The sequence below is a fragment of the Salvia miltiorrhiza genome, unplaced genomic scaffold (genome assembly GCF_028751815.1).
Source record: "Salvia miltiorrhiza cultivar Shanhuang (shh) unplaced genomic scaffold, IMPLAD_Smil_shh original_scaffold_266, whole genome shotgun sequence".
Lineage (NCBI taxonomy): Eukaryota > Viridiplantae > Streptophyta > Magnoliopsida > Lamiales > Lamiaceae > Salvia > Salvia miltiorrhiza.
Genome location: NW_026651513.1, coordinates 396,938 through 469,026, shown reverse-complemented (window position 1 = coordinate 469,026; position 72,089 = coordinate 396,938). Strand labels below are relative to the sequence as shown.

Sequence of the window (72,089 nt, the reverse complement as noted above, 5' to 3'; positions counted from 1 at the left end):
GAGCCCCACGCCATTTTACACCACGAGCAAATGCCCGTAGATGGAACATGATGCTTAAACAGATTAGCATCCACGGCAAGCAAATCATTGAAGGCTCGCCACGCAAAGTGCTTCACTTTCGAGGGAATATTAAGGCCCCAAATAGTCTTCCACCACGACTCAAGAGAATACCAGGAAGATGACTCATTTTGTTCATAGAAATCCACAGCACACAAGTATCCCGATTTAACGGAGAATTTTCCTTTCTCATCAAATTTCCAATACCTACTGTCAGGGGTCCCTCTGAAATTGACATCAATGGAAAGAATGCCATCCACCAAATGAGGAAGAAAACTCTGCTGAACAAGACCAGAATCCCATTGACCGGCGTTGGAAATGAAATGAGACACCAAGGTAGAACTATCAGTTTCCCTACTAGAATCAGCTGCCAAAGAGTCAGACCCGGGGATCCACAAATCATTGAAAGCTCGAACAGAAAGGCCGTCCCCGATCTTCCATCGTATCCCTCTCTTTAAAAGATCACGCCCCCAACAGATAGAACGCCACATGAACGAGCTATTAGACGTGAAAGTCGCTTCAAGGATATCCACATCACGAAAATACCTTTGCTTAATGATGCGGGCAACCAACGAATTAGGAAATTTGATTAGCCTCCAGGCCCGTTTTGCTAATAAAGCTTGATTAAAAGCTGAAATTTTTCGAAAGCCAAGACCACCTTTGGATTTTGAGACACAAAGCTTATTCCACCTTGTCCAGTGCATATTCTTACCCGCGCTGTTCTTAGGGAATTGTTAATGCAGTTAACAAAATTCGTATAAGTCCAACGAAGCAAAAATCATGTGGACCAACGAATTTACTAGATGAAACGGCCCATACCCCTAATTTATGAAGTGAGGCCGAGGATCAAACCCACACACTAAAGACATGTAGGCCCGCCGGTAAAATCTTAAAATGCGACAGTTACTTGGCAACTAAGTCAGACAAGAGTCGCGGGAGATCGTTTCCTAAGAAGTCGGAACTGTTGCAACAGATATTCTAGCAAAATTCTAACCGAGGGGCACAGATTTTAAGAAAAACTGTACTCCTACTTTCTCCATCCCATAAAGTAAGACCTAGTTCTTTTCGGCACGGAAATTAAGAAATTTGTATTTTGTGTGTTAAGTGTGGTAGGTGAAAAGTGAAAAGGTGAATAAATGATTTTTTTTTTGTCATTTTTAGAAACTGGTCTTGCTTCGTGGGACAGACCAAAAAGAAAACTTAATCTTGTTTCATGGGACAAATGGAGTATTTATTTGTTGAGTGAAGAAATGAGCATGATTTTTAAGAAAAAATGATTTATTTGTTAAGGAAATCGTTGCTAAAAATGGATAGAACACGAATTGGTGGACGGACCAAAATGAAAATTAGGACACGAATTGATAGACGGAGGGAGTAATATTTTTGATTGATTGAAATATCTATTAATTTATTAAATAATAGTATTATATTGGTAAGATATACAAAAAATATGTTACGCTATCAGACCTATCAAAGAGTAATACAAAATCAAAAAGATATTAAAATTAAGATTTTATTGAAAAAGGAAAAAAAAACCCTTGAGAGCACAAAGAGCAAACTAAGGGCCGAGCCTCATTAAAACCCCTCTAAGGCAAACCCATGAGGGAAAATCCTTAAAGGGGAAAAAGAGTACTCGTTGACGCACAAACGTGAAAGGAAGCGGAGGTGAGACAACTTCAAAGGTTCCGGTCGAACCATCACCCCTAAGTTGTTCGGCTTCCTCTCACAAAAAGGACGAACAAAGGACACAAAACAAGCACAAAAGAACCAAGCAGCGCAAACTAAAGAAAAACAACACAGGCCCTGCCTACCCTGCAAGCGAAACAAAAGAGGAGATAAAACTCCGAGACTCAGCTCCTCAATGACGGCACCGGCTGAATCCCACCAAAGACCGACTCTGAGAAAGGGAGTCAAAATCCAAAGGAGTCCGACCAGCTTCGCCCCCGAGCCGAGCTCACCCGGACACGGAAAGGCTCCACTGCCACTCCAACCCCAAATACTCCAACTCACAGCCGACCAGTCACGAGCACCAATCTGCGCCCGCAACCAACCCACGACAACAATCCAGTCCACCTCCACAGGATCAAACATCCCGAGCCCATAACCAACAGCGACCACAGCATCATCCATGCACCCCCAATCGATCGGCCAACCAAGAGTTAAAGCCCGAACCAAAAGAGCCCCAAGCCACCTGATCGCCAAACCAGCCAAGAACCTATCGATCATAGCAGGGCAGAACGCCCTAAAACCAAACCCAGCAAGAGCAGTCCACTCACCCATGCTGTTCCAGAAGAACAGCAGACCAACAGAACTGAAAAAAGACCAAACCAACCATGCACACCAAATGCTCGCCGAAACAGCAGCAGCCCAAACCGAAGAAACCTCCATCCGCGAGGGAAAATTCTCACCAAAATCCCTCGCCGGATCCCCAACAACGAACGTCTCCGCAGCACCGCCAAGCCCATATCGAACACAGCTAGATCTAAGTAAACCCCAGCCATCCCCATGGAAAGGAGATATCACTCCCAAATTCAGCTCATCGACGACGTAAGCAGCTGAATTCCAAAGCCAGAGAAAAGCAATAAAGCTTGACGCATGAAACACTAGCGTCGACCTGCGAGGCACTAAATTCCCACAAACTCTGAAAGCAGGAACAATGAACACCCTCAACCAAACCACAGACCACCGAATCACCGAAAAAGCCAAGGTTATAACTCCACACGAACACCAACTGTTCGAAGAAAAGACAGAAACTACCAAAATGAAAAAACCAAGTAAAGTATTGAAAGCCACAACACTCCACAAACAGCCCGACCAAAACCCACGCTCCATGACTATTTGATCATACGAACATGGCTATGGTAAGCCATATCTTTCCGCACCGCAATAGTAATCTCCTCGATTTCATGTGGCCACCACCCCTCCTCACGTTGTTGATTAGCCATAATGTCCGCAGCCGCATTGCCTTCACGAAAAATGTGCGTCACATGAATCCTGAAGAAAGACAAGCACTTGAGAATAGACTTCCAAACCGCCGCAAACCGCCACTGGACATCCGACGAACGTTTATTAAGCAGATTGACCACATAAGTGGAATCAGCCTCAATCCAGAGGTCATGCCAACCACGAGCATGAGCAATTTGAATAGCACAGATGACAGCGAAAAGCTCAGCTTCAAACGCAAATCCCATTCCACCCTTGTAGTGATAGCACCCGCGAACCACGTTCCAATAATCTCTGAAAACACCCCCCGCAGCAATAAGACCCGGAGCACCCGTCGCCGAACCGTCAGTATTAACTTTTATCCAAGGAGGAGAAGGAGTCGACCAATAAACATTGACGAACTCAGGAGGAGGTGAAGCTCTCGACTTAACACCGATATGACGAAGAATAGTATAGTCTTTCCAGCTGTTATCCATATGACCAAGCTTAGTGAAGTTCGAGTCCATGTCATTAAAAGCCACTTTAATCGTATGGAGAATGCGGAAGGCCACAAAAATTTGATCCTCATAAATGCACCTATTCCGTTGCATCCAAATGGCCCATAAAATCGTGATGATCCCCGCTTTCCAGTAGCTGTTAGTAAGCGGGCTTAGCCTATGGTTCCAAGCCTCCACCAAAAAATTATGGATTCCCAATGCATCCAACCCCTGCTGATAGTTAAACCAATCCAAGAACGTGGTCCAGACAACCCTCACTCTGCTACAGTTCCAAAAGAGATGATCAAGAGTCTCAGCAGCTTCAAAATAAATCGGGCAAACATTAGGCGTAATCATACCGTGCCGAATCAGATGATCAAAAGTGGGCATACGATTATGTAACATCCTCCAACAAACCAACGACCTACGAACCGGGATGTAACTCTCCCAAAGCCAAGTCCCCCAGGAAACATTCGGGAAACAACTACTGTGATTTTTAAAAGCCAGAGCCGCCGTAGCATTCCCATGCAAAGAGGGATTCCAGAAGCAAACATCTTTGTCGTCACCCAACAGTAGCAACAAAATATCACAGACCACCTCAGGAAAAGTGTTGATGAAAGCCTGAGTGAAATGCCACATACCATCGTGAAAATAATCCGCCACCGACTGTTGACAAAACGGGGCCATGAACGGTGGAATATTACACTTGCTAGCAATTCTATAGCCGAGCCAATCATCATACCAGAAGGACGTGGATGAACCATCTCCGATATGAGTATAAGTATTGCAAATCAGGTCATCAATCTCACCTTTTAAACCCAGCCAGATCGAAGAAGGGGCGACCCACTTCTTCCTACAACTAAAACGGTCAAGGTAGCGATCTCTAATGATGTCAAACCCAAAACCGCGGCCCTGAATTAACTTCCACGCCATTTTCATCAGAAAACACTTATTAAGCATCTTGAAGGATCGAAGGCCCAGGCCACCTTCGTGTTTCGGAGAGCAGATCCGGGCCCAGCTAACTGGGCAAGAGGCAGATTTCTTAATGTTTCCAGTCCAGAAAAAGTTGCGGCAGCAGGAATCGAGCTCAGAGAGTAAGGATCGTGGCCACTTATAGATCATCATAGAATGCGTAAGAGAACTTTGAATCACCGACTGAATCAAGCAAAGTCTCCCAGCCATAGAGAGATGAAGCCCTTTCCAACATGCAAACTTATTAAGAATTTTATCGTGAATGGCACGGAGGTGAGACGCACGCGCCCAGCCCTGGAAGATGGGAACACCGAGATAAGTGAAGGGAGTTCTGCCATTCTCAAAATTAAGAATGCCTTCAATAGACCTTTTAATAGGAATAGGGACCTTGTCCGTAAAGAAGATATGAGATTTTTCTTGACTAACGATCTGACCCGAGATATTACCATAGTAATCCAGAAATTTCCACAGGGTATGAGCATTGCTAATAGTGGCTTTACAAAAAACGAGAATATCATCAGCATAGAAGAGGTGAGTGGTGAAGCTCTTCCCTCTACTCCAAGGCATCGGCACAAGATGTCCAGAATTAACACAATTAATTAACAGAGTGCTCAGCACGTCTTCCGCAATACCAAACAAGATAGGCGAAAGAGGATCTCCTTGTCGCACACCACGAGAACAGCTGAAATAACCATGAAGAGTCCTATTGTAAAGAATCGAGATTCTGGCAGAATGGAGAATGACTTCGATCCAACGAATAAAATTACTGTGAAAACCAGCCACGCGAAGCACATTCAGAAGAAAACCCCAATTCAGGGTGTCAAAAGCTTTCTTGATGTCGATTTTACACGCCATGTTTTGCCCACCTGCACGACGCATACCATTGAAGCCCTCAGAACCCAGAAGGATGCAGTCGTGGATGGAACGACCACTAATGAAGCCAAATTGTTGAGGAGAAACTAAATCCGGAGCCACCTGATTCAAACGAGCAGCCAACACCTTGGAGACAATCTTGAAAAGGAAGTTAGACAAGACAATAGGCCTGAGATCAGCAACGGAGCGCACCACATCCTTCTTCGGAATTAAGACCAGAGTATTAGAATTGCACCCTTGGGGTAAATAGCTATGCCGAAAAAACGTTTGAACCGCCGCCCAAATATCAAACTTGATGATTTGCCAGCAGCTTTGGTAAAATTTCCCAGAGAAACCATCAGGGCCCGGAGAACTGTTAGGTTCCATAGCAAAAACAACGGCCGAGATTTCCTCCTCATCCGGCAAACGAACCAACAGATTGTTTTGTTGGTCAGAGACAATCGTGTCCATCACGGCCTCAACGGCAACAATATCCGCAGGATCGTGATTATCATCAGCAAAAAGCGTGGAGAAAAAATTGACTATATGACTGCCAATCTGATCTTGATCGAACACATGCTCACCATTCACCTCGAGGTGAGAAATAATGTGAGGCTTTTTTCTGTATTTCAGCATGGCGTGGAAGAAATTAGTGTTCCTATCTCCATCGTTCAACCAGGCAATACGACTTTTTTGCTGCAGTAAAGAACTCTTACGGCTCAGAGCGGAATTAATATGAGCTTGCGCAGCTACTTCCCTGTCAAACAGATCCTCCGTGTACCCCTCAGAAGCAATCTGCGTTTGAATCTCTAACAACTCCTGCTGCGTGCTCATCAACAAAGCATCCACATTACCAAAAACACTTTTGTTCCAGTTACGAAGCACCTGCCTCAACCTTTTGAGCTTAGCCATGACTTTGTAGATAGGACAGGTAACATCCGTCTCCATCTCCCAAGATCTCTCCACAGTCTGCAAAAAATCAGGATGAAGAGTCCACATATCAAGAAACCTGAAAAACTTTTTCCCCCTCGGAGCATCCATGGTGCAATGAAGAATCAAAGGAGAGTGATCCGACGTATTTCTAGGGAGGATTTGAGAATAAATATTCTGCCAGATAGCAGCAAAATCCTCAGAAAAAAGAGCTCTATCCAAAATAGATTCCACATGAGAAGGCATAAAACGACGACCAGACCACGTAAAACGAAGACCGATCGAGGGAGCCTCAATGAAACCACTAGCATCAATGAAATCCAGAAACTCCGCACACGCAACATTGTTAGGTAGGCAGTCGCTACTTCTTTCATGGGCGCCCTTGACCGCATTAAAATCCCCCAACATTAAAGCATTACCAGTCAAATGAGTAAGCAGATCAATCCATAATTGTCTCCTGTTAGTGTAGTCGTTATCGCCATGGACAACCGCAACTTTGAAGTTATGATTATTCCAAGTGCACTCCATGATGACCACCTGACTAGAAGAAAAGATGATGTCCGTAACCATGGAAGGGTGAGAAAAAACCCAGATGTTAGAGCTCATATGTAAACGAGAATTCTGAAAACAAGGCACAAGATTCAGACTTCTCCAAAACCGAGAGCTAGTTTTGTGAAAAGTCGATTTAGGTTCAATAATACCAACAATCACCGGGGCAAAATTGCGACAATGCTCTGTTAAAACTCTTTTGGATTCGTCCGAAATGCCACGGACGTTCCAAACGAGGACATTCATCAGACCGAATGAGGGATCGTGGGCGGCTGTTCGCCCGCTTCCACTTCCGCTGCCCAAGATTTGGCCGACACACTATTCATGATCCGATCACTTGAGGAACTTCCCGAAGTAATGACGAAAGCACGAGGCTTATTTCCAGCCTCCCAAGCCTGGTACAATTTATTTTTAATGTACTCTTCCGACTGTTGATTCGGCTTTTGATCCACCGTATTACGAAGCCTATTCTTGATACTGTCCTCTCCTCGGATAGAGGCTTTTTTGATCGCAACATCCTTTGGTGGCCGTCCGCGCTTCTTGGCTTGAACATCTATACTTTGAATCTGTGCCGTCCGCTGATCTGCTATGGAGTTTGCCCGCATATTAGTCGGGATGATATCAAAAGAGACTGTTTCCTTATTTATTCTCTCTTCTTCCAATTCCTCATCAGAACATATTTCCTCCACGATGCCCTCTATAAGATCCTCCATCTCGACAGAAGTTTCCTGCGAACTATTATGTTCCAAAAATCCCGTCATCCTCTTCTCCCCTTCCTGAGAGCCCTCCTGCTCCAACGATTCTTTACCCTTCTCTTTGCCCGGAGGAGAAGAATCCACCTCTATCCCCTCGCCAGCAATTTCCTGAGCTAAAATCCCAAACGAGTTTCCAGTAGCAATCTGTGGCGTAGCATTCTGAACTTCTTTGCTTTCCATGGGCTGCTGCCTTATTTGTTGCCAATTATTGCCAATATTCACTTTCTCTTTGCTGTGCTCTTTTTTCTCTTCCGCCTTATTATGCCTCTTAACTTTGTTGCATTTGTCTAAGGAATGACCAGTAATTTTACACTTCGTGCAATAAGCAGGGAGTTGTTCGAAATCAAATTCCACATGAAACGATCTGTCGTCCCCATCCACCAAAAGAGCTTCTGGCAAAGGTCGAGAAAGATCAATCTCAAGCAGGATTCTCGCAAAGTGCCCCACTTCTCCCTGTGCAGAAACGTTGTCAACCCTTATAGGTGTGCCCAAGGCGCGACCAATGCCGGTAATAACATCCAAAGTCCAGAACTCCAAAGGTAAATAGTAAATTCTCATCCAAACTTCACAAAGAGAAGAAATCTCTTTGTACGGATCAAAGTAACGGACCCATTCTCTCAGCCGCATTGTTCCAAACGATAGCTCCCAACTAGTGCTCTTTTGAACCGCAGCCTTATCTTCCTCCGAATCAAATTTAATCATGTAAAAACTTTTCCCCATAGGGATAATTTGCCATGAGTTCTCCACTTGCCAGATCGTCTGTAGTTCTTTTTTAAGATCCGGGAGAAGTCTCGGTTTTTCCCCCTTCCTGACCAAAAGGCGGCCTATCAAAGCATGCGCAAATTGAGACATTTTGGGAGCAAGATGTTCCTTGGGAACACGCAAGGTAGGTATTGAGCCCGACATATCCGGTTGAAGGGCAGTGTATCTGTGGACTAAAACGTCAGGCTTACGTTCCAGTTTCCTTGGTTGCGTTATAGCAGCAAAGGACGGACCTTTCGGCCGGTTATACGCCGTCGCCGAAGTGTTCTCCGCCGCTTTCCCCGTATCCACAGAAACCCTAGTCTCATGGTTCTTGTGCATGTTGTTCTCCAAAGCCCTCGAGGGTTGCTGCGTCACAGAGACCATAACTCCTTCCGTCTCCTGCAGAATAGTTTCCGTCCGTCGATCAGAATCTCGAACGTCTGAAGATTCCGGCCGAATAGGAGAACTCTCTCTCAACTTCGCAATAACTGGCGAAAAGTTATTAGAAACTTGCGGAAGATTAAGTCCCGCTCTATCCAATGAGTGAGAAGCCAAACCGTGATTCCCCGGCGTCGGAGAGATGCTCATGATGACGACGGCGCAGTTAGGGTTTAATCGCCTCAAGTTTCATTGCTCTCCACCACGATCGTGTGAGTAACGAAGTCGAAATCACAAAATCAAAAAGATATAAGTAATGGAGTACCTACTATTAATTTATAAAATGTTTTAATTTTTTAAGCAAGTAGTAATATATTTGTGTGCTATAGATATGCCTAACAAACAAGTCCTTATTGATTAAATATACTACACCAACGAATTTAGAACATTTAATAATAATAATAATAATAATAATAATAATAATAATAATAATAATAATAATAATAATAATAAGCTCGGGAATCAGATTAAGGGTCATATTCCTATATCTGACCCTCGAATCTTTTAAAACAAGTGGTATATTATGCCACTCAGTTTCACTTAATTTACCATAATTATATAGTATATTTTTATAAAACAAGTTGTACACTTAAAATTATTTGAGGAGTGAAGTTTTATATGTCAAGTTTTGTCCAAGTCATTGGTGACGGAAGTGATAAAATATATTTTAGTTAATATTAATATAGAATGAATTTTCAAAGGAATACTTAGCACGTTGTCTTCCTCTTTGTCCTTGTACGCTGCAACATTCTTCCAATGATATCAATTACGCTTTTATATATATATAGAGAAATGTTAAACATAGAATGATAAATATGTAGAGAAAGAAGAATTAATCTTGAGCATCCAAAATTACAAATCCGAGGGCCGATTTTTTTCTGTTTATTTTCCTTAATTATAGGCCAAAAGGCTATATATGAAATTATTCAATTTTATGCAGTCCGTTAATTAAGATTTGAAGATCTGTAATTATCTACTTATTTTTGGTAAGATATTATACATCCAAATCTTTATATTTCTTTTATTTTAAACTTTGTCTGTTGTGTACAGAATATATGTTCACGTTAATCTTTTCATAATCTGTACAATATATTTAATTTTTGATGTTCACAATTTTTTTATGCTTATTCGAAATATTTTATATTAAATATGTTCTGACAACAAGAAATATTCGAATGTTCTATTTAAATGTTCGTAATATTATTAGGCTTGTTCGAAAAGTTATATGTTAAATATTTTATATCATCAAAAGATTCGAATATTTTTAAAATTCTCAATCATATATAAATAATATTAATCAGAAATATAATACGTAACGAACAATCACAATTTTTCAATGAACAAAACAAAATATTTCAATGAACTGAACACAAGTTTTAATCATAAAATGCGGAAAAAAAAATGTTACACTGAATAAAGTAATTATCATGAATATAATATAAAACGAACAATCATGACTTTTCAATGAACACAATACAATTTCTAGATGAACATAACAAAAAAATTTAAATGAACAAACATAATTTCTAAACGAACAGAACACAATTCTTCGATGAACAGGAGTCTAGCTGAAAAATCAATCTAACAGCCACGATGCTTTGGTGGTTCAGCCGCCGTAATATATTATAAAACGAACAATCATGACTTTTCAATGAACACAATACAATTTCTAGATGAACATAACAAAATTTTTTAAATGAACAAACAAAATTTCTAAACGAACAGGACACAATTCTTCGATGAACAGGAGTCTAGCTGAAAAATCAATCTAACAGCCACGATGCTTTGGTGGTTCAGCCGCCGTAGACTCCATTGTGCGAAGCAGCATTTGATTCTACGAACACAGATATTGTGGAAGCTTTCTTTTTTCAGCAAACTTGAACGAATTGAACGAAGCAGCAACTTTTTCCCTGAAAAATCTGGAAATATGAAAATTTTGGTTTTGAACTTTCAACAAACATATGTTGTGTTGTTCTCATTTAACAAAGTTTTAAAAGTAAAATCAATTTAAAGTGGTCGAGGTTGATTTGCCCAGAATCGAAATTGTTTGGAGAAGATGATGGAAAATTATCGGAATAATGAGAAAATTAAAATGACGCACTAGATCTGTTCAAAAGATTTCTTAAAATTGTGAAATAAATCGAAAATCCTACCTTTGTTGAACTTCATCGTCGAACAGGAAAATCGTGATAACAGAGATCCTCACCTTGATTGGCGAGATGGGCTACAAGCGCGGAGGCGCTGCGGCGTCAGGATGCGCCCTTGGACCAGCAGCGGCAACGACCGTTTGCGTCGACGAGCAGATACCGGCGACCGAAGCAATATTGCACTGTGTTGGCGAGGATGTGACGGGCGTTGCCGTTCGGCGCTGCTACTGATGGCGAAGAGGGATGAGAGAGGCTGCAAGGTGGCTGCACAAGGGAAAGGGGGAGAAATGGAGAGATTGGAGAGAGAATGAGAGACGGTTGAGGGTTGAGGAACGAAAAAGAGTGAGAGAATGAAGAGTGAAAATAGGATTTTCTGTTTTCACTCATACGAAAGTTACCCATATACCCTTTCAGTAATTTTTGAATATTACAATTCTTAAATAAAATAGGAAAATTCATTCGATATAAGCCGCATGATGCAGCGGTTTTAATGGATGAGATCTCTTCTTTATTCTCTATACATAGAGTCATTCTTTGTTTAACTTGACCCTATATATATATATATATATATATATATATATATATATATAGGGGCGCGCTCCAGTGAGACCCCCTATTTTTCGTGTAACATGAGTACAATGAATAAGACATATAATACTAATGAACAAAACGTATATCTAATGAACAAGATGTATATACTGATGAAAAATAAAATTTAAAAAATTCGTAATGAATAAGACATATATACTGATGAACATGGCCGTATATACTGATGAACAATGCAGTATATGCTGATGAATAACAAAATTTAAAATATTCTGCTCCCTCCAGGATTCGAACCCTGTGAAAAAAAATCACCCTCCAAATACAATATCAGCCATAGGATTGATAAAATAAACGCACCAGATCGTGCCCCAGATCTCACTAAAATTAGGGGGTCTCATTGGAGCGGCCCCCTATATATATATATATATATATATATATATATATATATATATATATATATGTTGGGAACCTTGTGGAATATCCTAACCCTTGTTTTGATGATACCAAAATTCATAGGACTTAAATGTAATAGACTAGAATCGTTTTTGAACTCAAGTGTTAGAGTTCGTTTCTAGTTTAGTTGCGGTGTCAAAGACTGAAGACTGAAGAACGAAGACTGAAGACTGAAGACTGAAGACTGCAGTTACCAACTGAAGTATCAGTTGAAGAATCAGTTGAAGACTGATTATTTAATGCGCGCCATGGACTGATACTAAAGTCAAGTATCAGTTGAACATTCCTCCTAGGACTGATCTTCCAACGTTCAGAGGAAGCCACGTACGCTCAAGTACAGCCGCATTAAATGCAGAGATATCTCAATATCTTATCTCTGCAGAGGTCATTCCTATCTGGTGGTTACTTTTCAGAGATGTCACATCTCCTGTCCATCAAAGAGAGTCGTTTCCACACAGACAAGGAACCTCGAAGATTGAAGCCTCAGCCCAAATTCGAATTGCTCTCCAACGGAAGAAATCTTGAGGACGATTTACGCCAACGGATCTATTCAAGAGTTCTCCTACAAATAGCGCTCGAGGATCACTTCAATCTTCACCGATTCAACGACATAAGCTGAAGCTCTGCCGAAATAGCTACTCAGCCTAAAGCTTAAACCGCCCAAAGCTTGAATCGAAGAAGAGAATTCCAAAGCCAAAATCAGTCACTGCTGATTACATACATTCTCTTAGACCCTAGGCATATATTCTGTGTACCCAGAAGCCAAAGGTCAAACTTGCTTCAAAGAACTTGTTCTTTGTAAGTATAGTTGGCACTCGTTTAAACCTCTCCACCATAAGAGTGTTTGAGTGACTCGGAGTTTCAGAAGGTGTTCTGAACTCTGATAGGGAAGTCTGAGCACGAGGTGTGCTTAGCAAGGAAATCCTGCGCGAGCTGTGTAGGTGCTGAAATCCTGCGCGAGGTGTGTAGGTAGGGAAACCCTACGCGAGGTGTGTAGGTGCTGAAGAGAGAGCTATCTTCAGTTCACGGTTTGCAGTGCACCCGGGAAGCACTTGCGGAGTGGATTGTTGGTCTGATCAACCAGCCGTGGATGTAGGAAAGAGTTTTTCCGAACCACGTAAAAGTCTCTGTGTTATTTACAGCTTTCAGTTTTATATTCATAACTGTGTTATTTCAATTGATAAAACTGAATGCTGACTAACTGAAAAGAGAAACCTTAATCCAACTATCTGCTCCACCGAGGCTATTCGAAACTAAGTTTAATTTCAGCTGCGTATGATATCAATCTGACTCACTATCCTCTGATAGTAAGGAAGAGAGATATCATCTTCATCTCTGCAAACACGACTGAAGCCCTTACGTGGATCAGTTAAGTTCCAGTGACTTAACTGATAACTCTTTACTGAAGAGCTTTCAGTATCAGTCGTCAACCCTGTTGGTCAACACTTATTTCGGTTAAACAGGTGTCTTGTTTGCGTGTAAAGTTTCGTTTCTATCTCTGACTGAGATCCCTCTGATTGAGGTTTGTAGATAGTCATAAAAATAGCCTATAGGTGTATTCCCCCCCCATACACCTATTCGAGACCCCCCGGACCCAACAATTGGTATCAGAGCAGGTTGTTCGCAAGAACTATCTGTCTCTGACTAGTTCTACTTGAACTAGATCCTTATTAAAGGTCTCGAAAAAGTTTTACTCTTTCTTTTTGCTTTGTGCTTGCTACTTGCTTTATCTGCTGTTACATGTTCTCTCTTTTTTGATGGAGACTAACCACAGCAGATTATCTTCTCTACCTATGTTTTGTATTGAAAAATACGATATATGGAAGTTTCGGCTTGAAAGCTTCCTCATTGCTCAAAATTGTAGAATGTGGGAAGTCATCACCAGCGGTCCAATCATTATCACCGAAACTGTAAAAAGGGTTCCTACTGACATCCGTCAGGAACCTTACGATGAGGACCAGCCCAAGTCAAGGGCAGACTTCACCACAGAAGAAAGGAAGCAAGATGAGCTAGACAACCTCGCCAAAAGCATCATCTCCGGCACCGTTCCTGACAAGTATGTCATGAAGATCATCAAGTGCAGGACAGCAAAGGAGATGTGGGATATTCTGGAAAGAATGTGCGTAGGTTCTGAGGAGATCAAGGAGAATAAGCTTTCCATAGCTTGTCAGAAATTCGACTCCTTCCTCATGCTCAAGAATGAATCTGTCGAGGAAATGGAACAAAGATTCAACCTCATATTGAATGAAGTTCAATCCATTTCCAAAGACAAATACACTCAACGAGAAATCAACTTGAAGATTCTTCGAGCACTGCCACGAGGAGAATGGCAGATCTACTCAGTCGCTCATCAGCATAAGCCAGGATTCAGTCAGCTCCCGACAAACAAGCTTTTCTCCGATCTCATGGCAAATGAGTTCGATCTTCTGAGAAATCTTGGTAACAAGAAGGCTGGAGGATCAGACGAAGATGGTCCATCAACCTCAAGAGGAGTTGCACTGAAGGCCTCAACCAGAGAAGGCAAGAAGCAGATCAAGGAGCCAACGGAACTCAACCCTGAGGACTTATTCAGTCAATATGCCTTGTTGACTGACAGATTCAACAAGATGGAGTCCAAGTTTCGGAAGTACAGAAGGTTCCACAAGCAGCACTACAAGGGAAAAGAAAGAGAAAGGGACTCCAGACATTCCACAGATCGAAGCGGAGAAAGGAAGTCAGCCGCTAACGACATCAAAGAATTGGAATGTTATGGATGTAGAAAGAAATGACACTTTAAGCATGAATGTCCTGATTTGACTCCAGCTGAGCGCAGGGAACTGAAAGCAAAGAAAGATCGCAGATCTTTGAAGAAGAAAGCGATGGTTGCTGATGATGCTGACTCTTCCAACGACACATCAGAATCATCCAACTTCGACAGTTCCAACTCAGATGATGAGAGCCGAGCCCTGATGGCCAACGGATCAGAAAGTGTAGCTGACAACAGCTACGACAATGGAATGAATGGCCCAGAGGTAAAATCTCTCACGAAAACTCCATATACTGATAACTTCCTGATGCTTTCAGGAGACCACTCAGAATCTGGAGATAGCTCATCCGTTGAAACTGACGAGTTTGATCAGCTCCTGACTGATCACTGTCAGCTGAGGAAAATGTTCGAAGATCTCCTCAAGCAGAATCACAAAAAGGACAAGGAGATTGATGATGAACGAGCTAAACATCAGACAATCATCTACTTTCCGGATGAAACATGTCTTGATCAGCTAATCATGGAGAACAGCCGACTGGAAGAAGAGCTCAAAATCTCCAACTCAGAATGTGAAAGAGCTTCTCATGAAATCAAAAGGCTTAATCACAAGCTGGAAGAAACAGTCAAGAACTGCATGATGCAGTCTCCCATGATGAGCAACTTTCCATCGAAAGGACTGGTCAACAGCATCGGAGGAAAGGTTGCAGCTGCCAAAGGAAAGGATATCATGATCATCTCTAAGAATGATCCTTCTGAAATCACAACCTCAGAAGAATCAAGAGATCATGATATGGATGAAGTTCACAAGCGCAGACTGATGGCCAGATCAAATGTTCCACCTCCACGAAGCTACAGACGAGCTAAGGAGGCTCCCAACCAGATCATCTTATTGAAAAGGCTGGAAAGCAGATTTCAGTCAAAGATCCGGGAAGGAACATCAGGAGCCAAGAAGAATCCTTCTCATCAACCCAGGGGGAAGAAAGGCCACATCAGTCAGAAACTGACATCCTCAGTTCAGTTTCAGAAAGAACAACATCCATGGAGATCAAGCAATGCTGAGTCCAGTCGAGCCATGCCACTTCCTCGACGACAAGCCACTGGACGTCAGACAAATCTTCATAAGTCTGCAAAGACTAAAGTATCTCACGGAAGATACTTCGGCGAGCAAAGAAGACCTCAACCACTCACCAGACTGAACTGCTACAAGAGTGAGGCTTTCAAAAGGATTTCTCAACGGAAGAATGCTCATATGCCACCTGAAGCGCCAACGACACCGATCAGACATCCAACAATGCGCAAGAAATCAGCCAGACCAATTCTGAAGCAGATTTGGGTTCCAAAGGGAACTCGAACTAACATTGAAGGACCCAAAGCTTGACTGGGTGCCTGAAGCAACTCTTTCTTGCAGGTCAATGTCAGGAAACATAAAAAGAAGGAAGAGACCAAAGCTTCAATCAGAACGTGGTATCTGGACAGTGGCTGCTCGAAGCATATGACGGGCTACAAAGAATATCTATCCCAGTATGTTGAGAAAGCTGGATCCAAAGTTGCATTCGGAGACAACTCGATTGGAGAAACAAAAGGCTATGGTGTGCTCAACATGGGTAACGCCAGTATCAGTAATGTTAGCTTTGTTTCTGGTCTTAAACATAATCTGTTGTCTGTGAGTCAATTTTGTGACAGTGGTTTCACAGTGAAAATAAAAAAGGATGAATTCACTGTTAGAAACAATCAGAAGAAGGTGGTTCTGAAGGGATTCAGACAAGGAAGTCTCTACGTCGTTTCTTGGGAAGACAGCCCACCAAAAACGTGCCTCATCAGTAAAAGCAGCTCAGAGCTCAATTGGCTATAGCACAAGAGACTCAACCATCTCAACTTCAAGACGATCAACAAACTTGCTAAACATCAACTGGTAGAAGGACTCCCTTCTATTGTATTCCAGAAGAAGCAAGAATGTGAAGCATGCCTCAGAGGAAAGCAGACGTGGACATCATTCAAGTCAAAGACAGGACACTCCTCTGAAAGGATTCTGCATCTACTTCACATGGATCTGTTTGGCCCGATCACTCCAAGAAGCTACAACGGTAGGAAGTACACCTTGGTAGTTGTGGATGATTATTCACGATATACCTGGGTTATCTTTCTTTTCAAAAAGAAAGAGACACTGGAGGAACTGCCAAAGCTGTTGAAGAGACTGAGCGTTGAAAAGGAAGTCAACATCATCAGCATCAGATCAGATCGTGGGACTGAATTCCTCAATACTGTCATTCGTGAGTATTGTGATGAACAAGGAATCAGTCATCAAACTTCTGCAGCAAGAACTCCACAGCAGAATGGAGTTGCAGAGAGAAGAAACCGGTCTCTAAAGGAAGCAGCAAGGACGATGCTAGCCGAGTCAAAACTCCCCTTAAAGTTTTGGGCCGAAGCAGTCAACAACGCATGCTACACGCAGAATCGCTCCTTCCTCACTCAGAGACATGGAAGAACTCCTTACGAGTTATAGAAGAACAGAAAGCCATCGATTGCCCATTTTCATGCTTTCGGTTCTAAGTGTTTCATACACAACAACGATAAGAAGAGGTTGAACACCTTCGATTGCAAGGCTGATCCAGGAGTCTTCCTTGGATACTCCGGAACAGAACGTTCAAGCAAAGCCTATCGAGTGTTCAATACTCAAACTCTATGTGTAGAAGAAACACCTTATGTGATCTTTGATGAGTCTACAGATGGTTTCAGGGAACAAGATGCTGAAAAGAATGTTCAGATCACTGAAGGTTCCAAAGCTGAAATCCATACTGACGAGCCCTCTACTATCTTGGTATGGGGACCTGGCAAGGATGAAGATACTGAGATGCTTCAGTATCAGAAGATCAACCAACGGTCTGAAGTTCAAACTGGAGCCAATACAGATGACAATAGTCAAGGGGGAACTCCAGTTGCTGAAGTTCAAGATGAACGCGCAGAAGCCGCCCCAGCTCAACTCTCCCCTGCTCCAGAAAGTGCTCAACATCCAAGAGCTATTCTAACTAAAGAAGCTCCACCATCTCCTGAAGAAATCAAGAAATATCGAAGATGGTTTGAACTCCACTCTAAGGAGAACATCATTGGAGAACCATCAGATGGCGTCAAGACTCGGAGATCTATGTGCAACCTCGTCTTCGACATCAACCAGAACTGCATCAACGAAGATAAGAATTTCAGCTGTTTCTTATCAACTACAGAGCCGAAGGATATTGAAGAAGCTCTGAAGTCCACAGAATGGGTCATCGCAATGCTAGAAGAACTCAATGAATTCAACCGGAATTCTGTTTGGGAGCTTGTGGATCGACCAGACGATGCAAAGGTGATTGGCTTGAAATGGATTTTCAAGAACAAGAAAGACGAAGAAGGAAACGTTGTGAGAAATAAAGCAAGGCTTGTGGCTAAAGGATACAGTCAAGAAGAAGGAATCGACTACGACGAGACATTTGCCCCAGTTGCCAGATTGGAAGCAGTCAGACTCTTCTTAGCTTTTGCAGCTCACAAAGGTTTCAAGGTACACCAAATGGATGTCAAGTGTGCATTTCTCAATGGAGTGCTTACAGATGAAGTCTATGTAGAACAACCTCCAGGATTTGAGGCTGCTGGACCAGAAAAGGTGTACAAGCTGAAGAAAGCGCTCTATGGGTTGAAGCAAGCACCAAGAGCGTGGTATGATACTCTCTCGGAGTATCTGATTGAACAAGGCTTCAAAAAGGGATCTGTGGACAGAACGTTGTTCACTCTCAAAGAAGGAGAAGATCTCTTGCTTGTTCAAATTTATGTCGATGACATAATCTTCGGATCTAAATCCGAACACATGTGCAATAAGTTTGCTGACATCATGAAGAACAAATTCCAAATGTCCATGATGGGAGAAATGAATTTCTTTCTCGGATTGCAAGTCAAGCAGACCAAAGAAGGAATACTGATCAGCCAGTCCAAGTATGCGAAGGAGCTGATAGCTAAGTTCGGTATTCAGCACATGAAGTCAGTCATGATCCCAATGAACACAAACTGGAAAGTTGATCCAGGTTCAGAAGGAAGCTTGATCACTAAATTATTAGCAACAAATTACCGCAACTAACACGGTGCAATTGCAGCACAAAATCAGTAACCGAGTATCGTATCCACAGGGACTATTATAACGAATTACTCTAAGTAATCCTAATTAAACTATAGTAATATTCAGGCAACGAAAGGGAGAGATTGGTTGACGTAAATTAAAACGCAAATAGAAACTAATAAAAAATACGTAGATAAATTCAAATATGGAAAACTCTGACCCTAGGGATGTATTTTCACCAATCAACTACATGCATTCAACCTATTGATTCAATTACCAATTTTAATCCAACCCTGATGAAAGATCACTATATTATTCACAAGCGTCTCTAACGACCACCTATGAACGTAGATTAATTAATCCCTTTTCACATTCAAGACTCCAAGGAATAAATTAACTCCCAATAGCACATAAAGAATAGCTTCCTATAGCTTCACCTATCGCATTCAAGACTCAAGGCTAACACTATATCATGCATTCCTGAATCGGCTGAACAATTATCGCATTCAAGACTCAAACTGAACAGCTAGACATGTAAATCATTGATCAGATAATTCACAAGAGATTAAGCACCAGGAATCATGAATCATAAGTTGGAGGGCAAATTGATATCAATAAATCAAAAACACATAATTAATCAGATATATACAAACCCTAGGTTCAGATTAAAATACTAGCCAGACATAGTAAAATCAAACATAAACATAATTAAATTGGAAGCAATTGTAAAAACAGAATTGTATAAAAACCGAATTAAATAAAAACTGAAGTAGCGGCTTGAATCTTCAATCTTGATCCAAACCTTAAAAACTAGAAAGCAATAAAATTATAAAGCTAAAAACTAAAGTATGAATACTAGTGTTCGAGGTTCTGCCGTCTGATGATCTGCCTTAGGTCAAAAGAGGACCTATTTATAAGCTTCAGATTTCCTTCAGATCACCATAGGAGTTGCCATGCAAAGTAGAATTCCAAAAGGAAAAAGAATTCTAAAGGTAATAGAATCGTGTAAAACAAGGCAACTTTCCAGCTGGATGCACGCACTGAAAACGGACCACGCCAGAGAAATGAGTTTCGCCAGAGGAATGGTATCGCCAGCGGAATGGGTGATCTCTCTGCTATCGCCAGAGGAATGGGTGATTTCTCTGGCTTCTCGATTCCGCTGTAATGGACTTCTCTGAATATTGATTCCTCTGACTTTCACTTCTCTGACTGATTTCTCTGCTCTGTCGGATCCCTCTGACTTGGTTCCTCTGCTCTGACTTTTGAGCGCTGGACTCGACTCCTCTGGTCAGCAGGGAAGCGACTCCTCTGGCCTAGACTCCTCTGACATTCGCGAATTTGGGCTTTGATTTCTCTGGTCTTCCAGAGCAATGATGATTTCGCTGCTCTACAGACCCAAATACCTAAAAATCGCGAAAATCATCCAAAATTGAATTCTTCCATCTCGAAAGCCTAAATCACCTGCAAAGCATAAAATACACCATAAACGCACCAATTTCCAGAAGATTAACTTAAGATATGCACAAACAAACCCCTTAAAAATCGTGTAAATTAAGCATAAATCAACTCCCCCACACTTAGCCTTTTGCTTGTCCTCAAGCAAAATCTATATGAATCCTAGGAAGAGATTGATTTCAACAACGATTATTTCCATCCCATCATTCACAAAGTCAATTCAAAACTTTACAATCAACATACATCTCTCGGTCATGCAAGTAACTCAAAGTTTAAGAAGCAACAAAAGAGTAATGCAAGTAATTCGATCAGACCCAATTCTCCGCTAGAAGTGAATTCCCTAATGTGACCGCCTTTATAATCAATATCACCATTTTTCACACTTTTTGTGCTTAGAATTTTCGACAGTTGAGCCATAATTCATGAAATAAAACCATTTGGATATAATCCAAAGTCTTTTCACGTGGTTTCCCATGCTCATAATTAGACTAGAGGAGCAGAGACTCAGAGCTATCACATTTCAGAACAGGCCAGATGTTTCAGAGCTGGCAATTTTTTTAAAGTTGGCAATTCGTCCAACATTTTTCACATTTCACAGATAAGATACGATCGCAGGCAATCACAATGACAACACTCCTTCTAGCATCTACCGGACAAATCACGTTTTACTAACTTACAAAAGTGTTGCAACAAAACTCATAATTCTTTGCACAATCAAGAAACATATATCAAAGGTAAAACAAGAATATCCTCCATTCATTCACAAACCCAAAATTCACATCGAAAACCATCTTCTCTTCCACAGATTCATAAAAATTAGCCAGATTCGAAACCAAAAACTAAGCATAGAAAAATCAATTTCGCACAATTTTTGAAAAATATAAGCATAGAAACACCCCCCCCCCACACTTAAAGTATGCCATGTCCTCAGGGCATAAAAGAAATATGAAAAGTGTAGAAAACTTCCCTGAATATCGGCATTGCAAAGCTGAATCTTCGTGAGAGGCGTTGAAGAGGTTTGTGGCCTTGGGTAGAGTAAATATGGCGGCGCTGGGTAGGGCAGCGAAGTGAGTGACTTCGCTGGTCAGGATAGAGGAGAGGGTGGCTTCTCTGGACAGAGCAGCGAAGTGAGCGGCTTTGCCGAAACACGAAAACCTCCAGAAACCTGACAGAGAAACAAAAGCCCCAAACAAAACAAAGAAACAAAAAGAAACAAAACAAAACACAACGAAACTAAAAGGAAGGAAAACAAAACAAAGAAAAATAGTTGGGTTACCTCCCAACAAGTGCTTAATTTAACGTCTAGAGCTCGACGATACCTCAAAAACTCATGGAGGTCAGAAACAACATTCTAACCATCGGAAGGCTTTTCTACTCTTGGGTGCCCTCTCCACCAAAACACTTCTCTTGGCTCGGACATCCTCCACCAGCATTGCCCCCTTCTCATTCTTATTCCGAAAAATTCGGAATTTCACTTTCTTCTTCTTGGGGGTATGGGTTTTCAAAGACCCCCCATCATGCTCCAAAAACAAACACATCTCAAAAGTCAGAACTTCTTTTGGTTTTCGAGTTTTTTTCTTGGCTTCATACTTGGGCAGCTCATTTTTCGCAACCTCTTCATCCTCCGAATTTGCTAGAAAACTGTCAGCCAAATTAATCACTTCGTTCTGGGGAACTTCCTTTGGTGGAGGTTTCTTGAAGATCACCGTTTCCCCATAGGCTCCCAATATCATCGTCCCCATTTGCATATCTAGCTTTGCTCCACATGTGGCAAGGAAAGGTCTCCCTAACAGCAAAGGCATCTTTGGATCCTCCGGAATATCCAACACTACAAAGTCGACTGGGAAGAAAAAATCACTCACCTTCACAAGCACATCTTCCGCAACTCCTAGAGGTTTAGAGCAAGACTTATCAATCAGTTGAATTGTCTTGTCGGTTGGCTTCAAATCCCCCAGCTGCAACTTCCTATATACTTTAAGAGGCATGACATTTATGCTTGCTCCGGTGTCACACAGCACTTTCTCAAACAATGACTTCCCAATCTTCACAGGAATATTGAAACTGCCCGGATCTTCTCTCTTTGGAGGCAGCTGATACTCCTTCACTGCGAGCACCTCCTCAATTTCATTGAATGCACGGTTCTTTTCCATCACAGCCTTCACAATTTGCACCTCATTTGGCTTGTTTCTCAAGATCTCCACGGAAGGAATATTCACAGCCAACTTCTTAAATGTCTCCAAAAAATTGGAGCTTTGCTCATCTAATCTTGGTTTTGCCAGGTGATTCGGGAAAGGCGCCACAGGCTTGTACTCTGGCCTGGGAAATGTGGGATTAGGGATGGGCTCCTTAACTGCAGAAGAACTCGACACCTTAGAAATTGGTGGCGAATCGCATACAATCGTCTCCAAATCATCCTCCTCAAAAATCTCGACACCTTTTTCCTTGCCATTCCGCTGCTCTGGAGGATTCCTCTGCTCTGAGTGATTTCGCTGTTCTGGAACCCGCTTCTCTGGAACCCTCTGCTCTGGATCCCGCTGCTCTTGATTCCTCTGCTCTGGATCCTCAACTGGATTATCAACCACCCGGATGGAATGACATTGCTGATTTTGCTGAGGCTGCTGATGTTGGCTCTTCGGATTGAACTGAGTGTTGCTAAGAAGTTGGCCTGGCTTGTTCTGCGCAGCTGCTTGGTTGGCCATCTGACCAACTTGAGTCTCCAACATCTGCACCTGCTTAGACAATGCTGAAAAATTTTGCTCCATGTTGGAAATTTTGGTCCCCATGTTTGCCGAGTTTGCCTCCATCCCGGTCACCTTCACCAACACTTGCTTCATCATCTCCTCTAGTGAATCCTTCTTCGGCTCATTGATGACTCCTCCACTAGACACAGAAAACCCAGGTGGAGGTTGCACAGCATTGTTGGGATTTGAATAGGAAAAATTTGGATGATTCCTATTATTGGGATGATACGGTGGATGTCCACCCTGATGTCCCTGATAGTTTGGTCTATTGAATTGGTACTGCTGCTGGACAAAATTAGCATCTTCAAACTGTGTTACATCGGATAAAATCGGCTGCTGAGGAATTTTAGCTAGCAATGCTTTTCTCTCCAACTCATACTGCTTTTGAAGAGCTTCATATTTCTCTTTAAAATTATCTCTCTCCTCATTCACAGCTGCAATTCTTCTCGTGGAACTTCTGTCATTCGGCCATTGATAACTGTTGGAGGCCATCTCTTCTATCACTCGATAAGCCTCCTTTGTATTTCTATGTAGAAGACATCCACCTGCAGTAGCATCCACCATACTTTTTGTCAGACCAGTCAAACCATTATAAAAATGAATGATTTGCTGATCCTCCGTGAAACCATGTTGTGGACAGTTCCTGAGCAGCTCACGAAATCTTTCCCAGGCATCATGAATGGTCTCATCTCCTAGCTGGGAAAAGTGAGAAATCTCTGCAATGATTTTCTGAGCTTTAGAGGCAGGAAAGTATTTTGCTAGGAAAGCTCTACACAAATCCTCCCATCCAGTAATAGCACCTCTGTCCAGACTCTTGAACCACTCCTTCGCTCTGTCCCTAAGAGAGAATCCAAACATCTTCATTCTGATGGCATCAGGTGGCACTCCATTCTGCTTAATGGTGTCGCAGATATCTAGGAACTGGGTAATGTGAGCATGCGGATTTTCAGAAGCCGCTCCACTAAACTGCTCAGCTTGCACCATGTTTATCAATCCCGGCTTCAGCTCGAATGTGTTGGCCTGCACAGTTGGTCCCCATTTGCCTCCTTGAAATTGATCAACCCGAGGCTGATACATATGATTCAGTGGTGGCTCTGGTGGAGGAGCCCGGTTGCGCTCTCTCTCTTCGTCTAGCTGCCTCTGAAGGTGTGTCACGGCTCGCACAAGAGTTTCAAGGTCCATGTTATTCTGTTGTTCTGCCATTGCTTGCTTCTTCTTTTCGCGGTTGTCTCTTTTGTATTGCTTTTCGATTTCCAAGTTCAAAGGTACTAGATGTTCCTTTCCTTTGGATCTCGTGATCATACACGCCTGAGACAACAAACAAGAAAAGAAATTTTAAAAACTAAAAATAAAATAAAATAAAAATTTATAACGCCTGAAATAATGCTTAAGTCTAATCAGAAATATTAAAGTCAATTCTAAATAGTCCCCGGCAACGGCGCCAAAAAGTTGATCACTAAATTATTAGCAACAAATTACCGCAACTAACACGGTGCAATTGCAGCACAAAATCAGTAACCGAGTATCGTATCCACAGGGACTATTATAACGAATTACTCTAAGTAATCCTAATTAAACTATAGTAATATTCAGGCAACGAAAGGGAGAGATTGGTTGACGTAAATTAAAACGCAAATAGAAACTAATAAAAAATACGTAGATAAATTCAAATATGGAAAACTCTGACCCTAGGGATGTATTTTCACCAATCAACTACATGCATTCAACCTATTGATTCAATTACCAATTTTAATCCAACCCTGATGAAAGATCACTATATTATTCACAAGCGTCTCTAACGACCACCTATGAACGTAGATTAATTAATCCCTTTTCACATTCAAGACTCCAAGGAATAAATTAACTCCCAATAGCACATAAAGAATAGCTTCCTATAGCTTCACCTATCGCATTCAAGACTCAAGGCTAACACTATATCATGCATTCCTGAATCGGCTGAACAATTATCGCATTCAAGACTCAAACTGAACAGCTAGACATGTAAATCATTGATCAGATAATTCACAAGAGATTAAGCACCAGGAATCATGAATCATAAGTTGGAGGGCAAATTGATATCAATAAATCAAAAACACATAATTAATCAGATATATACAAACCCTAGGTTCAGATTAAAATACTAGCCAGACATAGTAAAATCAAACATAAACATAATTAAATTGGAAGCAATTGTAAAAACAGAATTGTGTAAAAACCGAATTAAATAAAAACTGAAGTAGCGGCTTGAATCTTCAATCTTGATCCAAACCTTAAAAACTAGAAAGCAATAAAATTATAAAGCTAAAAACTAAAGTATGAATACTAGTGTTCGAGGTTCTGTCGTCTGATGATCTGCCTTAGGTCAAAAGAGGACCTATTTATAAGCTTCAGATTTCCTTCAGATCACCATAGGAGTTGCCATGCAAAGTAGAATTCCAAAAGGAAAAAGAATTCTAAAGGTAATAGAATCGTGTAAAACAAGGCAACTTTCCAGCTGGATGCACGCACTGAAAACGGACCACGCCAGAGAAATGAGTTTCGCCAGAGGAATGGTATCGCCAGCGGAATGGGTGATCTCTCTGCTATCGCCAGAGGAATGGGTGATTTCTCTGGCTTCTCGATTCCGCTGTAATGGACTTCTCTGAATATTGATTCCTCTGACTTTCACTTCTCTGACTGATTTCTCTGCTCTGTCGGATCCCTCTGACTTGGTTCCTCTGCTCTGACTTTTGAGCGCTGGACTCGACTCCTCTGGTCAGCAGGGAAGCGACTCCTCTGGCCTAGACTCCTCTGACATTCGCGGATTTGGGCTTTGATTTCTCTGGTCTTCCAGAGCAATGATGATTTCGCTGCTCTACAGACCCAAATACCTAAAAATCGCGAAAATCATCCAAAATTGAATTCTTCCATCTCGAAAGCCTAAATCACCTGCAAAGCATAAAATACACCATAAACGCACCAATTTCCAGAAGATTAACTTAAGATATGCACAAACAAACCCCTTAAAAATCGTGTAAATTAAGCATAAATCAAAGCTCTGTCTCTTCGAAGAAGTACAGAGAAATCATTGGATCTTTGCTGTATTTGACTGCGAGCAAACCAGATATCGCATTTGCAGTCGGGGTTTGTGCAAGATATCAATCAGATCCTAAGAAAGCTCATTTAGATGCAGCTAAGCGGATTCTGAGATATCTCAAGGGCACACCCAATTTAGGATTGTGGTACCCAGTAGAGGACGACATCAAGCTCACCGGATTTTCAGACTCTGACTTCGGTGGATGCAAGCTTGATCGCAAATCAACCTCCGGAACATGTCAATTCCTAGGAAACAAGCTCATCTCTTGGTTTTCTAAGAAACAGACTTCAGTCGCCACCTCTACAACTGAAGCTGAATATGTTGCTGCCGGAAGCTGCTGCTCACAAATCCTGTGGTTAGTCCATCAACTAAAGGACTATGGGATCGAGGAAAAGGAAGTTCCTATCTATTGCGACAGCTCCAGTGCTATTGCAATCTCCCAGAATCCAGTTCATCACACCAGAGTCAAACATATTGAGATTCGACATCACTTCATTCGTGATCATGTCGAAAAGAAGAATGTCTCTGTGGAATGGATTCCCACTGCTATTCAGAGAGCGGACCTGCTGACCAAGGCTTTTCCAGAAGAGAGGTTCAACGATCTTTGTGCAAAGATTGGCCTCATCAACCCTGAAGAGTGATGCTGTGTTTGAAGATCTTCTCGAACAGTCATGCTGACTGGTGGTCAACCAACTGCTGCTTCTACGTTCGTCGACGTAAAAAGCAATGAAGTCCGAGTGCTTATCTGAAGAGGAAGTCATCCTGATGAATCATCCAGGATCACGTAGTATCAACTGACTACTATGTTCAGTTGATCAGTAAGTATTTTAAGATGCTTACCTTTTCAAAATCAGTTATTTCAGTTTAGAGCTTTAAGTTTTTAGTTCAAAATCTTTTCTCTAACTGATCAGTTTCTTTCAAAAACTTTAACTGATTATTGGAATTGTTGGAATTGGAATATCCGAATTAGGACAAGATTTTTATAAAGTGAAAATCTGTTTTGATTGAACTTGTCCTGATCTTTTTGCCAAAAATCCTTCCAACCTTTTTGCCTCTGCAATAAAATTTCTTGAAACGCTCATTGACATGACATGTGTAATGATGCCTTTTGAAGTCCCTCGCAGTGACGGCGGACGCGAAATTTTTCTTCAATTGCATTTAAGGCACAGTTTTCGAAAAACCTTTTCATCTTCTACATGGTTCACATCTTGTTTATTTATACCATGTTGTCTTCATAGTGTTTCTGCATCAACTAACAACTCTCCACAGCTTTCACTGTGAGAAAAAGTTTCAATTGTTTCCAAAGTTGCAGATAAAAATTGTTCCGACTAAAGGAGAAATCTATGACTGCAAAGTCATGGAGTGGAAGAATGACGCTCATAGTCTTGGTCTTCACCGGACCCTTCCACTGGATCACAACGTCTCTCCGGCGTCAAAGTTTGCTCTACCCTCACTTGTATCCAGCGAAACGAGCGTCTTCCATCCTCATGCCCGGCACATGGATTGGAAGTTCCTGTCTAGAATATGGACATACTTCACCTGTTTCTCAGGAAACTTCTCACCTTTTGGTGAAGACTCCATGTGGTGCAACAGCAATGCGCAAAAGCTCATTGCCATCCGGCGCAAAATCGACAGTGCTAGTCCTCACGACTGTCACTGATTCGATTCTCCATCTTCACATCTTTTTCTCCCCCATGTATGACGAAGGCATGTTCTGATCCAATTCTTTCATGAACGCCTCGTCATATATTTCCTTCGTTTCTCCTCCCCTCCTCTCGCACTTCTAATTCATCTCTTCTCGTCTGTCTCCTCGCTCTTCGGATAGTATGTATAGCTACATCTCATGATTATCTCTAACGATGCTATGCATACTTTCCCTTCCTTCAAACTGCTTCCCATCATTTCTCTATCTCCCCGCCTTCTCCGTCATTCTTTTTCTTTCTTCTCCACCCACTCCTGACGTTCTTCTCCTTCTGCATTCTCAGGACCTCTCCTCTTCTCAAGACGTTTTCACAACTTGAGAATTGGAGTTGTTGTCTCATTTGATTTTCAGCTTCCATGGTCATCTCTCTCTTTTTGATGTTGCCAAAAAGGGGGAAAGTTGGGAAAGTAAGAGTCAGTGAGTAATCTGTTTGAGAAGATTACTCCTGCCCCTATTTCTTGACTTTAGATGGGATAGCTATGGATCACCAGAAGGATGACGTTTCAGAAGAGACCTCAATTCAACGGAAAACAAGTGAGAGTGGAACAAGCTTAGGAACATTGAAGACACGAAGACAGAAGATGAAGATCAAGAAGTTCAAGGCGCAGACAAGCAGACTGCTGGAGTCCATGGTTTATCCATGATGTTTTTGTTTTACTTTTTACTCCAATGTAAGTCTTGCTCTGTACTTAGACTGATGGCTTATCAGTCCGTTTAATGAAATGAACTTCTTATTGATCTCACCCTGAAGACAATGACTCTTTGTCCAGGCTCTGATTTATGGTTTTGTTTCTATCTTCTTACTGTTCTGTGTTTAGAACTGTTTTCGTTCTTGCTCTGAGTACAAGTTATTTAGGTTCTGTTGTTAAGGGGGAACAACTTTCACCCCTTGTCTAGAACTTGTACTGTGAGCTCAGTCTTTTTGCTGTCTAGAACTGCTGTGTGGTTTTGGCATCATCAAAAAGGGGGAAATTGTTGGGAACCTTGTGGAATATCCTAACCCTTGTTTTGATGATACCAAAATTCATAGGACTTAAATGTAATAGACTAGAATCGTTTTTGAACTCAAGTGTTAGAGTTCGTTTCTAGTTTAGTTGCGGTGTCAAAGACTGAAGACTGAAGAACGAAGACTGAAGACTGAAGACTGCAGTTACCAACTGAAGTATCAGTTGAAGAATCAGTTGAAGACTGATTATTTAATGCGCGCCATGGACTGATACTAAACTCAAGTATCAGTTGAACATTCCTCCTAGGACTGATCTTCCAACGTTCAGAGGAAGCCACGTACGCTCAAGTACAGCCGCATTAAATGCAGAGATATCTCAATATCTTATCTCTGCAGAGGTCATTCCTATCTGGTGGTTACTTTTCAGAGATGTCACATCTCCTGTCCATCAAAGAGAGCCGTTTCCACACAGACAAGGAACCTCGAAGATTGAAGCCTCAGACCAAATTCGAATTGCTCTCCAACGGAAGAAATCTTGAGGACGATTTACGCCAACGGATCTATTCAAGAGTTCTCCTACAAATAGCGCTCGAGGATCACTTCAATCTTCACCGATTCAACGACATAAGCTGAAGCTCTGCCGAAATAGCTACTCAGCCTAAAGCTTAAATCGCCCAAAGCTTGAATCGAAGAAGAGAATTCCAAAGCCAAAATCAGTCACCGCTGATTACATACATTCTCTTAGACCCTAGGCATATATTCTGTGTACCCAGAAGCCAAAGGTCAAACTTGCTTCAAAGAACTTGTTCTTTGTAAGTATAGTTGGCACTCGTTTAAACCTCTCCCCCATAAGAGTGTTTGAGTGACTCGGAGTTTCAGAAGGTGTTTTGAACTCTGATAGGGAAGTCTGAGCACGAGGTGTGCTTAGCAAGGAAATCCTGCGCGAGCTGTGTAGGTGCTGAAATCCTGCGCGAGGTGTGTAGGTAGGGAAACCCTACGCGAGGTGTGTAGGTGCTGAAGAGAGAGCTATCTTCAGTTCACGGTTTGCAGTGCACCCGGGAAGCACTTGCGGAGTGGATTGTTGGTCTGATCAACCAGCCGTGGATGTAGGAAAGAGTTTTTCCGAACCACGTAAAAGTCTCTATGTTATTTACAGCTTTCAGTTTTATATTCATAACTGTGTTATTTCAATTGATAAAATTGAATGCTGACTAACTGAAAAGAGAAACCTTAATCCAACTATCTGCTCCACCGAGGCTATTCGAAACTAAGTTTAATTTCCGCTGCGTATGATATCAATCTGACTCACTATCCTCAGATAGTAAGGAAGAGAGATATCATCTTCATCTCTGCAAACACGACTGAAGCCCTTACGTGGATCAGTTAAGTTCCAGTGACTTAACTGATAACTCTTTACTGAAGAGCTTTCAGTATCAGTCGTCAACCCTGTTGGTCAACACTTATTTCGGTTAAACAGGTGTCTTGTTTGCGTGTAAAGTTTCGTTTCTATCTCTGACTGAGATCCCTCTGATTGAGGTTTGTAGATAGTCATAAAAATAGCCTATAGGTGTATTCCCCCCCCCCCATACACCTATTCGAGACCCCCCGGACCCAACAATATATATATATATATATATATATATATAAGGGAGGGCTAGAATAAAAACACTCTTAAGTGTATAAAATATAAATGATTTTCAGCCCTTAGATCATTAAGATCTATGGTTGATTCGTAACCCTGTTGGATGAATTCGTGGTCCTGAGTTCGAATCCCAAAGGTAACAAAAATTTATTTTTCGCAATTCGTAACTCTGTTGGATAAATTCATAAGTGTTCTACATAAAATTCGTAAATTAAGAAACATTTATATTTTATACACTTAAAAGTGTTTTTATTCTAGCCCACCCCTATATATATATATATATATATATATATATATATATAGGGCAGGGCTAAAATAAGAGCATTTCTTAAGATATAAAATAAAAATCATTTTCAGCCCTTAGATCATCAAGATCTACGGTTGATTCGTAATCCTGTTAGATTGATTTATGGTCCTGAGTTCGAATCGTAAAGGTAGCAAAAATTTATTTTTCACAATTCATACCTTTATACAGCAAATTCATACGTGTTCTACATAAAATTCATACATTAAAAATTGCTCTTATTTCTTATTTTAAGATGTGGTCCCACAGTAGTCCACCCTTATATATATATATATATATATATATATATATATATATAGGGTGTGGTTATAATGAGAACCACACTTATCGTGAGAACATAAGAACCATTAAAATCAATGCATCTGCTATATAAATTAATGCATTCGCTATTAAATTTAATGCATCCGAAAATAATAAAAATTTTGCTCCCTTCAGGATTCGAACCCAGGATCTGCATTCATCCACCAAGATGTTGCATCCACCGTAGATCTTGATGATCGAATGGCTTAAAATGGTTCTCCGTTATAATTTTATTTAGTGGTTCTTATTTGAACCTCTCCCTATATATATAGGGTATACATTCTTCTTTTCTTTCCTCTTATTTTTGGTGTTTGTTTATAGAAATGTGGGAGAGAGTGCAAGTCCCCACGTAAATTGTAGCATCAGTACTCCAGTCACTATTAATTTAATTATTAATTACTTGGTCTATATTCGTTTAGTAATCAAGTTGCAACATATTAAAATTTGGGTTGGAATATAAAGTACCAATTTTGATAACTTGTCTTACAAAATTACCCATTCATATAATGTATCTTACAAAAATACTTGAAGCACAATTGATGTTGATAGGTTTGCATAATTTTTTTTTAAAGTTCTTACATTTTTCTTACACAAGTACAATTATATAAGAAAATGTGTAAGATAGGTAGTTAAAAATGCACAAAATCTGATAAATATGCAATTATTGTAAAGTCACGTTACTTTGTAACCCTAAAATGCCCTAAGTTTTAAAATAATGAAGATACGTTTGTGTATAATAAAACAGTAATACGAGGGCTGAAAAATTCTAATTTAAGTATATTGTGAATCAAAAAATAATTATGAACCTAATGGATCAACTAGCCGCCAGTAAACCCTAGCCGCTCACACCTCGTATTACTATTTTATTATACACAAATATATCATATTTTTGTATTTGTTTATTTAAAATATATTTTCTAAAAAAGAAGTACATATTAGAGAAGGAGATTGACAAATTTGGTTTATTGTGGGGTAATAAGTCTCAATTTATTGAGTTTATTTAATTGAACATGAATTAATAGCGTAATACATAAAATAATAACAAATATTGAATAAAAAAAATTCTAAACTCATATATTATGAAATAATAAAACATTATAGAGCTTACCACCTAATTAGCCACCAGAAATTAGTATCCGACTGAACTAGCCGCAGGTAAGAAACTCATCACGGCTAGAGCGGGCGGCTAAGGGTTACTGGCGACTTCTTGTTTAGTTATATTCTAAATATTTTTTAATTTCATAATATAGAAAAATAGAATTTTTTAGCCTTAATTTACTATTTGTTTCTATTTTTTTATATTTGAAGACCTAAGTCAAAGGCATGGGTGATTGAACAATTGAAACGGCTACAAGGCAACTTTATAGGGTGAGAATCTCATGCCTTTGCAGCAAAGTTCATGGGTTGGACGAATCTCACGGCTTGGCACAACTTTTGTGAGATTAATTGGATCATAAAATGAAATTTTGATAAGTGATAAATGGGGTAGGGCCCATTAATTATAGTTTATGTTAAATAAGGGTTTTGGTTTCTCATTTAGCCGCACCACCAAAGGAAACAACTGGAAGTTGAGTGAGAGCAGAGAATTGACGGCAATTTTGTTTTTGAGAGAGCGAGAGAAGAATTCATGGCTATTTTGTGAGTTGAGGTAAGCTTATGCTCGTTTTTTGATGCAAATTATTGTCAAAATTAACTGTCATGTTCTAACTTATAATATTGTGTTATGAAATTTGAAGTGTTTTTGGGAGAGAGATAGAGAGAAGAATTCACGACTATTGTTTTATGCGTGCATGTATGTGGAACGTCTGATATCAGACTCGCCAAGCATTGTGTGGGGCAATAGTCACTCCCCCGACTATAGGAGCAAGATAGGCAGTAGCATCTTTGAGTTTTGCATCCCCCTGGAGCAATAAATTATGTATTTCTACTTTTTAATGATTATTATGCATATCCATTATGATTAGATATTGGAGTATCTGTTTATCTATATTTCACTTCATTTTCAATTGCAACCTACATAAAACTATAAAATAAGATAAAATATACAACTAGCCGCCATCATTAGCCGCTGGTAAAAATCTCAGCGGCTAATGACGACGGCTAATGAATTTCTAGCGGCTAGTTGGATACTTTATCTTATTTTACAGTTTCATGCATAACCAAGGTATCTCAAGTTATGTTATGCTATGTACTCAACTTTTATATAAAATATTGTTCACTTCTCCAAATTCTCATTCATAATTTCAACTCATAGTTGTTATGACACGTCAATGTTGATAATTACTAAAGACGTATGTTTTCCGCTTCAAAATTTTCAAATCAAACACTTGAATAGCTTCTAAAACATCAAAAAAACCATAAAACTCAAACTAGCCGTCAGAAAATCCCTAGCCACGTTTACTAGCCTTCGTGGTTTTTGTGGAGCGGCTAGTGCTCCTAAAAAACAAGATTCTGGCGGCTAGTGCAATATTTGTTGTTTTTGTTATGTTTTATAGATGATGCAATTGATATCAAAATGAAAAGTTTTGATTCCAACGCTAAATTGAATACATCAATTATTTCAATATGTTTGAATTAATTTAATGTTATATTTGATGTAGTAACTTATGACATCCCATATAAAACATGAAAATAATATGAATTCACCAACTAGCCGCCAGCAAATCTCTAGCCGCGTTCACTAGCCGCCGTGGTTTTTATGGAGCGGCTAGTGCTCCTAAAAAACAAAATTCTGGCGGCTAGTGCAACATTTGTTGTTTTTGTTATGTTTTATAGATGATGCAATTGATATCAAAAGGAAAACTTTTGATTCCAATGCCAAACTTGAACACATCAATTACTGTAGTGAAAAACATCAGTACACATTGAATATAACAGGAAATTCAACTACTCGTCGCCACCCGTACCCTTGCATGATCTACGTGTGTGACCAGGCTCGCCACATAGACCACACCTTTTGGGTGCTCGTTTGTTTTGACTACTTGATGCGTCCGTCGTAGTTGTCCTTTAACTCATCTTTTCACCTGCAGAATGAACTCGAGTTTCCCTTCAAAAAATTAAACAACCATATATTGTGAAACAAAAAAATATTTACTAGCTAACAAACCCACTAACTGCCAGAAAACCGTTCGCTGGAGGCACTAGCCGCTCGTTATTTTACACGCGGCTAGGGACGTCGTTCAATAGTATTCCGGCGGCTAATTGAGTTTTTAGCTAGATAATATTATTTCATTTCCGAATATATAAGGTTGGATATTTTTAATTGATAATTTCCTATTATTTTATGTGTAAGTCTATCATTTTATGTACAATCAAATCATGCATAAAGTGAGTTTTATTACTCCCACTATAATCCAAATTTTGGCAGATTCACTATCTCTTATATTTCAGTTTCACATCCATGTGTACTTCTTGCACTATAAAAAAATTAAATTTAAAATTAAAATAAAATCTCAAAATAACAGTACATATGTTATAATAAAACATTATCACGAAGGCTAAAAAATTCACGATTATATATATATTATGAACACAAAAAAATTCTGGAGCGAATGACGTAAGTAGCCGCACCGGTATAAAAACACCACGGCTAGTGCTGCTGACTAAAGATTTCTGGCGGCTAGTTACGCTATTAGCTTCAAAAAAATTCTTTCCTTCATAATACACATAATCTTGAATTTTTTGGCCTTCGAAATAATGTTTTTAACACACAAGCATGCCCTACGTTACATATGTTATAATAAAACATTATCACGAAGGGTAAAAAAATCACGATTATGTGTATTATGAACAAAAAAAATTCTAGAGCGAATGAGGTAAGTAACCGCCAGAATTTCGTAGCCGACAACACTAGCCGCCAGTAAAAAAGCTCCGCGGCTAGTGTTGCCGGCTAAGGATTTCTGGCGGCTAGTTACGCCATTCGCTTCAAAAAAACTCTTTCCTTCATAATACACATAATCATGATTTTTTTTGCCTTCGTTATAATGTTTTTAACACACAAACGTGCCCTAATTTTTTAAAATTTTTTAAACCTAGATTATATATTAATGCAGGAAAGTGACGTGAGTTGGCATTTATGGCCTCTTTATGAGATTTTGTACCAATTTTAACTACCTATCTTAGACAACTCTTATACAATTGTACTTGTGTAAGAACTTTTACAAAAAATCAAGCATGCCTATCACCATCACTTTTACTTTTGGGTAGTTTTATAAGACATGTGGTGCGTAGTTCTATAAGATAGATTATAAGGGTGGGTAGATTCGTCTATTAACACTTAAAATTTTTGGACCAACGTGATTTTTTACCGACTATTTCAGTGATTGTTTACAGTTTTTTTAATAAAAGTAAATTCACAATGTTTTTGTTGGGAGGAACTGTTCAAACCGGGCGAAAAAGATGCATGGTTGTTATCCTCCTTTGTTTTATTATGAGTTACTGGCCAAACAAAAAAGGAAAAGGAACCAGTAATTTGTTTTTAACATTTTAACTTGTTTAGGTACACCATGTACGTGGGTGTAACATAGGTCTGTCCTAATTAAATTTTAATTGTAGTTAAAAAAATTAATTAAAATTAATAGAATATAGCTCAAAATTAGTGAATTTTACATAAATTTTACTAGAACTGTACATTTAAATGCACATATTTTTGCCTTGATGAAATGCCTTTATAAAATAATTGGTATGACAAAATAAGAAACATTGAAAATCACCATTCATTATACCATCTTCAACAACAACAAGGTATTTTTTGTAGTACATCTGGGTATACAAAAAAGATTTGGGTTATTTTTAATGCAACACTGTTCAGATGAGTGTACTGATCAGAATCAGTAGTAAGATCTATCTTCAGCACCATAGAAACATAAACAACTAAAGTTTCGATCTTTATTATGTCAACAACTCCTTGTATGATCGGCGGTGAGAACGCCAGGAAATAGTCTTCAGGTTGACATTGTGAACATTGGCATATTCGAGAATTTTCTTGGTGGTGGTTGTATCAAAGTGCTACTTTAAAAAGATTTGGAACTCTTCATTGTCATTTCCCTAAAGAAAATTGTGGAAGTCGTAGAAATATCCAAAGAAGTTATCTTGATATGGCACTATGGATCCCATGATTATTCAAAAATCCATAAGTCCTTGTCAGTGGACTTATATTGCTCAGTGGTCTTCCTTGCTTATCGTCGTTTATACTTCAGAAAGGCCGTTCTAACATTATGCCTTTTATCTTCAGTAGCAGGAAGTTGAGAGGCAGCAACAACATGTTGATCAACAACACCATGAACAAGATCAGTATTAGCAGTAGAAGCAGGAGTTTGAGCAATTTCTGATTTGTTCGGCTCTTCCTGATTATCTTCCCCCTAAGAAGATTTTGGATCTTCTTTAACTTCCTTGTCAAAGACCACATCATCTTCCCTATCTTTTTTTTATCTTCCTCTTTTTTGGCAGCATTAAAATGACGTGAGGAAGAATTTGGAGTGATATAGATCGAGGAAAAGGTTGAGTCTGAGGAAGGTGTTGAGGCTGAGCTGAGGTGGAGCCGTTAGAAGCTTCCAGTTGATGGAGTCTTCGTTCTACTGATTCCAGTTGTCGTTGGACTGCAGTGACTAAAGCAGTTTGTTCTTTGACTTCAACATTTTCTCTAGGCTTTGTTTGGTGAATGAATCTCTCTTGTCGATCAAGGAGGATGAACTCATTGGAATCTTTGGAGATTGAACTAAGTTTTCTTGAGATGATTCCTTTGATCTTTGATAAACCTTTCTTCGATTGTCTAAATCTGATCAGTGACTTTCGTAAGAATGTGTTTACGTTCAGCTTCGAAAAAATAACTAAATAAGCTATGGTTCACAAGCTTCTTATAGTTTGAGTAGGATACTCAACGAAGAGCTTCAAGGTTCTTATGTATCTTCTGACTCACTGTACAGAGCATGGAGTTGACAGCTGCATCAAGTGCATCGGCAAACTGAGAGGGTTTAAAAGATATCCTAGCTATGGAAGATGTAGTGCCTTAAGCTTTTCAAAAAGCTTGTTGTAATGTTTCATGAGGCTTATGAGCTTCATTGGCAAATTTTAATATTCCTTGGTGTTGCTCCTTAAAAGAAGATGAAGGAGGCAAGTGTTGGTTTAGCAACTTGGCAATGATTTTGTCACGATGCCAAATGGCTTTGTACAAGATAGTGGTGCCTAGATCTTAAAGAAAAAAATCATTTTCAGCCTTGAGTTATGCTGATGAACCAGATTGTACCAAGATCCAATATTGGTACCGGCGAGGGGTTGTGGAGTACATGAAAGAAAGAAAATTCTTGACCTTGTTACTGATTTCAGTATGATCAAAGATGAACAGAAAGAACTTGTCGAGATACAGTTAGGTCTTTTGTGCAAAACTCGTGAAGAGGCTAACAACTTGCTTTTTCAGTATGCAGTTGTGAGACATCTTAATAATATCTAGATCATCTGAAAGAGAGGTAGTGTTTTGAGGAAGAGGTCAAAGGAAATTCAATTAACCATAATATATATTCTTTGGTAGCTTAGTTGAATACTGAAAGAAAGAAATATCAAGTTCAGTGAAGGTAAGATCAAGTAAGCCTACCACATGATAAATTGAATTAATGATCGAGGTTGCTGATTAGAGGTAGAGATAGAAAGTAAGGCGTTTTATGAATCTTAGGAAATGGGATTGAACTTCAACAAGACTGTGAGCAGCAAGTAAGTTGATTGGATTTGCCTGACCTGAAATTAGCAACAAGCTGGTTTCAAGTAGTCCATGGGAGAATTAAGGACGAGTGAGCAGCAAATAAGCACCAATATTTGATCTGTGCTCATCTATTCTCATGCTGAGTTAGTCCTTCTCCTAGGGAAGAAACTTTACAACCCTATTATCCTTCATTAATGCCTTCTGTGGAGGGTGGTAGAAGTTAGTAGGACTTTCAATGAAGCCAACCGGCTTTCCCTGAATCTTTACCCATCCAGGTGCCTGAGGAGGTACCGTCAAATATCTCTAATAGCTTGAGAACAATTGCGTTGTGGAAAGAGTGACTGCAATAGCAAACATCTTTGGCTGTGCCAGATCGACTTTGTCTAGAAGGAGATGGATCTTGTTATCAGTTTCTTCTTCTTGGCAGGTGTTACTTTCACTGAGAGAGAGATCTTTGCATCCTTATCTGAGTTGAGCATCTAAGAGCAGATCTAACAAGAGCTTTACTCCTCATCTGAGACGACCTTCTGTCATAAGGCTTGGACATTAGGTAGACTATGTCTTCATCTTTTAGAGCGTTTCTAGGATGATCGCAAAGATCTTCATCTCTAGGTGGATAAAACCACCTTTCGTTTAGAAATTCTAAGTGTCATCCTATATGCGTTATAAAAACACCACTTTCGAATTAAACTTGTAGTCAGTGGTAATGGTAACAATGATGTTTTGCATTGTGCTGCTACATTGATTGTCGGCAAAATGAAGGCTAAGAGATGCTGTCTCCATAACATTTAGCAAAAGTTTGAATGGCTCTTTCAGTTGGCTTCTTGAGATAATGTCTTCCAATTGTTGGTCAGGCTTCAACATGGTCAGAAACCTGTCTGCAATCTAAACGACAGAGAGATCTGTTAGCCTATTTTTTAACTTAGGAAGGCGAAAGATCTTGTGTGCCGTCTCCATCACGTTAATCTTGAACTCTGTCCGTCGATGCTCACCGTTCTCTTTTTTGGTGATGCTGAAAGTGGTCTTGATAACACTAACTTTTCTATAGTTTTTAATGTTCTTATAATGTCACTTTTATAGGGAATTGAGTGTTTGATGATTGTTTTGCACTTAAATTGTTTTATCTTGTAAAATATGATACTTGCTCGTACTTTGATGAAATCTACAGAAATTTAGAAGCCGAATTTGGAAGTATGGTCTGGATAAAAGTTATAGATCATTGTGATAGAGTTCGTGAGCGCAAACGGATTGACAATCAGAGTTCGGACGAGAGAGATATAACTAAAACAAGAAAGACGCGCGTAATAGTGAATAGTGGCCGACGAGATTTTACAATTTTTTGAGAATTTTTTAATTTTCGGAATTTTATCAGTATTTTTGAGTTCTGTATTGTATTTATCCCTTGTGCCTAAATATAAGCCATTTTTTGACCTATTAGACACCTCTTTTCACCTCTCTATACCTCTCTTATCTATATTTTTCATATTTTTCAGTTTTAGACTTAGAAATTTATTGCTTTCATATATTAGATTTATTTTCTGCAAGATTCAAGCTGTCATTCTTTTCGGGTTTTATCAATTTCATTTCTTTTTAATTGCTTTCTTTTTAATTATGTTTTTGCTTTATTTTATATATGATGCCTAGTTAGTTTTCTCTTCTGATTCTAGAGTTTGTAAATAGTTAATTGAATTTATGTGATTGATTTATTGATACATTTTTGTCTTTCACTTTCTGATTCACAATTCCTAGTGCCTGTTTCTTGTGGATTAACTTACCAATAATTTTCTTGTCTAGTTATTTAGTTTGAGACCTAGCGAATTTAGGAATGCGTGATATAATTTTAACCTTGAGACCTAGTGAAGATAAGTGGATCATAGAGAGCTATTCTTATGTGCTTTTGGGAGTTAGTAGGTTTGCTTTAGACCTAGCGGAGATAGAGAATTTACAAATCAACTATCATAAATTGCTCTAGCAAGAGTGTGTGATTACTTATGTGATCTTTTATCAGGACTGGATTAAATTGATAATTTGGATTAATATGTTAATTGTGTATATTTAATTAACATAATTGCATTCCCTAAGATTAGTTTTTTTATTATCTGTTTTTTTTTTTTTTGCATAAGTTGAGTTTAGTTTTTATTCTCCACCATATTTTTTTGTTTGTCTGGATATTGTAGTAGTATTTATTAGTATTATTCAGAGTGTTTTTGCTCATCAGTCTCTGCAGATATGATACTTGTTTGCTATTTATACTATGATTACACCATATTAGTTACGGTATTTTTGTTGCTAATGAAATAGTGATCAAGTCTCCAAGGTTTTTTGTCTTCAAGAATGACGAGGTTTTGGTAGTAACTTTCTACCTCATCAGTGAGCAGCATGGGAGAACAACAGTTGAGGAAATGCTTCTGGCCGTAGCTGCGAAGCATTTTGATAAAATGTTCTACATCCGGGAGGTTGGAACCATTGAACAATACTTTGTATTCATGGTAGACCTTGGTTGTCATTTTCATCATCATCATGTGGAAGAGTGTTGTAAGGTTTGTGTGTTGGAGGAGAGATCTGCAGAAAATATAGATAAGGAAAATTATGGCAGAAAATATTTAAATTAATATGAAACTTTGCTTTTTATAACCAATAAAAGGTTAAATGCATGAAAGTAAATTGTGCATCAGTTACATGTGGGCCATAAGTGTAGGACCACTAGCGTACTGGTATCGTAAAAAGTGGTACCCACGTCATTAATAGTAACTACAATTTAAAACATAGAATCATGGCAGAATCGGTAAATTCTGCAGAGTATCTCTTCAATATTTATCCAAAATTGGTTCTAATAAAGTTAAAATAATAAATGAATTACCAATTATGAGACATAAATGCAAGAATACTTAGAGAAATAAATGAAGTAAATCTTTGTCCTTACTAGACAACTAAATAGTAATCAACTGATACTACTTATGGATCAGTCGTTGAACTTATCAATTGATGATACAATCAGCTGACGGAGGTGACTTGCTGAAATACCACTCGTTGGAATCACTTGTAGGTGCTGATAGTATTGATTCATATCTGAATAGGTATTATTTGATATTATTCTTTAGCAGTTGTCTACGAACTTCTCTTTTTAACAATGGTATGTTTTTTAGACATGGTCACATATGAAATTATGTTTGACATCAACATATTTACACTTTGTGTATAGTATTGAACTTTGTGTGATTGCTATAGTGCTTGAGCTATCACAGAATATTGGCACTGCTCCAGTTTGTTCCTAATAGTACTTTAGCTTTTATTTGATCTATAGAATTTGAGAGCAGCAACTTTCAACGACCATGTATTCAGCTTCAATAATTGACGTTGCTACTGATGTTTGATCTTTTGAAAACTAGGATATCAATTTACATCCAAGGAATTGACATGCTCGTTAAGTTGATTTTTGATCAATTCTACAACCTGCAGAATCTGAATCTGAATATACGGTATCATCATTTGGGTACCATAAACCTATATTTGGAGTGATTCGCAAATGTATGAGAATCCTCTTTCCAACTTCTAAGTGCGTTTTCTTCGGATCTAATTGGTATCTTGCACATACTCCTAATGTGAATGATATGTCAAGTGCGCAGTGTTTTTGTTTCAGACTGTTCTTCCTCGTGCGTGGTCTGATTTTTTATCCTTTTTTGCCTACAAACTCATATCGAGATGAACTGCAATCCCATAAAGCTCAATATCCTTGATTTGTGTCCAATGTTTCAGCAATGTCACTCAAACAACAAGGAAGCAACAAGTACTCAACAACAAACCAATTTAAGCTCAAAATAATCATCAAACACACAATTTCCTACAAAATTGACATCATATTAACCTTAGAATTTTTGAAAAGTGTGTATTTGTCAATACCCATCCCAAACCCGCTTAATGCTTACTCAAAACCATCCTACTAGTATGGTAAAGACGGGTAACCGACTGATTGAATCCCTAATAATAATAACAAATAGAGACAAAGTCATATTTCGAGTATGATTCGGCAGTTGTCCGGGTAACTTTTTTTGTTTAGTATATTTAGATTATATTTCGAATTTTTTTTCAATTTTTTATATATAAAATTGTAATTTCGTCCACCCAAACTTATTCTTAATTACATAAATATAATTTCGTCCGCCAATTTTAAAAAACTTTGCTCTGTCCCGTGATAGAAAAAGAAGTTTGTTTTTTTTTTATACTAAGTGTGTTCTTTTTTATGGATAAATTTATCATAGGAAAATAAGGAATAACAAAAAAAATTATGCATGGTGTGATAATATTGTACATCCTTGAAGTGAAAGGAATGAATGAAAAGTGGTGAACTTCTCTTTTGTAGAAATGAGGAAAAATAAAGAAGGCATTGTTATCCCTCACTTTTTTATTATAAATTTATCCATGAAAGAGAAAATACACTCTAACAGTAAAAATAAAAAAATAAAAAAATATCTTCTTATATGAAATGGCTGGTTGATTTTTGATTATTCTTATTCCAAATCCACAGACACGCAGCTTGGAGGATCCTAGAGAAGAACAATATGTCACGTTCCTTAGTGAATCAAATCTTAATAAATTTGGCATTATGTGCATGCAGAATTTAGGATCTCTTGTTGTTATGGAATTGGTCACAGCAAAGCCATGTACTGGAATTGTGTGCACTGCGGATTTTTCTTCTTAATTTCCACTAGGTCCTGTCACACAAATGGTGTGACCTGGCTCTATATAATTTAAAACATCACTTCTTGTTCTCATTTACCTCAAAACAAGACAAACAAATCTTGTTTTTATCATTGATTGCGCCATGTTTAAATAAATCAACTTAGGAAATCACAAAAGGACTACGAGAATTTATGGTTAACTTATTTTTACATAAATACATACCCAAGAGGCAAAAGAAACAATATCACTACACGACATTACAGCGAAATAGAAACAAAATCCCTTTCAAAAAAAAAAAAAGATACAAATTTACGTCTCTTCTCCTTTTACCATCATATAAATTTAAATAAGTAAATAATAGTAGTATACAAAAGAGGCAATACAAATATGATTGCTATTTTATAAATCATAATATATTATCGGCACAAAAGAAGAAAAACAACCTAATATATATTTGATGTAATGAAAAACCCATATGTTGACGTAGTGTTTTCAATCATTCTCGTTTGTTGTGCATTTATATAGGAAAAATGGTGATACGTTGAACTGAGATATCTTTCTTTTTGTTGGAATTAAACCAGATTGACGAACTTTTAATTATATTTAATTCGGTTCCAACAAATTCTTTTATTTAGGAATCCAACCCAATTGAACCAACAATTTTTTTTTTTCAAAACCTTCAAATATCCTATAGACTATTATTTAATATATTAATATGTTTCTTTGATTAATATTGAATTTATTTTAATTTCGATATTTTGGATAGTAAATAATGATATAAAATGAGAGTCTCAATTTCATCATCATAAAATGAGAGTACATTATAAAGTTTGAATAACCGAAATTCGAATCAAAATTAAGGTTTAAAGTTTGGTTCAGTTGGAAACATACACTAGTGTCGCTGAGATAAATATACCCTTATCACATGTAGCAAACAAGTAATTATATTATTGATACCAAATAATCTCTATTTATCTCTTACCTATATAAATTAGAACATTATTAATGCTAGTTTAGACTAGGGTTAGCCAAGATGTGATACAAGTTGGCAAATCTAGAGCCACCCTAAAAGGACAAATGCTTGACAAACTTGAGTTGGGATACCTAATTCTTGATTGATATTTTAACCTTAAATTTGGCGCTATAAATAAGTGCCAGCATGTGAAACACACACAACGGTTGATTAGTTTATCGTAAGGAATTTTGTTTCTTCCATTCGTTTGTCTTTTCTTCGAGCAATTTGTATCTGACAACGATTTCAGGAATGTGATCACGTATAATTAGTTCTAATATAAATATCAAAAGAAAACAAAATTTCAAAAACCTGCACTTTACCTCTTCTTACACAATAGAAAATTAATTATCCGATTATATTGATTGTCCGTTAATTTGGTCTTCTTTTTAATACTAGAAAGTGACACATATACAATTTGAAACTTATCAATAGTGTTGAATTTCGTTTTCTTCCAACTTGATAACACTTTGTCCAAAAATTATGAGCTTATCCGGAATTTCGATTTTGATATGTTTGAAAACGATGGAAGTTGAAGTCTGCATTTTTGGACATGTAGTTCACACTTGTATGAACTAGTTTACATAAAACGTTTCATCTACTATACTTGAGAAGGGAAGCGAAAGTTCATCACAACTCAACATTATCAGGGCTAGTTTGCTAGGGTGATTATGGTGTAATATACTAATATTTGCTTCAAAACAAAAGCTCTTTATAAAACAAGGGCGATTATATATTATACAAATGTTTTGAATTTTGTATACCACCTTTTAGGTGAGATGTGCAATAAATTTTTTAATTATATCGTTTATTTTATTTTTTAAAGGGATATTTGCCGTAAAATGCACGGTGAGCATCGAAATTAAACGATATGTTTAAAATAAATAAATACAATTAAACATAATTAAAATATAAATTAATGAAAATTACATTTTAAAAAAAGGATATTTGCCGTAAAATACACGAAGTTTCAATAAATTCTGGTTTTTCCCATGACCTTTAAAATTTGAAAAAAAATATCCAACTTTTCAATTTTTTCTGATTTTTTTCCATGAGTATGACATACTCCCAAATAGAAGTTGATTTTAGGGCTTTTGACTTAGTTTTTTTGATATTTAATCGTGTACATCAGCTTAATTATGCCACCTTTATTATCCCCCACGTTTAGGTATAAAACAATATAAATCAAAAGCCTTAAAATCAAGGGTGATTTGTGTCTGAGGATGGATCCAATTCCTCCCCAATCCTTGGATCATGCCCATAATAGGCCTTCAACCTCTGTCCATTTACCTTGATTGCCTTCCCTGATTTTGGGCTCTTGATTTCAACAGTTCCATTCGGAAATTGGGTTTGTACTTCAAACAGTCCAATCCATTTTGTGCTTAGCTGCCCTGAGGCAAATTTGAACCGTGTTTGGTACAAAAGAACCTTTTGCCCATAGTTGAATTGCTTGTTCACGATCAAGGCATCATGACTTTTCTTCATTCTTTCTTTGTATAGGACTGCATTGTCATAAGCCTCCCTTCTGATTTCTTCCAACTCTTGAATCTCAAGCTTCCTTGCTTGGCCTGCCTCGTTCCAGTCATAGTTTACCTTATTAACTGCCCAAAATGCCTTGTGCTCCAGCTCTACCGGTAAATGACACCTTTTGCCATAAACCATTCTGTATGGTGACATTCCGAATGGGGTCTTGTATGCAGTTCGATATGCCCATATGGCATCTTCCAACTTTAGACTCCAATCCTTCCCTGTTGGACCAACGGTTTTTGGCAAGATTGTCTTGATGATGCGATTTGACAGTTCTGCCTGACCATTGGCTTGTGGGTGATAGGCTGTTGAGATCCGATGTTGAACTCCATACTTTTTGAACAAGTTCTCGATCGAGAAATTGCAAAAATGGGATCCTTGGTCGCTGATGACTGCTCTGGGCACACCAAACCTGCAAAAAATATTAGTTTTCAAAAAATTCACCACTACCTTTGAGTCATTTGTTGGGGATGCTTTTGCCTCGACCCATTTGGAGACATAATCCACCAAAAGCAGGATGTATAGGTTCCCTCTCGAACTGGGCAGGGGTCCCATGAAATCCATGGCCCGTATGTCGAATATCTCCACGGGCATAATCGGAATCATAGGCATTTCATTCCTCCTCGTTATGTTTCCTTCTCTTTGGCATTGAGGGCAGTCTTGCAAGTGGTATAACTGTCTTTGAAAATGGTTGGCCAGTAGTACCCGCATTCTAGAACTTTGGCCGCAGTCCTCTTGTGCCCAAAATGGCCCCCACACTCCTTTGAATGGCAAAATTCCAGAATGCTTTCCTGTTCTTCTTGTGGGACACATCTCCTTAACACTTGATCCCGCATTGTTTCCATAAATACGGTTCATCCCAAATGTATTCCTTGTTTTCCTTGGCCAATTTCTTCTTCTGGGTATACGTGTATCCTGGAGGTATATATCCAGAGCACAGGTAGTTGCACAAGTCTGCATACCAAGGGTCTTCCTCCTTCCCTTGGGCATAGATCAACTGCTCATCGGGAAACATCTCCTTGATTGGTTCTCCATCATCTTTTCTCACAATTCTGCTCAAATGATCAGCCACTTGATTTTGTGCCCCAGTTTTGTCCTTGATTTCCACATCAAATTCTTGCAAGAGCAGGACCCATCGAATTAATCTGGGTTTGGACTCCTTTTTGGCCATAAGGTACTTCAGAGCCGCATGATCGGTGTAGACAATAGTCTTACCTCCAAGCAAGTAGGACCTGAATTTTTCAAAAGCAAACACTACTGCCAGCATTTCATTCTCCATGGTGGAATAGTTGATCTGGGCCCAATTGAGGGTTTTGGAGGCATAATAGATGACATGGCTTTCCTTTCTCCGCTTTTGCCCAAGAACCGCTCCAATGGCATATCCACTGGCATCACACATTACCTCAAAAGGCATCCCCTAGTCTGGAGGTTGTATTATGGGCGCGGAGACCAGATTATCCTTCAAGATGTGAAAAGCCTCCTTACAGTCTTCATCAAAATTCCACTCCACTTCATTCTGGAGCAGCCTTGTCATTGGTTGAGCTATTTTGGTAAAGTCCTTAACGAATCTCCTGTAAAAACCAGCATGCCCAAAGAACCCTTGCAATTGCTTGATGTTCGTTGGGTAGGGAAGCTTTGCTATGATTTCAATCTTGGCTTTGTTCACTTCTATCCATCTGCCTGAAATCACGTATCCGAGCACAATTCCTTCTTTGACCATGAAATGGCATTTCTCATAATTCAAGACCAAACTTTTGTCTACGCACCTTTGCAGCACCTTCTCCAAATTAGTGAGGCATGAGTCAAAGGTTTGCCCATAAACGGTGAAGTCGTCCATAAATACATCGATGCAGTTCTCGAGGAGGTCCGAGAATATACTCATCATACACCTTTGGAATGTTCCAGGGGCGTTGCATAGTCCAAATGGCATCCTTCGATAGGCAAAAGTTCTGAAAGGGCAAGTGAAGGTGGTTTTGCCCTGAGCCTCCTTTGCAACCCAAATCTGCATGTATCCCGAGTATCCATCCAAAAAATAGAAATACTGATTTCCCGCAAGTCTCTCGAGCATCTCATCAATGAAAGGCAAGGGGAAATGATCATTTCTTGTCTTTTGATTGAGCTTGCGGTAGTCAATACATACTCTCCAGCCGGTTTGCAACCTTGTGGCTATCATTTCCCGAAACTCATTTTCCACCACTTGCATGCCTGACTTCTTGGGCACAACGTGCACCGGACTCACCCATCTACTATCGGACACTGGGTATATTATACCCAAATCCAGTAGTTTGAGTATCTCCTTCATCACGACTTCCTTCATGGCCGGGTTTAGCTTCCTTTGGGGATCTCGGACTGGGGCTGCATCTTCTTCTAACAATATGTAATGCATACATACTGTAGGGCTTATGCCATTGATATCGGCTAGAGTCCATCCAATAGCTTCTTTGTATTTGCCCAAAATCTCCTTAACCTTACTTTCATCCTTCGGTGTTAACTCCGAATTGATGATTACGGGCAACGTGTAATTTTCGCCCAAAAAGATGTACTTTAGATGATTGGGCAGAGACTTCAATTCGAGCTTGGGTGCTCGGTGGAGTGAAGGAACCAATCGATCCTCAGCTTTCAAATTGGGAATGTATAGAGCTTCTATGTAGTTGATCCCCTCGCTCCATGCATTCAGTATTTCCACTGTCTCTTTTAGTTGTTCCTCCTGAACATCTTCCTCGGTGAGACTGTTTTGGATTACTACATCGAATGGTTCATGGAGTGTTGTTCTGGGCAATTCATCCTCAACAACTCTTTTGATTATATCGACACTTTTGACCATCTCCGTGTCGACGGGATACTTCATGGCATTATATATATCGAAAGTTACTGTCTCTCCTTCGAACTGGCATGTTAATTTGCCCGTATCACAATCAATGCGAGTCCTGACAGTTTTGAGGAAAGGCCTCCCTAAGAGCATAACTGGATCGCGTGCTTTTGATTTCCCCATATCAAGGATGTAGAAATCTGCTGGAAAAATGAGTTCCTCCACTATGACCAATACGTCCTCCAGTATCCCTTCTAGGTAAACATTTGACCTGTCCGCCAGTTGGATTACTACTCGGGTGGGTTTCAACGGCCCTATCTCCAGGTCCTGATACATAGACAAATGCATAACATTAATAGACGCCCCTAGGTCGAGCATTGCCTTCTCCACCTTCATGGTTCCTATCACGCAAGGAATATAGAACATCCCTGGATCTCCACACTTCATGGGCATATCTCGATGTAAGACTGCGGATACTGACTCGCCCACCTGGAACCTAGCATCGTCAGTGTATTTAACCTTCCGGGTGCAGAGTTCTTTTAGGAATTTAGCGCATCTGGGCATAGAGCGTAATGCGACCAAAAGGGGCATATTGACTTCCACCTTTTTAAAGATTTTCACCAATTCGGTGAACTCTTCCTTTTCCTGTTTCTTGGCCATTCTGCCCGGAAAATGGACTATGGGCTCAACATGTCTCAATTTTTCTTTGGCCTTTTCTGCTGCTTTCTTCTTGGATTCCCTTTCTCGAGCTAATTCCTCATCATCTGCTGATCCCATTCCAACTTCCTCTCTAACCTCTGATTCCTCCTCAACTAGCTTTCCAGCCACTTCGGGCAATTCCTTACTGCTTCTGAGTGTCACAGCATTTACCTTCTTTACCTCCACTTGGGCAGGAAGTTTCCCCTGTTTGCTTTCCAGACGAGCTACTGCTTGGGCAAGATGCGAAAGTTGGGCATTGACATTTTGCATTCCTCCTCTTAATTCCATTATAAACTTTTTGATTTCTTGCTGGAATTTTACTTGCTGTTGTGCTATTTAGTGCACAAGCTCTATCAAGGAAGATCCTCTTGCCTGTTAAGGTTGTTGCGGGTATTACTGTTGATTACTGGATCGCCCCTGGTTCGGCCCTAAGTAGTTGTTGTTGCTGTACCTGAGATTTTCATGTTGCCTCCATCCTTGGTTGTTGTACTGCTTTCTATAGGGTTCAAAAGGCTTTTGATTCTGCCCTTCATTACTTCCTCCTTGCTGTTGCCCAATAGCATTGACTTCCTCGTCCTCAAATAGTTGTGGACACTCATCAGTTGCATGTGAATTTTCCATGCAAAGTTGGCAAGTTTTCACGGGCTTCCTAATGCTGGGAATTTCTTAGTTAGGTGTTCCTTGCGTTGTCATGAATTTCTCGAACATATTGCATAGCTTGTCAATCTTCTAATCTTGGGCAGAAGGGTTTGGAGTTGGTGCATTTCTGACTATTGTTCCTTCTTCATCTCTGGACTCTTCGGCCATATCAGCTATGAGTTTGAAAGCCTCAACAGCATATTTGTTCAGGATTGATCCTCCGCAAGAAGCGTGTAACCATTGTCTATCTTACCTTCGAAGTCCTCCCACAAAATACAGAATAAGATCATGATTCGGTATTTGATGTTGTGGGCATTTGGCCAATATTTGTTTGAACCTCCCCCAATACTCGTAAAGTCCCCCAATACTCATAAAGGATTTCTCCTGACCCCATCTTGATGTTGCTTATTCGAGTTCTCAAATTATGGATTTGGGCTGCTGGAAAATACCTCTCCAAAAACTTACTCTGCAACTCCTGCCAGGTCCTGATGCTTCCTTCGGGCAAATCGTACAGCCACTCTCTCGCTCCCTCTAATAGAGAGAACGAAAAAGTAAGGAGTCGGATGTATTCCCCAAGGGCTTCGCTTGCAGTGCGCACTGTTCCGCATGCCATCTCGAAATTCTGAAGATGTCTTTGAGGGTCTTCACCGGGCATATCACTGTACTTGGGCAAGATTTGAATCAGTGTGTGCTTCAGCTCCCAATTTCCAGTGATCTCCGGTAGCACAATGGCAGAAGGCCGGAGGTTGAGATTGTTCGGAAACATCGTGTCCCAAAGAGTTCTGTTGGGGTTGGCATTGTCATTCACTACTTCTGGGTTTTCCGCCATTTCCCTTTCTTCTTCTAACTGTCTTTGTCTTTCTCGTGCCTCTTGTTCTGCCCTACGTCTGTTCCCGTTGTTCTGTCGTGCTAGTCGCTCAATCTCCGCGTTGAACAAGAGATCGTTGTTACCTGCACTCCTGGTTCGACGAAGAAACATACAATAAGGCAAAAATTCACACTTTGATCACAAAAGAAATTACTAGCGCTCTCAGTTCCCCGGCAACGGCGCCAATTTGACGAAGCCGTCGTTTGAGCTTCGCACAAATAAAATATCTTATGCCCACAACTAGACTAGCTAGTGGTAAGTCCAGAGTCGAATCCACAGGGAACTGAGCAGTAACTCCTCCTGCAAGTGTATCACTAAAAATGGTTTGTATTCTGACGGTTCTGACCACAACATGCTTATGGGCAGAACATGGTTTCCAACTAAAACTGAAATAGCAAAGGTAACTTAATCAAATAACAAAATAATCCTGACTTGGGTTCGAATCACTAAACATGAACTAGGCACTCGATCATCGGTGCAAAGATAAATTACTATACTCACATACCAGTGGTTATAGGCATAAGAATTGTTGCGCCCTTATTGTCGCTCGTCACGCACGCAAAAAACCCTCGCCCAATCTGTCCTTTCAGTTTATGATCCCTTAGAAGTTATCCCTAATGGAAACCAACTACCCCAGACAACATTCACGTCCTCTGCGATGGCCTATCGCTGGTTGTGCTTTGCCCAGAATGCCTTAAGAACTAAATAGACCCACTTGACTCTTACGCAGATATTTCACCGCAGTCACGGCTCCAACACTCGTTGTAACATTTTGGAGGTCGATGGCATCTCGCCTTTACCCAAAGTTTCCTTGTGGCCAAAACTCCTTAGTTAACTACTGATCAATTAATTAACCAAGTTGTTACAACCTTATTGGAATCAAACCTAGTGTATCGGAAATATGCTCATATAGTTGTTATGCCCAAATTAGACCTCTCGAGTTAAGTGTTCATGCTTAGATCATCTCGCCCAAATCAGAATATAAAATTAGCTAGACATAAAAGAATTAACGAAAGCAAAAGACATAAAAAAAAAAACTGAAAATACTTAGATAAATAGAGGAGTACTTAAGGCCAAAAGTGCCGCTTTGAACATAAGCAAATAACTAAAAACTACGCCCACAGCCTGGGCAAGCTTGTACTTAAGAACTGGTAAAAATTAATGCGCAGCAACCGATTTTTTCAACACCCTTGGCTTCGGCTGATCCTCGGGTATTTATAGGTGTGACTAGGGCAACGGAAGGCCCAGCCCATGTTGTTGCAGCCGGATCCATGCAAGGCATGGAGATGCTATCCACTTTCAGACCTAGTATCTAGAATATTTCTTTCCTTTTGGATAAGGCAATGGTTTAGCCTTATCAGTCTCTTCTTGGATGCTGCCGCCTTCGGCCCATATCAAGTGCCCACACCACAATCATACTTCGCTCGTCTGTTGCGCTGCTCCCTTCCTTTTCTACTCTTCTCCTAATGCCTGCCAGCTTCCGCGTGGTACTTTTGGGCATAAGGGATGGTTTTGCCTCCGAATCCCTCTTGCTTCCGGCACATGCCTCTTTCACGGAAGGTGACAACAATTCTGATCCCTAACGCATCTTTTGCCCACAAACGGGCCCTGCCAATGAACTACGCCCTCCCAGGCGACCAGACGCTACAAAACAAAAGGAAACGACTCTATCTAGACCTAAAACAGACTCGAAAACAGAGCACAATCTTGGGCTCATCACCTCTTGTAGTAGCAACAATGATCAGCATGGCATCTCGTGTAGCCAATCTCCAACATAAAACTATCAAACTTCTTGTACCACTGCTTCGGAGCTTGCTTCGGGCCATAAAAGCACTTCTTCAATTTGCATAAAAGATTTTCTTTACCCTTCACCACGAATCCCTCAAGCTGTGTCATGTACAAGTTCTCCTCCAAATCACCATGATGGAACGCCGTCTTTACATCCATCTGTTGTAACAACAGGTTTTCTGTAACTACCATGCTCAACACCAAACGGATAGTGGTAAGTTTCACGACATGAGTAAACACATCAGTATAATCAATACCGTATCGTTGCTCAAACCCTTTTACAACCAGCATGGTCTTGTAGCGCTTGCTACCATCGGCTTCAACCTTGATTCGATAAACCCACTTGCAGTGCAATGCCTCCATTCCCTTTTGGGAGCTCCATAAGTTCCCAAGTGCCATTTAGGAGAAGAGATGCAATCTTATCATCCATAGCAACGCTCCACCTCCGCTTGTTACTACCAGTACCTGACTCTGCTTAGCATTCAGGCTCACCACCATTAGTAAGGTCATGCAGTATTCCGACCCACCAAGGGACTTTACAGGCGCAGGTCCCCATAAATCACTATGGACCAGCTCCAACTTCTGCGTCTTCAAGGTTCTGCTGCCTCTCGAGAAGTTTACTCGCTTCTGCTTCCCGAACACACAATCCTCGCATAGGCCAACTTCAACAGTTTCCATGCCAGACAGCCTACCCTTTGAACACATTATCTTCATCCCCTTTCGCTCATGTGGCCAAGTCGACAATGCCACAAATCTGCATTGTTCACTGCTCCTGCAAGATCAATGCAATCTTTGGAGTTAGTTGTCATATACAACGTGCCCTCCTTCTTTGCACGAGCTATAGTCATAGCTCACTTGGTTATCTTCCAATTACTGCAGCCAAACGTCACTGTGTAGCCCTCTGCATCAAGCTGCCCAATCGAAAGCAAATTTCTTTATAGTCCGGGAATATGTCTGACTTGATTCAGCTTCAACACGTATCTATTGGATGTCACAACTCGCACGTCTCCCTTTCCCATGATTTTCAAGGGTTCATCATCAACAAGATACACCTATCCAAAATAGTCAGAGACGTAGTTTTCCATTATTTTGACATTATTGCATGAATGGAATGACGCTCCAGAATCTAACACCCATGATTCTATCGGACTGCTCACACTCAAGACCAGCGCATCATCTTCATCGTCTGATGTGATTGCGTTTGCTGTCTTCTTGTCTTCCTGATCTTTATTCATATTTTTCTTCGATAGTGCTTTACACTGACTCTTATAGTGCCCATACTTCGCACAATTCCAGCACTGAATTGAACCCTTATCCTTTCTGGATTGGATCTTTCCTCTGGACTTTGTCCTTCCCCGATTCAGCTTTCTCTTCGACCTGTCTTTATTTTTCGTGCTTAGTGCTGATCCCGAAGAGGAAGATCCAGATTGTTTTCTGCGGATTTCTTCGCCAATCATCAGATCCCTTACTCTGTCGAATTTCAGTTTCGCATCTCTTGCGCTAACTGCAGTCACTAAGTTCACCCAACTGTCTGGCAGAGAAGATAGCATAACAAGGGCACGAAGTTCGTCATCGAACTTGATATCAATCGAGTCCAACTGCGCGGTGATCATGTTAAATTTGTTCAGATGTTGCTGCACCGGTGTACCCTCTGACATGTTCATATTAAACAAACGCCTTATCAGATATACCTTGGTCGCCGTGGACTGCTTCTGATACATCTCCTCCAAGATCTTCAGCATTTCCCTCATCGACTTTGCTCCAGTCGTGTGATAAGCCACGTCCTTGGACAACGACAAACGAATCGCGCTCATCACTTTTTTGTCCAGCAGTCGTGTGATAAGCCACGTCCGATGATATCTTTTCTGGTTTTGGTTTGAGGGGCAAGTACAGATCTTTACCATAGAGGTAATCTTTGATCTGCATCTTCTAGAAGCCGAAATCTGATCCATCAAACTTCTCGATTGCAACCTTTCCGTCGTTCATCGTGACTGCTCCCATCGAACCTGATGCTCTTGATACCAAGTGTTAGCAAATAAACACAACATCAATCACGAAAGAAGAATTAAACACGCACGAGAATTGTTTACCCAGTTCCTTACATTGTGTAACTACGTCTGGGGGCGATGCCAAGCCAGGATTTTCACTATATGATTTTTCGGATACAGATTACAATGGCAGAACAACTATATATATAGCAATATTAATGAAGCCCTAACCCTAATCAAACTAGGAGACATGCTTGGGCCTCAAGAATACCACAGCCCAAATCCAATCAGGCTCTATACTCAACAGGTTCATCATTCGAAATAACTTGGGTGAGATCTTGGTTGCAGGCTGTCAAAGAATTGGCTATACAGCCACGGTCCTTCTTGGGGAATTACATGCTATTATGATTGTCGTGGGGTATTGCTTGGATAATGAAACGGGTCCGGTTGTGGTGTACACGGACTCTCTTCTTGCCTTTCACGTTCTGCACGATACACATCATGGTTTGGAGTCCCTTTGTGATGAGTTTTCGGAGGTCATTATGCATGCTCGCAAACATATTGTCTTAGATTTTTCTTCATGCGCGTCGTGAGGCTAATCGAGTAGCTCACGAGTTGGCTTGTTTTTCTCTTTCTTCTACTCATGTATTAATTTGGAAGGCCGATTTTCCTAATTGGCTTCTAGATATTGTTGGTTCCGATTTGATTTAATATTGTGACATTCTTTTCCCCTTAAAAAAATTATTATACTCCATCCTCTTTCAAAATATAAGTTCTTCTAATATATTTGATCAATTTAATGTTATATGTCGTTTTAATTTTGTGTACCAAAATTAACCTCACACTAGTGTACCTCCCGCGCTATGCGCGGTGAATGTGATTTTAGACTCGCATATATATGTTTTATAATATTAATATAAACTAATAAAATTAAAATTTGATGCCAAATTTATTGTTTGCAAAATGATCTAATATTTTAATATAACCAATATAATTTAAACCAGAGTGTGCATGTGTTAGCTTAGTGGTAGGATGTTAATGCTCAAGACCTGAGGTCATGGGTTCGAGTCATCCGTCGCGCGGTCTTTGAATTTCTTTATTTATTTATGTAATTTATCAAAAAAAAAATACAACTTAACCAGATTTATCATATAAAATAAGTTGTGTATGAATTCGCTATGTGACATCAAGAAACTATTTCACCAAAGTTCCTTACAATTTAAGAGATGAAAATGGTTGGTATTAAGCATATTGGTCCTTGACATCCCATATTTTAACACACATTATTGAAATATTAATTGACACATAAAGATATTAGAACTTAATTTAATACCTATTAAAGATAATTATATGAATACAAAAAAATACATACATTAATAAAAAATAAAAAATAAAAGCTGTAATATTTAGTTGGATTAAGTATCAAATTCTCCCTATCGATGGCGTCTCTATCGCGTACAGGACCCTTGAATAGGCATATTTATACGCATTTATTTGGGGATTTTGATATGATTTATATGCTTAATTTATGCTAAATATCATCTTTAGGACATGAATTCTGGTGTTATATGAGTTTCGATGGTATTTGATAGGTATTGACAATAAGACTTGATTTTGAGAAGAATTATGAATTACATAGTGTTGTGAAGACGTACCGAGAACAAGAAGAATTTTCTTGAGGCCGTGAAGAATAGAAGCTTAATTGCGGTCTGATAGCATGGATTGAAGACTGAATGGGTGAGATGATTTATGGGCTGAAGTTATGTTTCTTTTTACGTTGACTTTTGTTGGTTTATTTTGATTTGGGCTTTATTTGCCCAAGGCCTATGCGCCACTTATTCTATAGTTAGATTAGGTTATTTTATTAGTTAAGGCATGCGCCACTTTTTAGGTTACTTATTAGGTAAGGTTTAGTTTAATACCTTGACACATTATTTCACGCAAATTCTGGAGCAGAATTCTGGACGTGATTTTGGAGCTTTTGAATTTTCTTTCATTTGTTTCGTGCATTTATTTATTTATTTTATTTAATTATTATGTTTTTTAGCTAAATTCGTTTATTCAGGCAATAAGGAAGTATTAGTAATATAATTATGTGAGATTTAATTTATTCTTATACTTTATTTTATATATATTTGCATCTGTTTAATGATATTATTAATTGTTTTAATCTTTTAAATAGTTGTAAATATTAGAATTAAGGGCAAATTGCATGAAAATACCTCACTTTATACCAAAATTTGGTTTTTTGACAATCTTTTCAATTGTAGCAAAAATTTGAACTACCTTTCAATTTGTTGCAATTGACTTCCGGAGTAATTTTCCGGCCAACTTAATGCTGATGTGGATTCCCGTAAAGTTGATGTGGCATGCCTCGCCGGACGACAAATTGCATGAAAATACCCCACTTTATACCAAAATCTGGTTTTTTGACAATCTTTTTAATTGTAGCAAAAATTTGAACTATCTTTCAATTTGTTGCAATTGACTTCTAGAGTAATTTTCCGGCCAACTTAATGCTGATGTGGATTCCCGTAAAGTTGATGTGGTACGCCTCGCCGGCTAATCAAACGACAGCGTCTCTAATTACCTTAAACGATGTCGTTTTCCACGATTTTAGGCAAATTACAATTTCTAATTTTATATATTTGTCGATTAGGGCTTCAAATGTCCTCATTTCTTCTCCCAAATTTTCTCATCTCAGTTGAAATTCTTGTTCCATAAATTCTCATTTGCAGCAAAAATCTTTGAACTGATGGATTCTTCTTCTCAAACGGGACGACTGAGCTCATACAATTTCCCCTTACCTCCAAAATTCTGCAGATGCGAAGAACCAAAGCCGTGCATCTTGCAGGCTTCAAATAGTGTGACTAATCCGGAGAGGCGCTACTTCTCATCGTGTACAAAAATACCCACATCAAGTATCTTGTACTCTTTAAAATATACTTTTATTTAAGAGTAAAATTTTGAAGTAGCCAAAATGAAGCATATAACACAATTTATGGCCACACATTGAAAAAACACAAAATTTGGCCATTTTTATTGGTTTGAACGTTTTTACCCTTAATGAGGCGGACTGGGTATGATCAGGCACGCGGGTCGTGTGCCGGGTCAGGTTAGGCACTTATGGCACTATTAGTGCCAAGATTTTACTTTGGTTTTATTTTGGATTTTCGTTGGCACTTATGGCACTATTAGTGCCATAAGTGCCAAAACGACCATTTTACTTGGTTTTATTTTGGATTTCCGTTGGCACTTATGGCACTTATTAGTTGGCCGAAAAATTACTCCGGAAGTCAATTGCAACAAATTGAAAGGTAGTTCAAATTTTTGCTACAATTGAAAAGATTGTCAAAAAATCAGATTTTGGTATAAAGTGGGGTATTTTCATGCAATTTGTCGTTTGATTAGCTGGCGAGGCGTGCCACATCAACTTTACGGGAATCCACATCAGCATTAAGTTGGCCGGAAAATTACTCCGGAACGCAATTGCAACAAATTGAAAGGTAGTTCAAATTTTTGCTACAATTGAAAAGATTGTCAAAAAACCAGATTTTGGTATAAAGTGGGGTATTTTCATGCAATTTGCCCTAGAATTAATTATATAGCCAATTGAATCGGCCATACGTAATCGTGGTTTAGGTTTGATTAGTGGTAAATTGACACATCAGGGTCAAGGGAAAAGCAGTCTTAATTCAATAATCGTGTGTCGTAAGAGTTTATTGGTTTTGAATCGGGTTTCTCTAGTAATTAATGTTGTCGACTCATTAAATTTACAGAGTGTCTCTTACGGTTGTCAGTCGATTAGGGTAGTAATTAGTCAAACGTCTTCCTGGTTACCGAATAATTAAGGAGAAATAAGATCACGTCAAAAGCGTCTTCGGTGGTTATAGTTGGTTTATTTGTTTAAAATAATTTTTTCTTATTTTTAATGTTTAGATAAACAAGTTTTTGATTAAGAAAATATATATATTATGGTTTTCAAAAAATAAATTGATAAAAAAATGATGCACATACATAACAGTCCTCGTAACGGACGGAACAACCGCTGTTAAAAACAGTCATATATAACGGTTTTCCTAACGCTTACATTGTTGTTATAAAAGACTCGCTCATAGATAATGTTTCGCATAACGATTCAGGCTTAGTGTTATGTATCCATGTTCTTACATAACAGTTTTCGTAATTGTAGAAATAACCGTTATAATAGACGCACGTATATAAAGATTTTCATAACGGTTCTGGAGTACTGTTATCTTTGTGACTAATAGATAACACTAATATATAACGCATTACTTAAAACCGTTATCTATGCACATACATAACACTGCATAGATAACAGTTTTTTCGAAAATCGTTATCTATTATAAAAAAGGCGCTCATAGATAACAGTTTTCGAAAAAACCGTAATCTATGCAGTGTTATGTATGTGCATTTTTGGCGTAGTGCAGCCATAGGATGACAAATAAACGCACGAGATCGTGTCTAAAATCTCACCAAAAATAGGGGGTCATATATATATATATATATATATATATAGGGTTGTATTCTATGACAACCACTTCTATAGATAAAGAACAAAGACCACAACTAGTCCATTCATCTAATCTCAATCAAGGGTCCATATTATTTTCTGATATGATTTTCAATGTAATTAAAAATTATTTAGTTATCCTTTATCAATCGCAGAAGGACAATTATGTAATCTCGAACTCACAGAATTTGGTATGTTGATACAATCCCGAAAATTACGCAAATTTTGTTATGGTGTGATCTAATCTGTTAGAATGAAGCAATATTCTAGGTTTCATGAAATATCTTCATCGCTGAATCAATTTCTGAAAGTCTGCACCCAATTTTTAATCTCCGATTTGCCAAAACGCATCATCGCCGAGAACCATCTCTGGCGGCGTCCCTCTCTCCGTCTCTCGCGCGCTTAACCAACGGCAGACAGCCAATTAGGGAACGTCGCCGCCGCCGCTCGCCTCCCACTTATCCGTCTCTCGCGTTTTCGGCAACAGACGACCAAGGAAGGAGCGCCACCACCGCCGCCTCTCCTCATCCTTTTCTCGCGTCTCCGGCAGCGGACGACCTAGAAGGAGCTGCCACTACCTCTGTCCGCTGCATCGCCTTCCCTCTCTCACCACAAAGGGATTCGCGTCTGGAAATCAAGGCGGCGCCCTGCACGACTGCCTGACACTCACAAGGACTGGCGGCGTGCTGCTCGACGTCGGGAAAAAAGTCCGGCTGCTGGAAGTGAAGGTCGTGCCTTGTGTGGCTGGCTAATTCGCGCAACGGCCGGTGTTGTGCGCAGTAGTTCTGTTCGGTGGCCTGGAGAGATAGAGGCAATTTCACCGCGGCTGGATCTGCGCAGTAGTTCTGTTCTGACGAACTTGGTGTAATAAATTGAACATGTATATTGAACATGTTCATTGTTTCAATGAACGTTGCTTATGAATTTGATGAACATGGTGTGGTATATTGAACATTCAATGAATTGATACTTACCTGGAGAATCCATAGCGGATATTAAAAGTGTAAATTTTATTCCAATGAAAACCTAAAGTTGGAGAAAGGAATCTGTAGCAAAAAGGTGTTTTTTTTTCATGAAAATTTTATCACGAACATATATATGAACATAAGTCCAGCTCTGGCAGATTGAGCTCTGCACGAATTAATGCCAGCTCTGGCGGCATTGCTAGTTCTGGCGAGTTATTGTTAGCTCTGGAAGCTTGAGCTCTGCGCGAATGAATGCCAGCTCTGGCGGCCTTGGTCAACTTTGGCGAATGAATGTCAGTTCTGTCGGGTTTGGTCAGCTCTGACACGTGTAATTGCTACATTTTGCTAAATATTCCAATTTCCTCCATCTTAAACTCTTTTGCAAAAAAAGTGAAATTTTCTTCATTAAATTCACCACATCAATAACTAAGAGTTCAAATTATCATCAACTAATCCCTCAAATTATGACAATTAGGCATAAATCAACTATGAATCAAAAATTAAAGATGCAGTGCAATAGACTATGAATCAAAAATTAAAGAAGCATGTCCCTTTTTTGGTGTGTGAATGGAGTTTCTTTGTAACAGACCAATCTTATAGATATGTTTCCATAATTAACAGATTTGATTAGATATAATTTTATGAGGTAACGGATATGATTTGAAAAGGAAATTACCAACTTATCCTTACTGCAAAATAATAACCGAAACAAATATTACCGTACAATATCCTAGAATAGACGCACACGATTCGGTCAGCGTTCTCTACATAGGGGAGTGGTCTCCATTGAACTCTTCCCTATATATATATATATATATATATGGGGCCGCTCCAATGAGACCCCCTAATTTGAGTGAGATCTAGGGCACGATATGGTGCGTTTATTTTATCAATCCTATGGCTGATATTGTATCTGGAGGGTGATTTTTTTTTCGCAGGGTTCGAATCCTGGAGGGAGCAGAATATTTTAAATTTTGTTATTCATCAGTATATACTGCGTTGTTCATCAGTATATAGACCATGTTCATCAGTATATACGTCTTATTCATTACGAATTTTTTAAATTTTATTTTTCATCAATATATACATCTTGTTCATTAGATATACGTTTTGTTCATTAGTATTATATGTCTTATTCATTGTACTCATGTTACACGAAAAATAGGGGGTCTCACTGGAGCGCGCCCCTATATATATATATATATATATATAGGGGAGGGCTACAGTAAAAACACTTCTTAAAATATAAATATAAACGTTTTTTAATGTACAAATTTTATCCAACAGGGTTACGAATTCATCCAACATTGTTACGAATTGTGAAAAATAAATTTTTGCTACCTTTGGGATTCGAACCCAGGACCACGAATTCATCCAAAAGGGTTACGAATCAACCGAAGATCTTGATGATCTAAGGGCTGAAAATCATTTATATTTTATACACTTAAGAGTGTTTTTATTCTAGCCCTCCCCTATATATATATATATATATATATATATATTTGAAGCGGGAAAATATTATAAATCACGAGTTGTCGTCCATTACAATATTCCCCAACCAAGAAGGGAAATTCTCAGTTCAACACATGGGACTAGAAATATTTTGAGCAAATTGAGCTAAATAATAGACTGCTCGATTGGCCGAATCGATACACTTGTGACACTCCCACTAAGAAGTTCTCAGGAGCCACACGCAACATACCACAATTGTCATCAGGAAGGTACCTGCTGTCTTCCTCCGGTGTGGCCATTATAGATTATAGCTAGATTGCTTCAATTTGTTATTTTGATCAGTTTAGAATCAATTAATTCATTCATTCAAGTAGTAATTTTGTGTAATATTTTTAAATTCAAAACTCTTCGTGATAAAGTTTTTTTACCGGGTGAAATTCCTAGTTCAGTGGAATTAATTGAGTTCATCAACGTCGTTAAGTTAAGGCAGCCTGCATCATGTGTTATAGAGACTAAATGCATCAGTCATTGTAATTTGATTAGGGACGTTGAAGTTGCTGACCACCTGTAAGATTTTGTCTCAAGTAACAACAACGTCTTAATTCGTGGAAAGATCAATTAATTTTGACATTTTTTTTATATTTCAGTAAGTGTGTGTTTCTCAAAAGAATAAAATTATAAAAAAAATAAAGTGTTTTTGGCACTCGAACAGAAGACGATATATAACTCGGGAAAGGTATCATAACTTTCTTGAATAAATTTGGAAAAAAAAAAAAAAAAGAGTTAGATAATGTATTATTAACAAAAACTGAAACCGGAACAAATGGTATAATTACATTTCCTGAAGAACTCCTCCGATCCATCTCAACTATTAATTATAAGCACAAACCTGCAATTGAATCTGCATAACATGATATAATCATATATCTTCCTCTGTGTGATGGTCGTATTCTTGATCATGAGTAATATAGTTTTGAATGCGTATCTCTGTGTTGCTACTATTCTTGAGCCAGGCCGCCACCTCCAGCATGCTGGGCCTATTCTCAGGCTCCCCATGGGTGCATCTGAGGGCGATGGCGATGACTCTCTTGAGCTCGTCCCGGTCGAAGCGGCCCTTGAGCCTGGGGTCGGCGATCTGCTCAAAGGCGCCCTTGTCGAGGAAGGGAGTGGCCCACTGCACGATGTCGCGCTTGACGCCCCCGGGCAGCTTCTCCAGGGGCTTCCTCGCGCTGATGATCTCCAACAGTAGAATCCCAAAACTGTACACATCGCAGCTCTCCGAGACTTTCCCCCACATGGCGTATTCCGGGGCTAGGTAACCTAGGGTTCCTTTCACCCTCGTCGTCAGATGACTCACCCCTTCCGGGATCAGCTTCGCGAATCCGAAATCCGCTACTTTCGACTCCAATTCCGAGTCCAGCAGCACGTTGCTCGCCTTTATGTCTCTGTGTATGATGTGAGGGTTCGCCTCGTGATGCAAGTATCTTCACAATAATCCAATCAATAATCCAATCAATTTCTCAACTTCACATTTTTAGATAAGATTTGAATTACTTACGCTATTCCCTCGGCCGATCCAATGGCGATGCTCATCCTTCGAGGCCAATCCAATAGGCTTTCGGGAGCAAGTTGTCCGTGTAAATGAGTGAGCAAGCTATGATTAGGCATATAATCATATACTATTAGCCTTTCATCTCCGCCGGCATAGAATCCTCTTAACCCTAACAAATTCTTATGCCTAACCCTACCAAGTATCTCCACCTCAACAGCGAACTCCATCTCTGCTTTCGGACTCATCGCCTTCAGCCTTTTTACCGCCACCTGCAACATCGGTATAATTTTTTTAGGGTTTCTCTTTGAGCTTTTCTATTTGTAGTTGAAGGGTGATGAAATTTAAGAAAATTAAGTAGATATCAATTGCCTCGACTCCTTTACTTGTTCGGCCCCAATAAACGCTTCCAAATCCGCCTTCACCGATTTTGTTATCGTTGTGAAAGTTGTTTGTGGCGTGGACCAGCTCTTTGAGTGTGTACATCTCCCATGGATAGTCTCTCTGCCTGCTTGAGCTACTTAATTTTTATATCAAAAAATTAACAAGAAACATCTTGAAAATATTAAAGGAGCACTTAAGATTATAGACATAAAAGGATATATATCAATCAATAATAGAAGAAGTGAAGTTACGTACCTGCTCGTAGGTTGTTTCTCAATCGAGACGCAAAAAAGACATTTGCAGATAAAGTTCATCATGTGTCTAATTTCTGTGGATGAAGTAAGCTGGGAATTGAAGGGCTAAGCCCACAAAAAATGGAAGAGGTTAGGTGTATGGGAATCTAAAGGAGAAGGCAACAAGACGGCAGGCTATCGAGTAAATCAATGCCAAAGTTAATGAGAAGAGTTCCACCGTCAAGGACAAAATGCAGCCTTGGAAGTCAAGGACGACCATATAATAATATACTCCTATATCGTAAGCGTATGGAATATATTTGTTCATGTTTTCGGACCTTTTCAACATGACTTCACTTTCTTCTTTGTGAATTACCTTTGTTTATTTCACAAATTTCAGTTTTTCTGAAGGGAAAATGCACTTTGTCCATCTGTCGTTGTTGGACCGTCAGGCCTGTGCAAAGTTAATTTTAGTCAGAGTTGAACATGTATGCATAGTTATTTTAATTAATTTTACAAGAATAAATACATAACCGGAAATTTGTATGTACGTGTTCGTCCGCACCATGTGGATTAAGGTTTATGAGTGATTTATTATTATTATTATTATTATTATTATTATTATTATTATATAAGATTAGGTTATACTAAGAATGTCAGCTTTCGTGAGAAATAAGAATACTGCATAAGTCAATATATAATGTTGCATAACCTATAATATAATACTGCACAAATTTTTACGTGGACTCGAATCTTGCAAGGAGCAAAATTTTTATCTAATTAATTGAATTTCGTTATGCAGTCATTACAACTAGCTTATGCAAGATATATATTAGCTTATGTTGTCCATTCTCATTTGATCTTCAGTATAAAACTGCATAAATAAATTTTTACTGGGTTCGAATCATGGATGAAGCGAAAATTTTATCAAATTAATTGAATTTCGTTAAGCAGTCATTACAAGCATTTTATGCAACATACTAGCTTTCTCACCACAATTTGTCCATTTTCATTTGATCTTTTCCATATATATATATATAGGGGTAGGTTCTAGTGAGATTGCTATTTTTCGTGAGACTAATGAATAAGACAATATACAGTGTTGAATAAGGTAGTATATAGTGTTGAATAACTATATTCAAAAAATTAGTAAAATTTTCGCTTCCTCTAGGTATCGAAACCAGGTATTTTTTTCCCCTCCAAATAAATATCGGTCATAAAATATATTAAATCACCGCTTATAAATCAATATAATTAAGATCTCATCACATATAGGGATCTCATTAAAATGATCATCTATATATATACACGTGTCTTAACATGTCCAAATATTTAAAGAATACACTATAGTTAGACTCTACCTAAGCTCCAAGATAATATAATCTAGGTTTCTTGACAAATCCTGTGCTTTGGCTATGCAGAATTATCAACTACAATCCAATTGTCACCTTGTCTTCGTCTAAATGGACTGGATGATATCATAACCCATAAATAATTTTATTAAATAAAGTTGTTTCATGTTAAAGAACACACAAACACACACACACATATATATCTTTATCTTTCTACTTTCAACTTCATTTATATTTAATATTAAAAAAAAAACTCATCTAACAAACCATTTAAAAATGAGTGGATTTTTAAAATGGCCACTTTGAAATAGTAAACTTAAAAATTGTCCACTAAAATAAAAACATAAAAAAATGGCCACTGTTACCAAAATACCCTTCCACATTTTTTGACTTGGGGGAATTGGGGAGGGGGAGCAGTGGGGTTTGAACCCGAGACCTCACTGTTCACACAGAGGAGATCGCACCGCTTGGTATCCCCTTGGGGACAATACCCTTCCACATTAAAAATTAAAAAAATGGCCACTTTACATCACCCCTTTAAAAAATCCCGCAATTCACAACCAGTGTGAATTCGCAACCAAAAATTTTTGGTTGTGAATTCACAACCAGTCGAATTCTCAACCAGAATTTTTTGTTTGTGAATTCACAACTAGTCGAATTCACAGCCAAAATTTAATTCACAACCAGTCGAATTCACAACCAAAAATTAATTCACAACTAGAATTTTTTGGTTGTGAATTCACAACAAACGAATTCACAACCAAAATTTAATTCACAACCAGATTTATGTTAGTTGTGAATTCACAATCAGTCGAATTCACAACTAGAATTTATTTTGGTTGTGAATTCAAGTAGTTATGAATTTGAGTTTTTAAAGTTTGAATTCACAACTAAAACTAGAATTTATTTTGATTGTGAATTGGAGTTTTAGTTTTGAATTAATAGATCTGGTTGTGAATTCAAGAATATTAAATTGTGAATTCATAGATTTGGTCGTGAATTCAAAAACATTAAGCTGTGAATTCATAAATTTGGTTGTGAATTTAAGAACATTAAAAAAATAATTATACAGCTCAATCAAACTGTGTACAACACCAAAATACAACAACTCAATCTACCATCAAAATACATCAATTCCTCTAAATCAACAATCAAAATACAACAAAATATTATCTGAATCAATTCAATCTACAATCAAAATACAACAATTCCTTCGAATCAACAATCTCAGCATTCAATCTCCGAATCAACAATCTCAACAGATCTTAGAATGAAAATCATTCACATACGTCTCAGATCTAAAGTTTTTTTCAGGGAATTAAGACAAAAATCCCCAAAAATATTCAGATATGGAACTAGGGTTTTTTTTGCCTGGGAAAACGCGTCGCCTCTGAGCGGTGCCGCTGCACTGCGCCTTTCCGCGCGCTCGCCGCTCCTCCGCTCGCTGCTGCACTGCGCCTTTCGAGCTCGAACTCGTCGTCTCCGCCGGCCAGGCACTCGGCGATGGTCCCCCTGCAGCCGGATCTCATTGCCGGTATCATCCATCCCGCGGTGGAGGGATCGTCGTCCCCCAACAGATCTGCAGAAGAGGCAACAGATCCTAACCTGCCTCCTCCACCACCAAAACCTCCACCAGCTCCAAAACCTCCACCAACACAGAGAGAAACTAGAAAATTATAAAGAATCTGTCGAGGGAGAGAGAAATCGAGAGAGATCTGTCGAATTGAGAGAGAGATCGAGAGAGATCTGCTTGAATTTGGATGGCCGGCGGATCTGGCTTCACTTCGCCAGAGAGAGATAAGGGTAGGGGTGAGGGCGACTGGATTTGGGGGAGCTAGGGCTCAGGCGCCGGAGCTCGAGCAGAGATGGAGAGTTGTTGAGGGCGGCGGCTGTAGCAGGAGTTGTGGTCGCCGGAGGAGATGAGAAAGAGGTGTTGTGCGTCGCGGTGGTGGTGGCTGTGCGGTGCTGCCAGAGATTGAGTGGCCGCGCGGCGCTGCGGACGGGCGGCGGACGGGTGGCGAGAGGGAGAGGGAGAGCCGAAGGGAGAGAGAGAGAGAGAGAGAGAGAGAGAGAGAGAGAGGATTGAAGGTGTGGTGTGAATTGTGACCGGCTATTTTTTACAATTTTTAAGTGGGGGGTAATTTTGTACTTTTACACAAAAACTGGCCATATTTTAATGTTTTTATCCTATAGGCTAAATTTTAATTTTGCTATATGAAATAGGCTAGTTTCATATATTGACACTTTAAAAATTGCCTAGTTAATAAATTAATTAACTTCCACACTTCTGATGGACAAGGAAGTATATATATTAGTTTAGTACCATTATTTTTTAGTAATATTAATTTAGCATCATTATTAAGAAAAATAAAATACTACATATGCGAAAAATAAAATATTGGAGTTAATTTAAATGTGTATATTAAATTTAGAGTCAACTTTTGAGATAGTCATATTAAACAATGAAACTCAATATTTGGCCTCCTATCTTAAAAACACAAATTTTGGCAATTTTTTACAATTTCGAATTGTCCTGTCCTTAATTTGGGTGAACTGGATCGGATTGGGCGTGCGGGTTTGGGTGGTACATTTGGCACTAATGTTATCATTTGTGCCAAAAGTACCAATAGAAAGCAAAATAAAAAAAATTTAAAAAAAATACTAAGTAATTTGGTACTTTTGGCACAAATGAGAATATTAGTGCCAAAAGTACCAACATAAATAATTAAAAAAACTAAGTAATTTTGTATTTTTTGGCACTAATTTGATACTTTTTGCCAAATGATAATATTAATGTCAAAACTACCAAATTTATTGGTATTTTTTTGTTCTAAGTAATTTGGTACTTTTGACACAAATTATAATATTAGTGTCAAAAGTACCACCCGCACCCAACTCGATTTGTTCTGGCCAAATTAAGCGTAATACAATTGAAAATTATAAAAAATGACTAAAATTTGTGTTTCTAAAATAGGGGGTCAAATATTAAGTTTCATTACTCAATATCGCTATATGAATGCACATTCTCTTCAAGTTATTTGAACTATGTATGCGTCAACCTAGGTTGACCTAATTAATTTTGGGCGGGTTCTTTACCAAGCAAATTAAGATATTTGACTAATAGTCTTAGATTCATCTGCAGTCTAAACATGTTATATGTGATCATACTTTGATCCTGACCTCATATCTAATTGGAATTTTGGTTGTGCAATTTATCAACTTGACGAGACTATGAGAAAAAATTGCGGCCCAATTAACATACTTCCTAAAAACACCATCTTTTAACTAAACTATTTGGGCCCCTATATGTCACTTGAAGTTATAGATCCAATTCTATATATTTTATTCTTCTACGCAAGACTTTGGGGACTCAAAAGTGAGAAAAATAATTAATTACCCTTTTCTCTCTATTGAAAAGTTCAAGGCCGACGGAACCCTTTCGAGCACAATAAGATCGGCCCGTTTAATCTATGTTAATATAAGAAATATCTTATTTATAAAGTATAGATGGCCTATTATACACTTAATCTTTTTTTTTTATGGAATTATACACTTAAAATTTAGAAATAATTATATTATAAAATAGCACTACCTCCGTCATGTAAAAATAGTCCTACAAGGAAGCGACACAGGTTTTAATAAAAATAGTTTTAATAAAAATGATTAAGTATGATTAAGTATGTATCCTCTGTAACCCTAGCCGCCAGGGCTGCGAGAGTGAAGATCTCTTTTCGCTGGAAAAGTGTTATTCCTCCATCGTGGGAGTGTAGTCTCTTGCTGCTGTGAGTCGAACCCTTGCATCACCATGGATTCTGAGGAGATTGCAAAGAGAATCTCAGCCCTGCGGCTGTCATCTAGCGCAATGGGCAAAGCTATCACCTTAACCACGACGGAGGCGGAAAACACAAAGAATAAAGCTGCGAAAATGATAATCGGGAAGATATTCGATGATCGAAAGGTAAATCGTGAAACCCTCCGTGAACAATTACCCCTGATTCTTCAGCCCCGCGGCCCTATGGAGGTTGAAATTGTGGGTTTCAACATTTTCGTCATTTCTCTGGATCTCGAATCTGATTTGAAACGAATACTCGAGGACGGCCCTTGGCACTATTTCCACCATCTAATGCTACTTAAGAAGGCAGATCCGCTGCGTGCGGCCACTGATACTGTTTTTTGATGAAATAACTATGTGGATCCAACTTCACAACCTCCCCATCACCTGTATGGATACGTACTTTATCCGACGCATCGGCGAGCAACTAGGAAAAGTTGTGGAAGTGGATAGCAAGAATGGAGGTTTATGTTTGGGAAGGTATGCTCGAGTCAGGGTTACTCATTCCCTTGATAATCCCCTGAACCAATGTGTCCCGATAAAGAATGAGCTTGGTGCAGGGGAAACTCTCGTCCTTGTGCTATATGAAAAACTCCCAGAAAACTTCTGCTTTGCGTGTGGCCGAATCGGACATCATCTCAAGAACTGTGATTGCGACAATGAGTTGAAAGCTAATCCCATCTTTGGCAACTGGCTCAGGGCAGGACGAGGGGCTGATTCGCGGCCCAACCCCCCGACAACTAAACCGACACCACCTCGCAAGGAAAGAGGAGCCCTTTTGCCACCAAGGGCTAACCCAAATGGGCCGCGCCCTCCCCCAAGAGGCGCTATCAGTACCACCACAGATCGGGAACAGTCCCCGGAACAAAATACCATTACAGATCTATCCAAAATGCTGCCGTCCATAACTGATAAAGAGAAGGAAAAACTTCTGATTGACGAGGAAGATATGGACATCATAGTCGGCACGGGCACAAGTGAAAACTCCGCCACCCCCATGGTGATTATCCCCACTGATGCTCTACCTCGGGCGAGTACACCTAAAGTCAATGGCTCACCAGGCAAGGACGAGGACCGAGAGCTACACGAAAGGGGCCGGCGAGCACCTACCACACCCACAGATAGCCCAAGCAAATTAGCGGGTAAGCGTGTAAAAAACCCATCCCCGAAACCAACCCATGCTAGAGCAAAAGAGATCCTCCTTAGTAGTAGTCCAAAGAAGAAATATGGTAAAGGATGGAAGAGACGTGCGAGACAAACGGGACAGGGGACCACAGACAATGAATATGTTCTGATAGAAGTGGGAAACAAAAGGAAAGCACAGGATGGTGAACTGATGAAGCCCAGCAAAAATTCCAAAAAAATTCATTTTCGGAAGGATGAGAAGCCACACTCCGAACCACTTAAGCTACTAACGGCGGAGGCTGCCGAGCAGCCCCGCCGATCGCCATGAGTTGCCTCGTCTGGAATGCTCGTGGGATGGGGAAACCACGGGCATTCCATGAACTACGCCGGATGGTAACCGGCTATTCCCCAGATTTACTCTTCATTTGTGAAACAAAAATTGGAGCAAATAAATGTAGTAGATGGAAATATATTCTACAGCATGAGGGCCACTTTATTATTGAACCCAGAGGGGCCAGTGGGGGTTTAATGTTGTTTTGGAAAAGCCACATGGACGTGGAGATCACTAACTACTCCATGGGCCATATTGATTGCAGGGTCAAGATGGATGACAAAAGTTGGCGGTTCACGGGCTTCTACGGACACCCCGATCAAAACCAGAGACATCACTCTTGGGAACTGTTAAGAAGGTTGGCAGATCAGGGAAGTGAAACCATACCATGGGTAGTTGGGGGAGACTTTAATGAGATTCTTAATCAAAAGGAAAAGCATGGAGGACAAAAGAAGGCTTGGCGGTTTATGGCTGATTTTCGAAATTCTATTGAGGCGTGTGGACTTAAGGCGATCAAATGCGATGCAAACTTTACGTGGCATAATCAGAGGTCAGGGGATGATGCCATCTTTGAACAACTTCATAGATTTTTAATCAATATGCAAGGGGTCCTCGCCTTTGGCGACTCCCCTGCCCGAGCTCTGGATAACTACGGATCGGACCATAGGGCGATCTTATGGCGCGCTGAGGAAAAAGAAAAAGGATCTTCAGCGGGAGGATACAAGCGATTCTACTTCGAGCAAAAGTGGATGCTAGCCGACAATTTCAGTGCTGACATTCTCATGAATTGAAGGATTAGTGGAGGCTCTTCGATCCAAGAACGACTTTTACAGTGTCAAAGGTACCTCGACAAGTGGAAGAGGTCCGAGTTCAACAACCCTACTTTGAAACTTGAAGAACTGAGGAAGAAACGGGCCCAACTTCTCAACCGCTGTACTAACAGAGGTTCTAACACTGAGCTGCGAGAGATCAACACTAGGATTGAGCGCCTTATTGACGCCGAGGAGACGCACTGGAAACAATGCTCTAGAGCCAATTGGCTGGGTTTGGGAGACAGGAATACAAAATATTTTCACGGCTTTGCTTCCGAGCGGAAAAGAAAGAATACGATCAAGGGGCTCCTGGATCCTTTTGGTATCCTAAAAAAAGATGCAAGAGATATGGCAGGTATCATTCAGAATTACTTCCATGATCTTTTCAGCTCTTCTAATCCCAATGATTCAGATATCGACATCATCAGTCAGAGGGTGACAAATAGGTTCAGTGATGAAGATATTCGTTTTTTGGCTGAGCCATTCTCCAAAGCTGAGGTCTGAAGGGCTGTCTTTCAAATGAATCCACACAAGGCCCCCGGGCCGGATGGATTTCCACCGATTTTTTTCCAAAAATATTGGGGAGAAATCGGCGGGGAGGTGACAAAGGATGTGCTCCAGATTTTGAATGGAACAGGATCAGTGAAGGAGTGGAACAAAGCTTTGATCGTCCTTATCCCAAAGATCAAAGCTCCGAAACTGGTGAAAGACTTCCGGCCAATAAGCCTTTGCAACACTATATATAAGATTGTGGCAAAGGCCCTTACAAACAGATTGCGCAAAGTTCTGGGCAGCGTCATCGATGAATCACAAAGTGCCTTCGTTCAGGGGAGGATGATATCCGACAACATCTTAGTCAGATATGAATGCATGAACTAGCTCAGAAATCAAAAGGTCGGCAAACACGGATTCGCAGCAGCCAAACTTGATATGAGCAAGGCATACGACCGCGTCGAATGGGACTTTCTAAAGGCCATGCTTACCACTCTCGGTTTCCCTAGTCAGTGGGTTAGGCTGTTAATGGACTGTGTCACCACTGTGGATTTCTCCTTTGTCATTAACAGTAAGGTCTATGGGCAGGTCATCCCAACTCGTGGCATTCGACAAGGCTGCCCTCTGTCACCATTCTTATTTGTCATTTGCGCCCAGGGTCTTTCATCCATTCTCAACAGCTACGAGTCTCAGAGGCTCTTTGACGGCCTTCGTGTCGTGAAATCCAACCCGGTTGTGTCGCACCTCTTCTTCGCAGATGACAGTCTTCAGTTCTTCAAGGTTAAAGCCGAGGGAGTCGCTGCTATTAAGGAAGCGCTGGAGCTTTACTCTACGGCATCCAGACAGCTGCTTAACCTTGAGAAATCAGCCATCACCTTTAGCCCATGCACCTCTCCAGCGGATATGGATACGGCAGGGAGCATTCTGGGCTTCCGTGAGACTCAAGGATTCGCAGTTTACGTGGGACTCCCGACTTTTGTGGTTCGACAAAAGCGGATTCAATTCGATTACTTAAGGGAGCGGGTGTGCAAAAAGCTGAGCAAGTGGAATAACAAACAATTCTCAGTCGGAGGCAAAGAGACTCTCATCAAATTCGTCATTCAGGCCATCCCAACTTATACCATGAGCTGCTTCAAAATTCCGGATGCTATATGCAAGGATATCGAGCGTGCTTGTGCAAACTTCTGGTGGGGAGAAACTGTACAGGGCAAACACATGCATTGGGCCAAGTGGGATATTCTTTGCTCTCAAAAGTCAAAAGGCGGGATGGGGTTCCGTAAGGTGGCAGCCTTCAACAAGGCACTCCTCGCAAAACAATTATGGCGGCTGATAAAATTTCCCAACTCTCTGGTTGCTAGGGTGCTCAAGGGATGATACTATAAAGGTTGTGATATCATGGATGCAAAGATTACGGCAAACGCCTCATACGCTTGGAGATCTATCATCTGGGGCCGGGAACTTCTTTT

The 72,089-nt window shown here is 39.6% G+C and overlaps 1 protein-coding gene and 1 non-coding gene across 3 annotated transcripts; one reads left to right on the top strand and one right to left on the bottom strand.

The window, feature by feature from the left end:
• The first annotated feature begins 23,510 nt into the window (after positions 1 to 23,510).
• LOC131003770 (small nucleolar RNA R71) lies at positions 23,511 to 23,617 on the top strand. The gene has a single exon (XR_009094790.1). It is a non-coding gene; the product is annotated as a small nucleolar RNA R71 (small nucleolar RNA).
• Positions 23,618 to 61,296: 37,679 nt separating this feature from the next.
• On the bottom strand, positions 61,297 to 62,871 carry LOC131003757 (PTI1-like tyrosine-protein kinase At3g15890). 2 transcript variants are annotated; one of them, XM_057930306.1, is made up of 4 exons: positions 62,702 to 62,871; positions 62,435 to 62,579; positions 62,072 to 62,334; positions 61,297 to 61,997 (listed from the first exon to the last, which is right to left on the bottom strand). In XM_057930306.1, exons 1-4 carry the CDS (start codon positions 62,761 to 62,763, stop codon positions 61,433 to 61,435), a joined length of 1,035 nt encoding a protein of 344 aa, XP_057786289.1. In that variant the 5' UTR covers positions 62,764 to 62,871; the 3' UTR covers positions 61,297 to 61,432. The 2 variants fall into 2 exon arrangements, with proteins under 2 accessions (XP_057786289.1, XP_057786290.1); XM_057930307.1 differs by having other exon boundaries at positions 62,435 to 62,570; positions 62,702 to 62,870.
• Between the last annotated feature and the right edge of the window lie 9,218 nt (positions 62,872 to 72,089).

Coding starts and splice junctions, on each gene's coding strand:
- LOC131003757 (XM_057930306.1), bottom strand. CDS start 62,763: ATGATGAACTTTATCTGCAAATGTCTTTTTTGCGTCTCGATTGAGAAA. Junction 62,580..62,701: donor GAGAAACAACCTACGAGCAG/GTACGTAACTTC, acceptor AAAATTAAGTAG/CTCAAGCAGGCAGAGAGACT. Junction 61,998..62,071: donor GGATCGGCCGAGGGAATAGC/GTAAGTAATTCA, acceptor ATTATTGTGAAG/ATACTTGCATCACGAGGCGA.